The sequence below is a fragment of the Gossypium hirsutum genome, chromosome A02 (genome assembly GCF_007990345.1).
Source record: "Gossypium hirsutum isolate 1008001.06 chromosome A02, Gossypium_hirsutum_v2.1, whole genome shotgun sequence".
Classification (NCBI taxonomy): Eukaryota; Viridiplantae; Streptophyta; class Magnoliopsida; order Malvales; family Malvaceae; genus Gossypium; species Gossypium hirsutum.
This window is the reverse complement of record NC_053425.1, coordinates 107,001,938-107,074,026: the sequence shown is the minus strand read 5'-3', so window position 1 is coordinate 107,074,026 and position 72,089 is coordinate 107,001,938. Positions and strand designations below refer to the sequence as shown.

The following is a 72,089-nucleotide window of genomic DNA, read 5'->3' as shown; positions in this document are numbered from 1 at the left end:
AATTCAACTATTATTTATAGTTCATTCAAGGCTATCTACTTGAGTCATAGTCACTAAATTATTTATAACTTGAGCTACGGAACTCCAAATTAAGATCCATTAATTTTCCCTGAAACTAGACTCATATATATTTTTACCATAAAATTTTAAGAATTTTTGGTTTAGCCAATCAGTACAGTTTATTCTTCAAAGTCACCCCTGTTATGTTGTCTAACAGTTCTGACCCTTCTTTACTAAAAATAAATTATCTCTTTATACAGAATTCAAATGATGTTCTTGTTTGTTTCTATTAAAAATAGACTCATTCAGAATTCTAGACATATAAATTTAAGTCCCTAATTATTTTTATTCAATTTTTTATAATTTTTCAAAGTCAGAATAGGGGAACCCGAATTCATTCTGACCTTGTCTCACAAAATTCATTATATCTCAAAATTTACAATCCATTGCTTACAATATTTCTTCTATGAGAAACTAGACTCAATAAGCTTTAATTCCATATTTTGTTAATCTTCTAATTCGATTCCTACAATTTTTGGTGATTTTTCAAAGTTAGTCTACTGCTGCTGTCCAAACTGTTTTAGTGCAAGCTGTTTATTACCATTTTTCCCCTAAGCTTTTAATAAATGATAATTTCATCCCTACTCAATTAGCCTCTCAATTGAGCTGATTTTTCGCAATTAACATTTTATTCTATCACTTTAAACTAGTTTACAACCTTTAGGAATCAGAATTTCAGCAATAGACTTTAATTCCAAATATTTCACAATTAGGTCCCAAAAATCAATTTCCATTGAAATTGCCTAATAAAATCATCTCATAAACAAATTAAAGCTTTAATTTCATTCTATTTCATCATAAACTTACAGAACTCAACCATGGTGACTTTAAATTTCATCCATGAAATCAAAAACTAATGAATTTAATAGTAGGATCTAGTTGTAAAAGTCTTAGAAACACAAAAATTACAAGAAAACGGCAAGGATTAACTCACTTGGTGCAAAAATTATGAAATACCAGCTTATAGAACCCTCCTATGGCGTTTTTAGCTGCTGGAATTGAAGAGAAATGAAGAGAAATCTAGATATTTCCTATTTAGTCCTAGTTTTATTTAGTTAATTTTGCAATATTCCAATTTTACCCTTAATTTATCAATTTTTCTGCTGATTTCATACCCTTGCCGTCCAGCCCAAATAAATTTTGGGTGTAATTGCCTTTTATATCCTTTCTCATTAGACTAATAAGCTATTTAATCACAATAGCAACTTTTACACCTATTACAATTCAGTCCTTTTCATTTAATTGACTACCCAAACATTAAAATTTCCTAACGAAATTTTAATACCACATTAATAACATTTCATAAATATTTATAAAATTATTTTTGACTCATTTTTACGAGATAGAGGTCCCGATATCTTATTTTACCCAATTTCTTCAATAATTTCTTTTTCTAACTAATCACTAAATTGATAAAATTTTCCTATCAATATTTTCACACGATTTTCCTATCATATAAATTTTCAAGCAAAAATATTGAAATAATTTTCTCTTTAAATCGAATTTGTGGTTACGAAACCACTGTTCCGATAACATTGAATTTACGCCATTACAACTCTCCCCCCTTTTAAGGATTTTCGTCCTTGAAAATCTTACCAGTAAAGAGGTTTGGGTATTGTTTTCTCATTGCCTCCTCCGGTTCCCATGTTGCTTCCTCAATCCGTGCTTTTGCCACAATACTTTCACCAAATTTATTTTTTTATTTCTAAGCTCTTTTGTCTCCCGTGCCAATATCTTGACCGGTTCTTCACTGTAAGTCATATCCGGTTGAATCTCTACTTCTGTCGGAGAAATAACATGTGAAGGATCTGATCGATATCGACGTAACATAGATACATGAAAAAAATTATGGATTCTATCAAGTTCCGGTGGTAATGCCAATCGATAAGCGACCAGTCCAATTCTTTCTATGATTTCATAGGGCCCGATAAATCTTGGACTCAATTTACCCTTTCGACCGAATCGAAGAACTTTCTTCCAATGAGACACTTTCAGAAATACCTTGTCACCGACTTGAAATTTAATCTCTTTTCGCTTAAGGTCGGCATATGATTTTTGACGATCGGAAGCTGCTTTTAGACTATCTCGAATAACCTTTACTTTTTCTTCTGTTTCCCGGATCAAATCAACCCCTTGTATCTTCCTTTCACTGAGCTCTGTCCAATATAACGGTGTTCTACATTTTCTACCATACAAAGCTTCATACGGAGCCATTTTAATACTAGACTGATAATTGTTATTGTAAGCAATTTCAATCAAAGGTAGATAGCTCTCCCAATTACCTTCAAACTCTAGTATACAACATCGGAGCATATCTTCCAATACTTGAATTACACGCTCAGATTGACCATCTGTCTGAGGTTGAAATGCAGTGCTGAAATACAACTGAGTACCCAAGGCTTCTTGCAATTTGTCCCAGAAACGAGACGTAAATCGGGGATCTCTATCTGATATAATGGAGACAGGCACTCCATGTAACCTGACAATCTCAGATATGTACAGTTCAGCTAGTTTATCTAAAGAATAATCCATACGTACCGGAATAAAGTGAGCTGACTTTGTCAATCAGTCTACAATCATCCAAATAGCATCTTTTTTCCTCGGAGACAAAGGTAGCCCCGATACAAAATCCATAGTGATTCTTTCCCATTTCCATTCCGGTATAGTAATTGGCTGAAGTAACCCGAAGGTACCTGATGTTCAGCTTTAACTTGTTGACATATTAAACACCTTGATACAAACTCAGAGATATCACGTTTCATTCCCGACCACCAGTACATCTTTTTCAGATCATTATACATTTTATTACTCCCCGGATGTACAGACATAGTACTACTGTGGGCCTCGCGTAGAATCTTCTGTATGAGCTCTAAATTCTGAGGTACACATACCCTACCTCTGAATAATAAACAATCATCAGAACCAATCTGAAATTCAGAATCATTACCTGACTCACACTGTGCCCATTTAACCTGTAACTTCTCATCATTCTTCTGAGCTTCACATATTTGCTATAAAAATGTCGGTTTAGCTCTCAATTCAGCTAGGATTGAACCATCATCAGTCAATGATAACCGGATATTCATAGCTCGTAAAGCAAACAGAGATTTCCGGCTCAAAGCATCAGCTACAACATTAGCCTTACCCGGATGGTAATCAATAATCAAATCATAGTCCTTTATCAGTTCAAGCCACCTGCGCTGTCTCAAATTCAAATCTTTCTGTGTCATCAAATATTTCAAGCTTTTATGATCAGTATAAATATGACATTTCTCACCGTACAAGTAACGTCGCCATATCTTCAGCGCAAATACAATAGCAGCTAATTCAAGATCATGTACTGGGTAATTTCTTTTATGTGGTTTAAGTTGTCTTGAAGCATAGGCTATTACTTTACCTTCTTGCATCAAAACACAACCTAAACCATTTAATGAGGCATCACTGTAAATAACAAATTCCTTATCCGGTTCAGACTGCACTAATACAGGTGTTTTCGTTAATAGGTCTTTCAATCGGTTGAAACTTTGTTGACATTCATCAGTCCACTCGAACTTTACATCTTTCTGCAATAATCGAGTTATTGGAGAAGCTATCATAGAGAATCCCTGTACAAATCTCCGATATTAACCAGCTAAACCCAAGAAACTTCTAACTTCAGATACATTCTTTGGTGGACTCCAATTGACAATAGCTGAGATTTTACTTGGATCTACCCTGATGCCTTCGGCAGATACAATGTGTCCAAGAAAACTCACTTCTCGAAGCCAAAATTCACATTTACTGAATTTAGCATACAACTGCTTCTCTCGTAGAATTTGCAACACAATTCTCAAATGTTCTGCATGTTCTTCTTCATCCCGAGAATAAACCAAAATATCATCAATGAATACTACTACAAATCTGTCTAAGTACGGTCTAAATATCCGGTTCATCAAATCCATGAATACTGCAGGTGCATTAGTTAGCCCAAACGACATAACTAGAAACTCATAATGCCCGTACCTGGTTCTAAAGGTTGTTTTTGGCACATCTGACTCCTTTACCCGTAACTGATAATAACCTGATCGAAGATCAATCTTTGAAAACATAGTAGCACCTTTCAGCTGATCAAATAAATCATCAATCCGGGGTAACGGGTACTTATTCTTTATGGTTACTTTATTAAGCTGCTGGTAGTCGATACACAATCTCAAAGACCCATCTTTCTTTTTCACAAACAGAACCGGAGCACCCCAAGGTGAATGACTCGGTCGAACAAAACCCCTATCAACAAGCTCTTGCAATTGTGTCTTTAACTCTTTTAATTCTATAGGAGCCATCCGGTACGGAGCTATGGAGATCGGAGTAGTTCTCGGAATCAAATCTATAGAAAATTCCACTTCTCTTTCTGGTGGCAATCCTGGTAATTCTTCTGGAAACACATCAAAAATTCACATACCACTGGAACTGCCTGTATCTTTGACTCAGATACCTTGGTGTCGAGTACATAAGTCAAGTAAGCATCATACCCTTTTTGATATACCTCTGTGCTGCCATTACTGAAATCATATCAGATAACCCTCTGTCTGATCAGATTTAACCCGGAGCAACTCACCATTCTGACATTTTAACACAATATATTTTTGTTTACAATTTACTACCGCATCATGCTGGGTTAACCAATCCATACCCAATATCACGTCAAATTCATCAAATGGCAGTAACATCAAATCAGCCGGGAAACAATAACCTCTTACCATCAGTGGACAATTTTTACAAATTTTATCCACTAACACAGACTAGCCCAGAGGGTTCGAGACTTTAACCACAAATTCAGTAGGTTCAACAGATAAAGTTTTAACAATTGCAAGTTTAACACATATATATGAATGCGTAGAACCAGGATCAATCAATGCAGTAATATCAGTATCAAGTAAAGAAAATGTACCAGTAATAACATCGGGTGCTGAAGCATCTTCTCTGACACGAATGGCATATGTCCTAGCAGGTGCTCGTACCTCAGGCCTACCTATAGTATCTTTTGTAGCTCCTCGACTACCACTGACATTACCGGATGGTCGAGGTGGTCTGCCCCTCGAAACTAGATTACTCGGCTTCGATATATGTTCAACTTCTTTTTCAACCCTTTCTGGACAATCTCTGAGGAAATGGTAAAAAGAACCACATCGGTAACAAGCCCCACTCTTAAATCGGCATTCACCAAAATGAGCTTTATTACAGTACTGGCATCTCGGTTTAGGAGTGCCAACACTGCCAACACTGGTCACTGATGGAGTAGAAGGCCTTGAATTAGTGCGTTGAGAACCTTGTTCTTTGCTCGAATACCCAATGGCTGAAGTAGAACGATCCTGATATTTCTTCAATTTCTTTGAAGCAAAAAACTGGGATTTTCCCATCGGTCTTTTACTAAAAATTCGAGCTTCCCTCTCAGCCTGTTTCTTTTCTTTGCTCAATTATTCTGCTTTATAAGCTCTCTCTGCCAATGTAGCAAACTCTCGAATTTCAAGAATTCCAATCAGTAACTTAATGTCTTCATTCAACCCTTCTTCGAATCGTTTACACATTTCAACTTCTGACTGTACCCGTTCTCGAGCATATTTACTCAATCGAACAAATTCTCTTTCATATTCAGATACTGATCTATTGCCCTGTTTTAGCTCAAGAAATTCTTTTCTTTTCTGGTCAAGGAACCTCTGGCTGATATATTTTTTTCTGAACTCGGTCTGAAAGAATTCCCATGTAATTTCTTCTTTCGGAACAACTGAAGCTTTAGTATTCCACCAATGGTAAGCTGTATCTTTTAGCAGTGAGACGGCACATTTCAGACATTCTTCTGGTGCACAAGATAATTCTTCCAGAACCCGAGTAGTATTTTCTAACCAGAATTCAGCCCGTTCGGAATCATCATCAATTGCTGCTCGAAATTCTTCGGCCCCATATTTTCGAATTTTATCTACTGGAGCTTTCCCTTTTCTGACAGATTCAGTACCTGTACCTTGTAGGATCTCGGGAACCGGTGAAGGAGCAGGAGGGGAAGCTTGAACTTGCTGCACTACAGGGTTAGTTCTTAAGTATTGATTAAACCATTCATTCATCATTTGAAAGAAGGCTATTTTTGCCTCCTCCCCTCGACCCTCTGTCTCGGGCCTTCTACTGCTAGTTTATTCTTTTTGTACTGAAGTCGGAGCATGACTCCCAGCTTCCTCAGATTGAGCTCGGTCGGATGACATTACTATAAGAAAAACACATTTTAAATGGTCAGGAGATATCACACTATCAATAATAATTTAAATGGCATGTATAGCTAATCCCGTATTTGCTACATCGATCCTAGAACCGGCTAAACCGTAGCTCTGATACCAATAAATGTAATACCCCTACCCGTATTCATTGCCGGAATAGGGTACGAGGCATTACCGGAGTTTACGAATTAATTTTTTTTATATTCAATATAGCCCTTTTATAAATATCTAACCTTCCCTGTAATATTAAATCGAGACCAATCCACATCAACCAAATCAATTCAACATATTTTCATGATAGATTCATGCATTTATATAAGATGACGTCATCACATATCTATAACCAGGTTTGTTAACCATACTAATGGCTAACTTTACATTCATTTCACGTTAACATTTACTTTGTTAGCTTATACATGCCATTGATTTCCAAAATAAAGTTTCTTTATATACCGAAATCCTGAGGTTGACAGTGTGATGTGTCTCCGACCAAATCCGACCTCCGAGCTCTTAACACTACAAAACAGGGAAAAAGGAAACGGGGTAAGCACTTTGTGCTTAGTAAGCTCATGTAACAAGAATTATACTTACCTAATATTTTCAATACAATATAATAAACATTCATATATCCATTCAATGCATTATTACCCTAACATGCACAAACTCAACATTCAAGTTAGTACAATAATTTCCATGTATCAATAATATATATACCATGATTGATGTACTCATCAATACCATGATTTTCATTCCCTTATTATTTTTCATATTTATCCCGTTGAATTTATCGGAATTTCGATGGATTTTCAGAGGTACACTTTTAGTGTACAATTCCGGGTCCGTCAATTCATATTCATGTGCGCACATTTCCATTTCAGAGAGCACACTCCCGCGAGCCTCAACCTTGCAGCGGGATTACCAGTCCAGGCTAAATCCCTTGCAACGACAATTACTCTAATGAACTTGAATCTGAATTACCAGTCCAGGCTAAATTCAGACCCTAATTCGGATTACCCGTCCGGGCTAAATCCATTTTACACATATTCTTCGGGAGGGCTATATCAGGATAGGATCACCCGTCCGGGCTAGATCCTTTTTACCGTCAATTCCTTTTCAGAGATCCATCGAATTTTCCTTTCATTCAAACGGGATTTCTTCCCATTTTATCAAATATATCAATGTTTCATAAATTTCCATATAATGAACATTCAAATCATATTCATATCAAAAACATGCATTTCAAGCATTTAAGAATATAATTCAAGTTACACGAACTTACCTTGATACTTGTTTGTAAACAGTAAAAATCTATTAATCCCGAACTTTTTCCTTTCCTCGATCTAGCTTCGTATTTGAATCTTCTGGATCTAAATAAATAAATTTAATTATCAATTTAATACATTTCATGTTCATAAGCAACATTCTCTATAATTCAACTATTATTTATAGTTCATTCAAGGCTATCTACTTGAGTCATAGTCACTAAATTATTTATAACTTGAGCTACGGAACTCCAAATTAATATCCATTAATTTTCCCTGAAACTAGACTCATATATATTTTTACCATAAAATTTTCAGAATTTTTGGTTTAGCCAATCAGTACAGTTTATTCTTCAAAGTCACCCCTGTTATGTTGTCTAACAGTTCTGACCATTCTTCACTAAAAATAAATTATCTCTTTATACAGAATTCAAATGATGTTCTTGTTTGTTTCTATTAAAAATAGACTCATTCAGAATTCTAGACATATAAATTTAAGTCCCTAATTATTTTTATTCAATTTTTTATAATTTTTCAAAGTCAGAACAGGGGAACCCGAATTCATTCTGACCTTATCTCACAAAATTCATTATATCTCAAAATTTACAAATCCATTACTTACAATATTTCTTCTATGAGAAACTAAACTCAATAAGATTTAATTCCATATTTTGTTCATCTTCTAATTCGATTCCTACAATTTTTGGTGATTTTTCAAAGTTAGTCTACTACTGCTGTCCAAACTGTTTTAGTGCAAGCTGTTTATTACCATTTTTCCCCTAAGCTTTTAATAAATGATAATTTCGTCCCTACTCAATTAGCCTCTCAATTTAGCTGATTTTTCTCAATTAACATTTTATTCTATCACCTTAAACTAGTTTACAACCTTTAGGAATCAGAATTTCAGCAATAGACTTTAATTCCAAACATTTTCACAATTAGGTCCCAAAAATCAATTTCCATTGAAATTGCCTAATAAAATCGTCTCATAAACAAATTAAAGCTTTAATTTCATTCTATTTCATCATAAACTTACAACACTCAACCATGGTGACTTTAAATTTCATCCATGAAATCAAAAACTAATGAATTTAATAGTAGGATCTAGTTGTAAAAGTCTTAGAAACACAAAAATTACAAGAAAAAGGCAAGGATTAACTCACTTGGTGCAAAAATTATGAAATACCAGCTTAGAGAACCCTCCTATGGCGTTTTTAGCTGCTGGAATTGAAGAGAAATGAAGAGAAATCTAGATATTTCCTATTTAGTCCTAGTTTTATTTAGTTAATTTTGCAATATTCCAAATTTACCCTTAATTTATCAATTTTTCTGCTGATTTCATACCCTTGCCGTCCAGCCCAAATAACTTTTGGGTCTAATTGCCTTTTATATCCTTTCTCATTAGACTAATAAGCTATTTAATCACAATAGCAACTTTTACACCTATTACAATTCAGTCCTTTTCATTTAATTGACTACCCAAACATTAAAATTTCCTAACGAAATTTTAATACCACATTAATAACATTTCATAAATATTTATAAAATTATTTTGACTCGGTTTTACGAGATAGAGGTCCCGATACCTTATTTTACCCAATTTCTTCAATAATTTCTTTTTCTAACTAATCACTAAATTGATAAAATTTTCCTATTAATATTTTCACACGATTTTCCTATCATATAAATTTTCAAGCAAAAATATTGAAATAAATTTCTCTTTAAATCGGATTTGTGGTTACGAAACCACTGTTCCGATAACATTGAATTTACGCCATTACAATTTTCATGAGACGATGAGATAACTCAGAGATTTGAATTTGAATTGGGAATACCCAATCCCTTTAAAATTCTTTTTCTTTAGATAATATAATTTTTGGTTCATTTCATAACTTAACTTGGAAACTAAATCTATTTTGGTCCCTAAATTTAAATTTCGTCAAAAATTGATTACGTGACCATTTGGAACATGGTTGGATTGGGTGGGTTGGATTGATTAGACTAAAAACTGATTGGTATATTGGTCCAAACATGATGGTTGAACAAATTGAATCAAAAATTGCTCAAAACTAGAAAAACCGAAAACTAGGACGAAAACTAGTAGTTGAACTTGTTTAATAATTTTTTTATTTTATGAATTTTAGTTAATTAATTATTGTTAGTCTAGCAGTTAAACTAATCAAACCAATTGAAGCGGGAACCAATGGTCTGACCGGTTCAATCACTAATTTAGTTATTAGAATACTGTATGTGACACCCTAAGACTGTACCACGTCGTCACTTGAAAATTTATATGAATATTTTTCAAGTGATGGTGTGGTACAATTTCAAAATATTACATCATTAAATTTATATATTTTCCAAGTTTAGAGTCTAAAATAAATCTATTTACCCAAAAAAAATTTTTAAAAGAGTAAAATTTTATTCATTAAAAAAAAAAACAACCTTCCGCTTCGACTATTTACATTTAGTCCCCACCCCCTATATACTATGTAACAAAAATTATATTATCTCTTTCTTTATTTTTTTGGTTACCTATTAAAAGAGAAAATCAAGGCCCAGTGTATCGAATAGCACCGTTGGTTAGAGGAAGGCCGACTATGGGATACTTATTCTGGATTTTAACTTTGGCCCATTAGGATTACTAATGGTCCAATTAATTTAACAATTAAATTCTAACTTATAACACTATTAAAAAATATGCTCGCACAATCAAATTAAATCCCCGTAAAAATTATATAAAAAAAATTATTGACATTTATTTTTATTTCTATAAAATAGTGCTAACAAAAGATCCTATTTTGAAAATGCCACATAATTCAATTTGATAGAATTCGTTATTAATTGAACTCTATTTATGAAATAAAAAAGGATAACACAACTATATTCCTAAAATTAAAAGTAAATAAACTAAATTTTAAATGTACGAACAGATATAAAAAAATGAGATCTATAATTAAACCATCGAAAAACTAACAAATTGACTTAAATTTTAGAAAAAAATTTATATTAAAAGTAAAATGTTATTGCATAATTTTTAAAATTAAAAATAAAATAAACGATAAATTTTATAAAAACTTCAAAATTAAAATCTAACCTTCAATTTAACTATTAAATTAATAATTTTATAATGAGATTTTTTTATTAATAATTTCATTATAGGTTATTATCATATTAACTCTTTTTGGCACAGTGTCTAGAATTACCTATAACCTCTCTCTCAACTCATAAATAGGAGGATAATACGCTTTAATACATTCAAATCCACATCCTCCTCCATTAATAATAATATCTATATTAATCGAGTTAAGACTCAATCAACTAGAGTCAGAGTTTTAAAGAATGTTTGATGAAATTATATATATATATATATATATTTTAAGGGTTACGTTGAACAACTAACGGGCTCATAAAATATTTCACTTAATTAAATCTATATATCCTTAGGCTTACGGGGAAATCGGTAAAGGTAAGCAAACCTGCATAGATACAATGTGTGGAGGGAAAGAAAAAAACAAAGGTTATAGTGCCAATATCAGCAGAGAGGACACATGTCCTTAACTAAAACAATACACAGTCTCATCTGTCAAATCGTGAACTCATCAGTGGACCGATGCTGTTGCTGATTCCTAATCTCGTCATCCACCTTAATATTAGGGGTGTTGATGGCCTGGGCTGGGTTAATTTTGATCTGAGTTGGTTCGTTTTACTATTTAAAAATTCATTTTAGCATTTCTTTTAGTAGTAAAACGGGTCATTTAGGCAAGCTAAACTAGGGTAGTCGGTATAATATCAAAATTAATCCTCAACATTTATATCTTTTGTCATTTTGACCCTTTTTGTAAATGAATTTCTCCCTAGTAAAAGTATCATAGAATCCCTTATACTAAGAGTTAATTTGCATTTTGTCCCTTTTAATAAATAAAAAAGGTAAATTAGTCCCTATACATGAGACCAAAAAGTAAATTGACTATTCTGTTAAAAATTCTATCTATTTTTATTGTTAAAACCTTCTCCGTGTACATCAAAATGAGGTACACGTGACACACCACATTTCACTATTTGATTATTGTGTTAGTCATGCCGATTTTTAAGAGTAAAAATAGATAAAACTTTTAATAGACAAGACCAAATTGCTCATTGATTTAATCTACGGGAACAAATTTATCCATTTTTTATGTAGATGAAATAAAATATAAGCTGACATATAATACAAGGGCGTTTATAGTATTTTTACCATCCCTCTCTATATGAAAGGGAACATCGAAATATATTGACAACACCAATACATAACATTATCATAACAAAAACAGTACATCAATCAGTACGGTACCCACAACCATGGGCCAATGACCAAGGCTCTATTAGTGCAAACGTGCAAGATGAAGTTGAAACTTGTTGGCCATTGATTGAAGGACATTTGATCAAAGTTTAATAATATCATATAGCATGAGCATATATCAATGACTCCTCAGAGGGTCCATGGGGGCACACATTCAAATTGTTGGCCAAGTTCTTAGAATAACTGATGTAATATGCAGAAAAGAGTCCCCATTAGTCTGTTTCTCTATGCAAATGAATTGTGGAAAGCATCTATGATGTGCTGTGTGATAGATGAGAATTGGCAGAAAAAAGAGTTGAAAAGAGGGCCCTTAAAAGCCTCACAAAGGTAATGTAGTTGTCGCAACTTGACTCGACTCGTTAAGCTTTGTCATGATACATAATTTAGAATTTTATTTTAGATATTCACATGTTGATGTTTTCTCATCTTAAAGTGCAGGTGAAATTAGAAATTACTTTTAGAAAAGACGAAATTAAATTATATATTTTTACGATAGTAAATATGTAATTTTATTATTTTAATATTTTATATTTTTATAATTTTAAAAAAATTAGATTAAATTTTTATCATTTTTTGGGGTCAAAGTGAAATTTTACCATTATTAATTTAAAATTTTATAAATTATAAAAAAATTTAAATGGAAAATTTTCCATTGCATGGGCTAGGGCGCCTGCCAGCTCCTGGCTCCACCCCTATTAAGGTGCATTTCAATTAGAGGTAAGTTCCATTGTTTTAATTTTTTTTTAGTTTCTTAAACTATTAATATAATTTAGTTTAGATCAATTCTCAATTTTTTCATACTTATTTTGGGTTTTAAATTTTTTATATATTTTATTTTGATGAAATGAGTTTTATTTTATGACTTTTAGACGTTAGTAAAATTTTAAATTTTTTATAAATATTTCTTTGAAAAATATTTTTTCAAGTAAATAGAGAGTAATAAATAAATTTTATATGGTATTTTTTAAAAACATTTTTATATAAAAAATATAAACTATTTTACTAATTTAAATATAAAATTTGATTATAAATTACAAAAATAAAATTCTATTCTATCCAGATGACCACAGTTTTTTTAACTTATATCTCATAAATTTTGTAAACATCTCAGTGCTTTTGATATAAACTTTAAACTTTTTTCAAAAATGTTTTTTTTTTCTAAAATAATTCTTTAAACACATTAGTAAACTAACCCTAAGACATATGACCTGATAAACCGAGTCGGGACAGAAGTTAACTGGGGCTCCTATTTCAACAACCTTATAATGGCCTGAAGAAGTGACCCCATCATGCAAAATCGCCAAGACCTACTCGGTTAACCTTGGCCCATTGGTTTTCAGAGGGTTGGAAACAGGCTGCTTTCATTGCCCTTGTTTCACCTCAATCTTATGTAAAAAAGGATGAAATATCATGTTCAAGCAAGCTACTCTCTATTGTTTATACATCCTTTCAATGGAAAAAGTAGAACAATAATAAGGATAAATTGTACTATATTGAATTTAATGATTTAGTCAGTAATTTAATTTGGTATAATTTCATCTTATTATTAATATAATATTATGCTTTAGTCCAAAATCTTTCGTTAATTGAAAAAATGGAAAAAATCAAAGTTCGATACATATAATTTTACAAGGGTGATTTAATAATATATTTTAGATTTCAAGTTTTAATACAAGTGCGATCGCAGAAGGTCCGCAGGAGCTAGAGGTGATCATGGGCCCAACCAAAATGTTAGGCTCGGGCTTTGTTTGGCCTGAAAAATAGATCTAAATTTTTGTCCAAACCTCGATCCGGCTCATATTAAGTTTTATATATATATTTAAATAAAATACATTAAAAATACTAAAAAAATTAAAATAAATGTTTCCCAACAAATTGAAAATAAATTTTTAAAAAATTTGTATACTTAAATAACATTAAGATAAATAAAATGATAGCAAAATAGTAAAAAAAACAAGAAAATAGAATAAAAAAGTATAGTTTTTTTACCATATTCAGGCCAGATCGGGCCAAAAAAGCCTTACCCGAGCCCTGACTCGTTTTCTAAACGGGCCTTGTTTTTTTGTTCAAGCCTATTTTTCATGACTATATTTTTACCTAAACACTCTCTCTTTTCGGATGGGCCTTTGGGCCTAATGGCCCGACCCAGGAGTAAATATAGCAGGAGCCTCGGTCTCTTTATATTAATATATGCTAAATTTATATTTTAACCCCTAAAATAATAAAATTTTGATTTAATTCTTTAAAAATTATAAAAATATAAGTCATTAAAATAATAAAATTACATTTTAACCCTTATAAAGAAATACAATTTAATTTCAATCTTTTCATAAAATTTTCTTGCTTCACCTCTATTTTTAAAAAGATTTTCATATTAATAATGATTTTAAATAATGAAAAGAGAAATACACAATCAAATGATAAGATCTTATGCTTAATTCAATAAGAAAGAAAAGGGGAAATTACATTAGTAATCGCTCAATTAGAAATTTTTTGGGTCACTCAACTATTATTAAATTTCTTCTTTTATCACTCAACTATAAAAATTTACAAAATGGTCATCAACTTTTATCTTTTTTGATCACTCAACTATCTTGAATTTTTAGTATGTCTATTTTTATGTTTATCCAATGGTGACAAAAACAACAAAATTAAATAAGTAAATAATCATTTGTTACTTTTCATAATTTGAAAACCAAAAAACACACACTATAATTTGGAGAAATTATTTTATGTACCATTTCCACCCCATTATCCATGGTCATTTTCTAATTATTCAATGATATTTCAATAAATTTTTCATGCCATTGATATATAATCTTGGTAATTTTTTTTAACCTCGAACTTGAGCCCTAAATCTCGAACTCTAAACTCAAACCTTGAATCTTAAATCCTAATTCCTAATCTCTAAACCTCAAATTCCAAGCTTGAATTGTGAGTTTAAGATTTAAGGTTTAATGTTTAAATCAAGGTTTAAGATCAGAGTTCAGAATAAAAATATTACCAAAATTATATATCAATTATATGAAAAAAAATTACTGAAACCATTAAATAGTTAAAAAGATATCATAAAAAATGTGACGGGAAGAATCCATTAAATAATTTCTTTTAAATAAATTCTGATTTAAATTTTGGATTCAATCAGTCTGAAAATGACAGCCATTAAATCTTTATAATCAGCAAGTAGGAAAGGGCCATAGATTGAGAAAAAAAAAAGATTAAGCAGTAATAGCAACAAGGCACCACCACCCCACATGCAAATTCAATTTTAAAGTCCTTTTCTAAGCTTAATAACAAAACCAGCAGCCATAAAAGATTGAAAAGCTTCGATACAAAGAAAATGGCAAAAAGGAAGATAACCTGGCAGATCATTTACGCAATTTTTTTATTTATTTTGCTATATGTCTTATTCAATAAACCCTATTCCATGAAACTTATAAGTACTGTGTTGGTCTTAAACAAATACCAAATACAGAATATCACAGTCCAAAACAGGACAGTGTCTTAATCAATACACACTCAAAACATTTACAGTGTTTGAAAGACACTGACATTTTTAACTGGTCGTTTTTTTACTACACCTTGCAGGGTTGGTGATGAAATATGATGACAGTTGGTAAATTTCTTTTGACAGGTTTTCTTTTGCAGGTCTTCGATTTAGGGGCTACAATGGAACTAGAATTCGGGTCAACACTAACAAGTTAATATCTACATCAACAATAAATCAGAAATGAAATCTACTTTTCTTAAAAATTGATTTGATAGATGCGATAACCAAATAATTACATTTCGTATATTTTGTGTTTTTAACGAAATAATTTAACATACATGAATTAATTTATTAAATTTTTACAAGATATTTCATTATACTTTATATATGCAACCATGGAAATATAGCTTTCTATTATTTCACACTCGATAATCGGTTAACGTATTTTAGCTTATAAAATCATAAAATCGTAACAATCTAAGTTATTTTATGACATAAAACTTGGACCAATTTAGTGTTTTTTGACAGGTTTTTGCAGGTTTTGGGTTTTTGCACATCTTGGATTTAGGGGCTACAATGGAATTGAATTCAAGTCAACATTTAACAATTGAAGATAGTAAAGAAAAAGCGAAAAACCCCAACATGAAGAGAAAACCCAGAAAAAATGTCTTAAGATCAAAATCAAATTGAAGAAAACTTTTATATGCAACCATGGAAATAAAGCAGCTCAAAAAAGCTTTCTACCATTCCACACTAGAGAAAAATTACCAGGTGGAAACCATTTTTACAATGAAAGTTCATCAACGCCATGAAGAAACAGTGAGTAAAGGCACTTCGTTCCAAGCTAAAGAGAGAAATCCAGGTTGGGATTCGATCAATGAATACGAGGGGCTGTAATTATAGTTCCACAGTAGAATTTTTGCTTGACTTATGGCGTAATGGCTAAGTGTTACCGTTTCGAAACCGGAAATTTCCATTAAAATTTTCCATTGCTCTTTGTCTTCCATTCGTTCCCTTTGGGTGCCGGCTTCTTCCGGTCCGATGACTCCAGCAATTTTCCGGCCGAGTAAGTGTTTCTCCACTTGGATTCTCTCAGGTGAGTCGCGAGGTAAGTTTGGTTCTAATGACTCGAACACGGCGGAGTAATACCTTAATGCGTTCTTGAATCGGTTTAAGAACCCGACTCGGTTCAAACTCGCTTCGTACTCACCTAATGTCACGATTTTCGGGTTCAATGATTTAGCCAAAGCTAGAGCGGTTTCCACGGCGGCGGGAGTAGAATCCAATAAATTATACAATTGAAGCATGAAATTCACAGCTAATACCTCATCTTCATCGACCCGGAAACTCGACCCGGTGAGTTCAGTAACCGGAGTTAGAATCGGTTCGAACTCAAAATTCAAATCCAGAAGCTTCGCGAAGTCACGTAGACGGTTACCGGTGGCGTAAAGAGAAGGAGCCGGTGTCGATCCCAAAACCGGAGCGGGTATGCCCGATATACGGATTCGGGTCGGTTTTCCGGGTGATCGGGTTGCTAAAGCTTGTAACAGAGCAGCCCATTGAACTCCTTGAACGATCCCAAAGTCAACTATGTGAATCTTGCTAGCTCGGTCTGTTGCTTCGAGAATCGCTTGGTTAGCCGTTAAATGGGCGAATTTCGAGTAAGGGCAGGCGTCGTTTAATGCTTTATATGAGAGAGTGAAGTCCTCCGACGACGTTTCGAACATCGTCAACCTTTGGTCTGTTTGATGAGAGAGTCTGCTATGGAGAGCTTCAGTGAAGTAAAAAGCCACTCTTTCAGTTGGATCTCCGTGTTCTGATACCGATTCCTTGAGTTTAGCCAGTGATTTAATCGCGCGTTCAGGTTCCGAGTCAGCGAGTGTAGCACAGTCGAGTAGAGCTTTTAAAAGCGGCGGAGATAAATCGGTCTCCGGTGAACCGGATGAGATACCCGCGCCGTCGTTGATGGCTGGGTTCTGGTTCTGGTTCTGGGGACTGCTTGTTTTCGTTTCTTCAACGGTTACTTGCGGCGGAGGCGGTGGAGGGGATGGCGGCCATGCAGGTAGAGTAGTAGTAGGGATCACTCGGTTCAGATTAGACGGCGGAGAACACGTCACGGTGAGTCGACTTGGGCAAGCACTAAACGGATCAGCACCGTAGATACCAAAATCAGCATTGCTTTGCCACGCGTCGCAACCAGACGGCAGATTCGAAGTATCCGTTGAATGGCCACCACCGTTCATTAAACTATCCATCCACTCATCCGAGTCAAACTCACCACCGGCACCACCACCAAAATCAGGAAAACGAAACCCAATCGAATGGTGATGTTCCATGTTAGGGAACTGAAACCCTTCCCCAGCATCCCCTTGAAACGGGTCGGTAAAACCCGGACCCGTAAGCCCATACCCGACATTACCCGAACTGGAAACACCATGGTGGGTAGTACTAGACCAAGGATTTAAAGAGAAAGGATTCAAACCAAGAAGCTGTTGTTGCTGCTGCTGTTGTTGTTGCTGCTGCTGTTGTTGCTCTTGTTCTTGCTTTTGCTTTATAACTTGTTGAGCGATTGCCATTAGATTCCCATTATCAGCACACATATATGCCATTTTCCGGCAAAAAAAAAAAAACTTCCCGGAAAATTTTCAGTGAACTGCACTTAGTCTCATTTACCCACAAAAAAACAAGAAAAAAATCAGCAAAAAGTGAGTGTTTTTAAAGCTTAAAGAAAAGGAAATTAAAAAAAAAGAAAGATAAGTGACAGAGAGTACATACAAAGAGTCAGTAGGACCAAGAGTGACCGAAGAATAGCTCTATAAACTTGGGATTTTGCTTAGCTAATGAAAGAGAAGGAAAGAAACTTTGAGAATAGTATGTATAGCTTTTTTTAAAGAAGGAAAGCTAAAACGGCAGCGCAAAGCAGTAGATGAGTGCTGAGCTAAAAGGCCTAGAGTTGTCCCTCAAATGAAAAGTTGAGTCCTTTATTTAGCTATTAGAAAACAAATGGTTAAATTTTGGTTTTAGTCCTTGTAGTATAGTTAAATTGGAATTTTAATCCCTATAAATATTAAAGTGGTGTAATTTGGATCTATTATTATTATTAGCAGTAGTAATTACGTCTTAATTCCAATTACTAACTCGATTAAAAATTATGTTAACCAGTTGTTATGAAACTTTTTTTTAAATTGAAATTATTTATATCATTCAAAAGGTAATTTTATTATTTTCAAAATAATTATTTTTTACTAATTTATCATTTTAAAAATATATAATTTTTGAAAATAAAAATCTTAAGTCTATTAAAATTTGGCTTTACTTGATTTTTTTTTTACTGCTACAATTATTAAATTGATCTATTTAATAGTATAAGGATTAATTTGAATTATCCCCTATAATAGAGACATCTATCAAGTACTTTCACCAAAGCTAACATAGAAAAGGCAAAGTGACGTGGAATTATTGAAAAAGTTTGAAAAGATGGAGAAATCCAATGTAGCATCAGCAGTTAGCACAGTGAAGCGACGGCGACTAGCCTATTACTACAATCGGCAATAGCGCGCACTCTCAAATCGAGGCCCAAGTGTTTGTTCATATGCCACAATAAAATTAAAAATCGAAGTGAATTAGTGATGGTTGTTGCTTAGGTTATTGCATCTTGTAAATAATTTAATACATGTTGTATTTTTATGAATTTTTTATTAAAATAATTTTATTTAAATATTATTATAGATTGGATAAAATAAATTTTAAATGATAAAACGGACGAGAACATTTATGATTATTATATTTAGGATAGAATTAGTTTAAAGTTGTAATATTTTGTGGAACATAGTAATATTTTGTATATTTATGTAAATAGAAAAAAAATTATAATAATTTATAAAATAAGTTATTTGCATTAAATATTTCTAGATTATGACCTTGATTCTAAATTGAGTTTCAAATTTTTAAATATTCTAATTACAAAATTAAATTATTGGTGTCGTATAAATAATATTTTGTGCAATTAAAGCTTATAGAATCTAAAACTTCTCCGATCAATGCCTAGAGCTCCACCCCAATCCAATGAAATTTGTAGGATATATGGATCAACATTAAGAATTTCAATATCTCTTCAATAATATTTTAAATTCGAGTTATATGGATGAAAAAATATTTATGAGAAAGTTTTACCAATTACCACACATTCAAAGGTTTGATTCAGATCGACTTTCAATTTAATTGAAATTAATATATTCAATGAATATCAAACAATTAAAAAAAAGACATTCACATTAATTAAGATACATTTATCTATTATATTATTTTTAATATTTTTAATGGATATTGTTAATATAATACCTAACAAGAAAATAGTACAAAGGAGAGAAGAATGATTGTTGCGGAGGTTGATTCATCCAATCGAGGCAGAGAGTCAGAAGTTCTAGAAAATGATGGTAAAGAGAGTTTGGAGGTTAAGGGCTAAAAGAATGTTAAAAAAGTGTAGACTTAGTATTATTGAAAGGTTACCTCCTTTATTCGTCATTACTAGAGGTATTTATACGTAGGCGTCCCGCGCAAAATGGTATTAACATGTTGAACTTGTCATTATTATAGAGCTCGTGGGAAGAATGTCTTCAATGGGAAGAAGATATTTGTGATAGGACAAAGCAGTTGTACTCACATGATATTTATAACCAAATAACTTCATGTTCCCAATGAAGATTAAATCATTCGTTGTCTCTGGATAGTACTCTCGAGAGGGTAAGTTCACAGGTGACCACTCGACTTACTAGTGGTAGGCTTACTTGTTCAAATGTCTTCTAAGCTAGTCACGTGTCTTGTCACAATGAGGTATAACATATATTATTTTTAATGTTATACCATAGTTTATATTGAAAAAATAATTTTTATAAAGGTATTTATAGCATGTGATTTTATCGTATCTAATTATCAATAATTATTTTTGTTCTTTTTTGTAGAGGGTAAAATTTAAAAGGAAGGTTCGAGCCTTTGAGAAAAAATACAAAAAAGTGAGAAAATAGTGTTAATGACGTGTGGGATTGCCAATTAGGGTCCTCCGTTCTTTTTGGGCGATTAAGGGACCCACTCACATATAGGGGAGATTGGATAGGTTCGATGAGAGACGAGTTAATAATTCCTGTCATATATTATATTTAGGTCGTAATATTTTTATATTATATTTTATATTTAATTATATTAAATTATGACACACTTATGATATGTGTTTAAAGTATTCACTGGTCAGATTTTTGAACCGAATTTATATATAGTATTAATATTATATATAATTGTCTAAGTCAAGTCTCACCTATATTTATAGATAATTAATCCATATTCATTTATACCTGTTCATATTATTTTTAAATTTATAAATTTAAAATTTTATTTAATATGTAGTAATTATATATTTACTACTATTTTTTAAAATTTCTAAATATAAAGTTAACATATTTTTTAATATTTACGCTACAACTTGGTATATTTAACTATATTAGATAAATTATTTAATATATAAAATAAGAAAGTACCATATTTTAATGTTGAAGGGTTGGGCCAACTTGCGTTGGGATTAGATTTTGAATTTTAAATATCGAGTTCAGTTCATATTTTAATTCGATTTATTTTTTTATCCAAGTTAATTTATCAAATTTGATATTTTTATTTAAAATTTTTTAAATTTTAAGTATGTTTTTAGACTTATGTAGGCCGCTCGGCCTTTAGATAAACTATAGATAAAAGAAAATTGAGGTTTTGAAAATGTTGGTGTTGTAAATTTAATTAAATAAAAAAAACATAATAATTATACAAATAATATTTAAACTAAGAAGTTTATGGGATGAGAATGTGGATGTAATGGAGCGAATATAAACGGTAAAAAGCTCGAGTTCAATTTAATATTTGAGGTTCAACTCCATCAAATCGTTCAATTGGTATAACGATCATTCGGACCTAAACTATTTCTAAAGAAGGTGAACATGCAACTTATAGGTCATAACTTGGGATTCTTCAATCTTATTTTGATTATGCTTAATTACAATCAATTAGATTTTTCTTCAACTTCAAACTCGATTATTTATACTCAAGTTTGAGGTCTAAATTCTAATTGTTAATAAGATCTTAGCTTAATGGTAATGTTGAAGTCCTGAGAATTTTGGGAATCATAGGATCGAGTTCTACCATGTATAATATCATGTATGAAATCTCAATTTAAAATTATTCTAATTTAAGTCTCACAATATGTAAACCATATCCGGATTTATTCTGGTATAGGTTTAGATATATTTCAATTATCAATCCAATTGTGGTTGTGGCGTTGGTTCTAATTATAATTATTCGTATATATTACTTGTAAATATAATTGTATTTATAATTCTATTTAATAACATATTTGAAAAAACTTTTTGTGGTCTAATTGAAAAAAAATTACTAAATAGAAAATATTAATAAAAAACTTTATCGAACTCATGAATTACTTCAATCAAATATTAATCTATTTAAATTTAGTTATTATAATAATTTACTTGAGTTTAACTCGAAAATAATCTATTTTAAAATTTCCTAATCAAATTTGAATAAATCTACATGAATTTCATAATTACATTGTTGTATGGGGGACAAAAGGTACTAAAGGATGAAGAAAAAACTAAAGGGTGGGTGACAAAAAGGTGAAATCCATGACATTAGATGGACCAAAATGCAACAACTATGATATAAAATAAAAATTAAAGCAACGGTCCATTTATGGGATAAGGTTATGATATTTGACGGGGTCCTTTTTATCTTTGGTTGAAACTTGAAAGCAACTAGACACGTTGGCATGCAATCAATTCTCCAACTCCATCGTCTACATTTATTTTTACAGGCTATTATTGTTTAATAATAGATTAAACTAAATAATTACCTACATTTAGTATTAGCTCGATTCGGATCAATCTATCTTGATAGACTGTTTTGATTATGTTGTTGTTAGTAAAATATTACTATTTTTGTTTTGAATCTTTCAAATCATTCCTACAAGAGATTCAAATCTATTTTTTTCTAATCCTTCGATAAAAAAGATTCATTTTCTTCATAAAAAAATAGGAAGCAGAGCTGATAAAAATTCTTATCATTTCTGTTCTAGGCATTGTGTCGTTCGAGTTTGCTGAAGAGCATTATTCTCCAATTTATGGGTTGAGGAGGAGCTATGAGTAGTTTTAGACATTGTATCAAAAAGAGCAGATATGATCAGAACTTAAATACATCATTCAAGAAATGTTTTTGATCAAATCCGTAGGAATCAATAGAAAAGGCAAGTCCCTTATAATACATTAAATCTGACTCGGTTATTGATTGAGTGAATAGATCAGCCATTTCTTGGAACTATTCTGATTAAAATTTGTGGTGTAGCGTGTATCCCCACCTATTCTAGTCATGGAATAGATGAAATGAATCAAAATTTTATAATTTTTGTTCTAGGTATTATGTCAAAAATAGCAGATATGATCAGAACTTATAATGAGATTGAATTAAAGATATAAAATCTATTTGGTGTTTAAAAAAAATATAATTAGATTGTTTGATAAATTATAATATGATCTCAAATAAAAATAATTAAATTTATTCTTTATTAAGTGATAAGTAAGTTCTTATCTAATTATCATTTTTCACATTTTTTTTAAAAAAATTTCTATCTAGAAGTTTTTATTATATATTATTAAATGTTTTTCAAAAATTAAATTATTAAAAATATTAATTTTCAATTGATTTAATTTTTTTCAACATGTTATCAAGCAATAGTTAAGGTCAGTAAATCAACAAGAAAACAAGAAAATTTTATCTCATGTCACATTTAATCAACTCATGATAATTTTTCTTACATCATCTGTAATACGACTTGTGACTAGCAACATCGATAATATGACAATTTTGTCCTATGCAAGTGCAACTGTATATAAATATATTTTCAGACCAATTACAAAGCGCCATGTATTAAGATAAATTATTATGGTTAAAATGATAACATCACATATTGTGTCATAATTATTTTTCTTTAATTAATTTAAATTTTTTTGGAGACAACTAATAAAACTTTACGTTATCACTAATTAAATTAAATTAATTAAGTGATAATACTAAATGTTTATTTTTATCTCTAATTAATTAAATCAATATAAAATAAATAATAATTAAAAGAGTTTAAATATTTGTGGATCACTTAGATGAGAATTTATATTTCACAAAAAATCTCTTTTATTTTATTGACAGACACAAAAGGGGTCTTCTCCAAGCCATTGTACATAACTTCAAATGTTCAGAAATCAAAGCTTAAATAGAAGAAATTGAAACTACTCTTTGCTATTTGATCAACCAATTTGTTCAAGCCTAGAAAGCTCTTGAAGATGACTCATCAAATACCCTCGTATCAAAGCTCTCTCTAATCTATTTGCATCAACATGAAGGGAAACTAGTTTTTCAATATAAATTCTAAACAATTCTAGAAGCAAACTCAACTATTAACCATCTAAAATCAAGTCTCGAAAATTTTTTAAACCCAAATCAAGATCCGATGTCAATAACCATTAAAACGATTCGTACTCATCAAATTTCAAATCTAGACAATTCTTGAAACAAAGCATAAATAACTTCAAATGGTTTTATCTATAGATATCTTACTATACTCTTGGATAACTTATACATAAAAGCATAGATAATTTTTATTTGAATAATCTCATTATATGTTCTAATCATATCTGTTATTTTAACTATCCATAATCCCTTTCTGACCCATAAATAGGAGAATAATGCGCTTTAGCGCACTCAAACCCACGTCTTCTTGTATTGATAATAATACTCATACCAATCGAATTAAGACTTAATAGATAAAAAACAAATAATTTATTCCAGCTTTTTTTACACTAAAATTTTAACTTTAATATTGGTTCCAATAAAAGTCTTTCTATTAGTCTAATAGTTGCCTATCACATTAAATGCAGGTTGGGATCTACCATGGTTCATTTTTTAAATATGTACATATTTAGATTAGTATTTAATATTAAATTCGATGATTAGATAATTTGATTAAAATGATATTTTAATTTGTGTATTTGTTTTTGGTACACCTTATTAAATTCATACATAATAGTTTATAATTTTTTAATTATTTCATAATTTTATTATTATTAAAATTTAAAAGTTGTACTTCTAAGAAATTATTATCTTTTTTTATTATTTCATTATTATCAAGAACTATAAAAAAAAGTTGTCTCATTCTTTGCGGAGGATAAATTATTTTATGAATTATTCCCATCATATTATTTATAGTTTATTTTAAATTATTTAATCACATTTTAACAAAATTTTCATGTCATTGATACATAAATTTAGTAATTTTTTACTCCAAACCTCGAATCTCGAACTTTGAACATAGATCCGAAACCCAAACTCAAATCTTGAACCCTAAATTTGAGTTTGAGGTTTAATTTTGGGTTCGAGTTTAGAGTTTAAAGTTTAAGGTAAAAAAATTATCAAAATTATATATCAATGATGTTGGGGATCAACCCAATTAAGCAACGAATAAGTAAAATAACAGAAGAAATTGAGAAATTAAACACACAAATTTAATGTAAAAAATAACGAATAAAAATAATTTTACTATAATTAAAAAAAACGAAAAGTACAAAAGATAGAAATAAAAATTACACCAAAAAAACCTAAAAGCAAAGAAAAGCACAAGTAAATGCAAATAGTTTTAGAAATCTTCAACTTACAATGATTATTATTATTTTTTTGTTGATATGGTTTTGTCATTTACTACGGTTTTTCTCCAATAATTGTCACTATAAATATACAGAGAAATGATGGGTTTTTACTACATTCTTTCATCATCACGAGTCTAATGACATAATTATATATAATCATATATTGCATTTTAATAAACCCATGATTATTTATAATTATATTATCAATTATTGAATTAAATAATTAATTTAATTCAAATTAAATCATTTTCACATCATTTACATACATAATTTTGGGTTTAATATCAATTATATATCTGAATTTTAGTCTAATATACAATTTGATACATAAACTATGATTTGATGTAATTATATACATAAAACTTGAATTGTGGTTCATATGCATACATAAAATTTTAATTTTGATTCAATCGTACACATTTAAAGAAATGATCGGATTAATATAGTTCTTTATGTATGCAACATATCAAATATAAAATCATGGGCGAAGCCAGAACAATTTTGGGAGGGCCGAATGAAATTTTAAATTTTTATAGTTTTTATCTTTATAATTTTTAAAAGATTAAATCAAATTTTTATAATTTTAAGGGGGCTAAAGTGTAATTTTATCTTTACTAATTTAAAATTTTTAAAAAAATTTAAGAGCCTAAATAACAATTTTACATTTTAAGGAGACCGAGGCCCCAGCCAGCCCCTTACTTTCGCCAAAATGGTGCTAATTTCATAAATAAAATCACAAAAAATTAAAATTCATGTACGATATTACACATTGAATCAAAATCTATCTATAATTTTAATATTTATCTCGATAAATTTTAAATAAAAATTTATTAAAATTTAAAATCTTAATTTTATGAAAAATATTGTTAATTGTGATCACGATATCTTAAATCTTATATATTTAATTTGTCCCATTAAAGATGTTGACTGACTTCTAATTTGGGACCATATCGTCTACATAAAATTAATGCACAAAATTTCAGTATTATTAATTTTTAAGGAAAGCACATGACTTGATATTTTGTCTCTTGATGACGGTATGGACTAATTTGTTTTAATGTACAAATTTGTATGGTTTTCTGAATAATTTTAAAAGATTTAATTTGTACAAAAACGGCTATAATTTAGTGATAATTTGGGTCAATTTTTGATAACTATTTAGTACATGATTCAATAGTAAATTAATAATGAACTTTTCTATTTCTTTGAATATATTTTCAAAATAAATATCAAATTTATCAGTTTAATATGTAATTCGATACATGATTTTTGATTTGTTGCAGTTACAATATTGTATGCATGAAACTTAAATTACGGTTCATATGCATATATAAAACTTTGATTTCGATTCACCTTTTTCATATTTAGTTAATATAATTATTTGTGTATTCAATATATCAACGAAAATGATGTTAATCCGATATGAAAATTGAAACAAATAAAAACTTCATTAATCCGATATATTTCTTATTATTTTTCAAACCAAGAGAAAACATTTTTTTTTCAATTTACTAAATAGTATAAAACAGAAAAAAAATCATTAAACTTCACCATTTTCTTCAAATTAAAAAAATGTTTAAAAAAATTATATCTAAAATTAAATTACAAAAATATAAATATAACATAAAAACAGTTTTTTAATATTAAGACCTTGGATACCTTTATTTTAACCCTACACACGATTATTAAACTCATTAAAATCCAAGTAAAAGGGTGCAATTTGTATCATAAATAAATAATTTTTCTTATTATTCGAATTTTATTTAAACAGTTTGTCAGACAAAAAAATTGCAATTTGGATCTTAAAAAATGCATTATTTTAATATTTTTCTCTGTAATCTTTTCAGAACATGTCATAATATAAATACTAGTAAATTAATTTGGTTGAAGTTCTTATATTATTTTTGGGTAAATTACACAAAAGGTCACTAAATTAATAGTAAGATTATTTTTTGGTTATTCAATTTCAAAAAGTTATAAAATAATCACTGAACTATTCGAAAGTTTTTATTTAAATTATTGGGTTGTTAAGGTTTTTTTTTTTTGTTTTTTTTTATAAGTTTGGCTAGTTAGTTTTAAGTGACGATTCAACGATCGGCACGATGAATTAGTATCCATCGACAAATAGAAGAACATTCCGATAATTGAAGTTGATTTGATGGTCAATGTTGGAGATCGGGAAAAAAAATTGTTTGGATTTTAGTTCACAAATACTTGACGTTTAAAGTTGTTCCGTGAAGGTGAATGAGAGATTTTAATTGGTGCAAACCAACAACTATTTTAATAACCTAGTGACTTAAATGAAAACTTCTGAATAGTTTAATGATCATTTTATAACTTTTTAAAGTTAAATGATCAAAACGTAAACTTACTAATATTAATTTAATGTATTTAAAATACTATTTTAATTTATACTACTAAAATTTTAGTAGTGGGAGACACTGTCCTAATGAGAAATGGCAATTGAATAGGATTTTCCTCTATTTTGTCATTGAAAAAAAGTGGGAGTGAGAAACTACGCCTTCGTGAGGTTTTCACCTCCGCATGGGATAGTGAATCGCTTCCGGGATACATCCGTACCTATGTCTTCGTGAGATTTTCATCTCCGCATGGCCATAGGGAAATGTATTCCCCTGAACTGAACTCGGTCCATATGAGCCTATAATGGGTGAGGATCGAGGAATCTGCTGGTTCAGGTACCCTTACTTTAGAACCAAACCTCATGTAGTGAACCTTAGGAGCCCACCCTAGGTAGAACCACTTCGAACCCCTAGTATTCACCCAAATAGGTGTTCTATTTATTCTTGCTTGCTTTTGCTTTGTACTAACATGTTTTCTTTTTGTTATGATTGCATTGCATTTTCATCATAAAAAGAGGTGTTGATTCACGTTCAATTGCTAAATAGAGAGCTTGTCATAAGAAAATGGGTTTCTTGATAGAGTGGATGACGATACGGTTGTCCTAATACGGTCCGAGAAGATATAACAAAAGAAGGATGATAGTTCAGTAGAGGACTATACGACTTTGCCTCGTTGCCTGAAGACTCAAGATGACAAAGATTATTCGAGAACCGCTAAACTTTTTAAAGAGAAGCCAACGAGCATCACCAGGATGAGTGAGTAACGAGTCGCGGCCTGGATCAAGCAAAAAAAAAGAGATAGAAGAGATGTTCCTTTTAAAGAGTTCGTGAGATTTATCTTAACGCTCGAATGAAGAAGAGGATCGAATGTCTCCGCATATGAGGGCAAAGTCGTATATATATATCCGTTTTATGTAAAGAGATTTATTTTCTAGTAAAGTTGTTCTAATAGAATTGAACCAAGAATCAACATTTTTTTTTTGCATTCATGCATCAACATTACATTTCATCGCATGCAATAAATTTCCTAAAATCCAAAAATACGTCGAGTTTAGAACTCTAGTACAGAACTAGATGGATGATAAAGAATTGGAATTATTTGAATATATCAATGGTTCGAAAGGTGAAGATGTTTGTGCCTTTGAAGAAGAACTAAAAAAATGAAAAAGCCTACCATGAATTTGTTTCTGCATCCCTAGAGGCATTCAAAACAACTGGACTGTGGAGGAGATTCTTGTAATTTTTAGGGCCATTTCAGAGTAACATTCGGAACGCTCTTATTGCTCTAAGCCTAGGAGCAATAGAAAATCCTTTTGTGAAAAAGGCGTATGTCCACATTTTTTTATTTCAATGAAATGCATCTTTGTGTCTGGTTTTGGCAAATATTCTTTTGTTCCTTCCATTTCATTCAAACTCATACTACACAGATAATTACCCTTTGATTCATTTGTCCTTTGAGTCTTCTTTCGTCCCTAGAATAGGTCTCCAAATATCAATGATATGAGCGACACTACTATTGACTCAGAATCTCCTTTTGAGCAAGATATGTGTCTAGGGGAACTTCAAGACTTCGAAGATGATCGAGACTGTAATTTATCTCCTGATTTATTAAGGATGGTAGAGTAAGTCGAAAAGCAAATCCTACCTTACAAAAAAATCAGTTGGAAATTGTGAGCTTAGGAGAAGAGAAAAAGGGGAAGATCAGAGCCTGTATCACCGCAGAGACGAAGCGAGATGTCATTGAGTTACTCCAAGAATTCAAAGATGTTTTCACATTATCAAGATATGCTTGAGCTACAAAGACGTATGGACGCCCTTAAGGAAAAGAAGATCTTGGAAGAGGTCTATACGGGTGTCTGAGGAACACATGCATTGATTTTGCAATGGCCAAGTGAATCATGAGATATGGGTACTTCTGGTCCACCATGGAAGGGGATTGCATAAGTTATACCAAGAAACGCCACAAGGGCTAAATTTACGGGGACAAAATTCATGTACCTCCATCTATTCATGTTACGACTTTTCCATGACCTTTCTCTATGTGGGGGCATGGAGGTCATTGGGCTAATCTCGCCAAAAGCTAGCGGTCTTCGAGTCATCTTTGTAGTCATCGATTACTTTATTAGGTGGGTGGAAGCTGCTTCATATGCCAATATCACAAAGCTGACAATCAACAAATTTCTTGAAGAATCATATGTCAATATGAAACGCCAAAAAGGATCATATTAGACAATGCATTGAATTTGAACAACCGCACGACATCAGAAGTTTGCAGTCTGTTCAAGATTAACACCATGCCGCCCAAAATGAACAGTTCAGTGGAGGCAAAAAAAAAGGACAAAAAAAAGACAAAAAAAGGTAAAAAAAACGAGAAAATAAAAAGCAAAAAAAAACCAAATAAAAGAAAAACCTCTACTGGAGCAACTCAGTTCTCACTAGTATATGGAATAGAGGTAGTTTTACCCATCAAAGTTGATATTTCTACCCTTCAAGTCTTGTCAGAGCTGAATCTGGATGAAGCAAATCCAAACCCGATATGATCAGTTAAATTTGATTGAAGAGGAAAGATTCAAGGTTATCCGTCTTGGTCAAAAGTACCAAAAATAAAATACGCGAGCTCACCAAAAAGTTCGCCCCAGAGACCTGATATCGAAGAATATTCTTGCCATACAAAAGGACTTCAGAAGAAAATGGATGCCGAACTGGAAAGGACCTTATGTGGAAGGCCTTGTCTGAAAAAGCGTTGATATTGACAGGATGGATGGCAAGAACCTGCCTAATCTCGAGAATTCTGATTCAAGAAATAAATACTTCACTTGAAAAAAACGAAAAGAAAGATGAAAAAATGAAAAAAGAAAAGAAAAAAGAAAAAGAAAAAGAAAAAGGAGAGGCCAAGGTGAAAACCCGCAAAGGGCGCCTTGAGACCAAAGGGTTTTGAATTGAAAACCCATGAATGGGTAGTTCAAATTTTGTTCAAAGGTAGGGCATGCGGTAGTCTTACCCATTCTGAATTAATAAGAAGGAGAGATGCTACATCTTGGGGCATCAACAAAGCCTTCTAGGACTTCTAAACACATATCAAGTTCAAAAGGGTCCTTAAGAAGTTTGGGGCAGAGAAGCTCATGCTACGATATCTGGGGCACCTATTCCCATTTTATTCATTTTTTGTATTTTTGACAAAATACATCATCTTGATTAATTTATTCTCATTTTGTATTCTAGCAAAATTTGCTATCCTGATTAATGTGTTCATTTAGAGTTTTGCTTTCAACAAATTTTCATCTTATCCATTGTGATAATATTTTCCATCTTATTCATCTCGTATCTCAGCAAAATTTGCTATCTTGATTGATTTGTTTGTTTAGAGCTTTGCTCTCAACAAAATTTCATTTTGTCCATTTTGATAATCTTTTTCAAGCATTTTTCATTGAAATAACGATTAATGGACTGACAATACACACGCAGAAGGAGTTCTGCATATTACTCTGAAAGTTTCTAAATAATACGAGGACCTGAAACAGGACTATTGTTTAGAACTAACCAAACCTAAGGGTTGGAAACATTTGAGAAATGATAGTCTAAATAGCGTCTATTTCTTTGGGTTTTCTGTCAAACTGGCTGAACAAGAAGGCATCAGTGATAGAACCTTGATGAACAATGAGGAATGACAACCTAAGCATTAAAAATGGATCATTCTCATGACATTCTACAAATATAATACATACACATCTAGTTAGGAGCATTTGATTCATTCTGATCATGCCATCCTAAACACTAGGTAGCAGATCCTATCTTCCTATATTGGTAGGAAGTGGATCGAAGATGCAGATCTTGTCTTCCCATATTGGTGGCGAAGTAGATCACAGAAAGCAGATCTTGTCTTCATGTATTGGCATGAAGTAGATCGAAGATAGCAGGTTCTATCTTCCTATATTGATAGGAAGTAGATCCAAGATGCAGATCTTGTCTTCCCATATTGGTGGCGAAATAGATCGCAGAAAGCAGATCTTGTCTTCATGTATTGGCGTGAAGAAGATCGAAGGTAGCAGATCCTATCTTCCTATATTGGTAGGAAGTGGATCGAAGATGCAGATCTTGTCTTCCCATATTGGTGGCGAAGTAGATCGCAGAAAGCAGATCTTGTCTTCATGTATTGGCATGAAGTAGATCGAAGATAGCAGGTCCTGTCTTCCTATATTGGTAGGAAGTGGATCGACGATGCAGATCTTGTCTTCCCATACTGGTGGCGAAGTAGATCACAGAAAGCAGATCTTATCTTCATGTATTGGCGTGAAGTAGATCGAAGATTGCAGATCTTGCCTTCCTGTATTTACCGGCGAAGCAGATCGAAGATGGCAGATTTTACCTCCCTGACTACAGTGGAGTACATTGAAGCCGATAACTCTATCTCCCTGTATTTGGCAGTGGAATAGATTGAAGATCAAAGATGGCAGATTTTACCTCCATGTGACCACATTGGAGTACATTGAAGCCGATAATTCTATCTCCCTGTATTTGGCAGTGGAATAGATTGAAGATTGCAGATCTTGCCTTCCTGTATTTGGCAGCGAAGCAGATCAAAGATGACAGATTTTACCTCCCTGACTACAGTGGAGTACATTGAAGCCGAAAATTCTATCTCCCTGTATTTGGCAGTGGAATAGATTGAAGATTGCAGATCTTGCCTTCCTGTATTTGGCAGCGAAGCAGATCAAAGATGGCAGATTTTACCTCCCTGACTACAGTGGAGTACATTGAAGCCGATAATTCTATCTCCCTGTATTTGGCTGTGGAATAGATTGAAGATTACAGATCTTGCCTTCCTGTATTTGGCAGCGAAGCAGATCAAAGATGGTAGATTTTACCTCCCTGACTACAGTGGAGTACATTGAAGCCGAAAATTCTATCTCCCTGTATTTGGCAGTGGAATAGATTGAAGATTGCAGATCTTGCCTTCCTGTATTTGGCAGCGAAGCAGATCAAAGATGGCAGATTTTACCTCCCTGACTACAGTGGAGTACATTGAAGCCAATAATTCTATCTCCCTGTATTTGGCTGTGGAATAGATTGAAGATTGCAGATCTTGCCTTCCTGTATTTGGCAGCGAAGCAGATCAAAGATGGCAGATTTTACCTCCCTGACTACAGTGGAGTACATTGAAGCCGATAATTCTATCTCCCTGTATTTGGCAGTGGAATAGATTGAAGATTGCAGATCTTGCCTTCCTGTATTTGGCAGCGAAGCAGATCAAAAATGGCAGATTTTACCTTCCTGACTACAGTGAAGTACTTTGAAGCCGATAATTCTATCTCCCGGTATTTGGCAGTGGAATAGATTGAAGATTGCAGATCTTGCCTTCCTGTATTTGGCAGCGAAGCAGATCAAAGATGGCAGATTTTACCTTCCTGACTACAGTGAAGTACATTGAAGCCGATAATTCTATCTCCCGGTATTTGGCAGTGGAATAGATTGAAGATTACAGATCTTGCCTTCCTGTATTTGGCAGCGAAGCAGATCGAAGATGGCAGATTTTACCTCCCTGACTACAGTGGAGTACATTGAAGCCGATAACTCTATCTCCCTGTATTTGGCAGTGGAATAGATTGAACATTGCAGATCTTACCTTCCTGTATTTGGCAGCGAAGCAGGTCGAAGATGGCGGATTTTACCTCCCTGATTACGGTGGAGTACATTAAAGCCAGTAGTTCTATCTCCCTGGGCAACAGTAGAATAGAGTGAAGATTACAAATCTTATCTCCCTAAGCAATAGTGGAGCAGATCACATCCAGTCTTATCTCCCTAAGTAGTAGTGGAGCAGACTAAAAACACAAATCTCATCCCCATGGAGTCGTAGCAGAGTAGATTGAAGCTACAAGGCGTATCTGAAGTTGCAGTAGAGTGAATCGAAGCAACAAGACGTAGCAGACTGGAATAAGGCTACTGGAAGAAGATGAGCACCAAAAAGTCAAGACTCGGCAAGACCGGGCAAAATTGGCCCTTTTGATGTCTTTGCTATATTCTCGTTACACGAAAATGAGCAAAGAGGGGCAGCTGTAAAGGCCCAATTTTGGCCCAACTTAAACCAACCCTAACCAAACCCAATTTAGCCTAACAGACTAAAACCCTAAGCCCAACCCAAACCTAAACAATTTTCAGCAAAAAAAGAGAGGAGAAGAACCCTAGCCGCCGCCCCACCTTGGCCCGCCACTACCAGTTGTCTGCCACCAACACACCCACTTGCCTCCACCACTCTATGCCTGCAAAAGAAGACAAAAAAGGACAGCAAAGAAAAACACCAAAAAATGAAATTCTTTGTATTTTTTTTTCTTTCTTTGGATTTTGGGCTATATAAAAGCCCTATGGTCATTGTAAATCAGGGGGTTTTTTTCTTTTTTCTTTTTGGCATTTTAATACAAAAAGCAGAGAAAAATACACAAAAAAAAGGAAACAAGGAACGAAAACATAAATCGGAAGGTGATTTTGTTTTTCTCTATTATCTTCTTAAATCCATTTTTTCCTTTTTCTTCCTCATTTCTAGCATATATATACACATAAAATCGAAAAAAAAACAAAAAAATAAATTTTTTACCTTTTCCGGCCACCGCGTGCGGTGGCCGGCGCCGGCGAGCCTCCGGTGGCCGTCCGGTGACCGGCCCCCCTGGTCGGATTCCCCTTCCCCCCTTCCTTCTCTCTCCCTTCTCTCTTCCCTCTCTCTTTTTTTTTTCTCTTTCCCTCTCCCCAAATGATTTTTTTTTGGTTAGTTTAGGCCTTATATAGCCCTCCAAAACGACGTCGTTTTGGGGGCTACACTTAAGCCCCAAAACGACGTCGTTTTGGCCATGCCCGACCCATCCGACCCGACCCGCTAGAGGATCCGCGTGTTTTCATTTGAATGGGATATTTATGCGCGCAGTCCTTCCGCTTTTCTGATGCTTCACAATTAAGTTTTTTATGGTTTTTAATTTGGCCCTATAATTTCTCGCGCTTTTCGATTTAGTCCCCCAACGTTTCACGCGCGTACAATTAAGTCCCTTTTCTTTGTTTTTATTTCAAATTGGCCCCACAACTTTGTTTTTAATTCAATTTTAGTCCTTTTTTGTTGATTTTTATATCTTTATTAAATATCCTTGTTATTTTTATATTACCATTATTATTATTATGTATTAGTATATAGTTTTATTATGTACGTGTATACCTATATATATTCTCATATTTAATATTTTTATTTCACTTTATTTTAATATTTTATTAATGTTATGTTTGTTTCTTTTATATTCCAATGTTATCATTATTATTATTCTTATTATTTTTATTAGTTTATGCTTTGTTATATATTTATATATTTATAATACGTATATATACTTGATATATTTGTATATACCTCGGTAATATTATTACTAGTTTTCAATATACGCATATATTACCTAAATATTTTAGTATTATGTAAATATTTTAACATTATATTATATATGTATTTATATATTACGTATGTACATATACCTTTTAATATTATATTTTGTATTACGTAAATATTATTTTAAATACTGTATTGTATATATATATCCTTAGTACCACGTTACATATATATTGTGTATATACTTGTTTTCTTACCCTTATTATATTCATTGTTAATACATTTATTTTTTATACATGTATACGTACCCTTTTTATAATATTATTTTTCACATATATGTATATATTTATCTATGTTTTCATATTCTATAATTTATATGCATTTCTTATTTTATGGCTTAAAATTATACATGCATATACTTTTTTACATAATTGTATTTATTGTCATCATTGTTATTTGGCGTTTGTTTATTTATTCATGTACACTTGTGCTTTTTCTAAAAGGTTAGTTCTATTTATTTATTTGTATGCTTTGTTTATGTAATCGCCTCGTCATTTCATTTTGCCTATTGTATTGTTGTTACTCACTTTACTTTGCTCACCTCGTCGTATTCGTTGTTGTTTTGTCAAGCATTGACACTAAACATCAAAAGGAAAATTTTTCTAAATGAGGCAATATTTCGCGTTTGGAAAATCGAGAAACGTGCCCTAACGTGCTGGGTTTCGATTCCTCGTTCGACTAAATAGCCAAATATCCTCTTAAAGCTTCAAAGTATGGTTTCATTAAACTATAAGGTGATCTTGGTTTCGATGGTTTAGAGTATCGTGTCCTAACGTGCTGGATGTGATATTTCTTCGGAACAAGAGAATCTTATATTTCAATTCACGTTATCAGAGTTTCTTTTAAGGATCGTATTTTTAAAACTCTTCAAATTTTCAATTTTCGACACTAAGACACTGATTAATCAACTAGGTACCAATTTTGGGCGTATCGAGGGTGCTAATCCTTCCTCGTGCGTAACCGACTCCTGAACCCATTTTTCTGAATTTCGTAGACAAAAATCGTTGTTTTAATAAAATCTAAATCGTTTATTAAAAACAACCGTTTTACGAGGTGACCCGATCACACCTCATCAAAAAAGATTGGTGGCGACTCCCATTTTTCGCTTTATTTTCAAAATCCAAGTCGACCCCGTTTCCATCAAAAAAAATGGTGTCAACAACACCCATAAAAACCGGACCTGTGAAGTCCACCAATCTATAGTCACAGTGCAACTACACACTGAATAATCACAAAAACCAAAAACAGCTTTATACCTGAGCTGCAACAGTATGCGAACGAGTTGGGAAAAGCTTAGAAATGCAAGCAGTCTTGAATCCATGCTCAGAGAGACCAATAGCTGCTCTCAACCCAGCACCACCAGCACCAACCACAACAGCATCATATGTATGATCGACTATCGTGTATTCTCTTCCCTAATAATCACAATGTACATCACAATCCAAAAACTGTATCGATTACGTACAACATTACCAATCAGAAAACTAAAAAAAAAATACGCATTTTGCATGATTTCCTCTAAGTAATCGGGTTGCATAAAAAACACAAAAATTAAATAAAAAAAATTACGATTAAGTTTTTCAAAGGAAATCAGCTACTACTTTTCAAAGCCAAAAAATCAGAAAAAAGAACTTCAAAAATCATGAAATTAAGGAGAGATAAGAAAGAACCGTACAGAACCGGTGGAGAAGAATCTGGAAAAGTGGGATCTAACGGTGTCATTTGAGACCGATCGCTTCGAATATGGAATCCGAAGGCTACGAGAAACGCAGCGCCACATCGCCGCCGGATTAATTCAAAATTTGTATTAAATTTTATCGTAATTCTTTTGGGAATTGTTGGTGTTGTTTACTGAGCAATGGGAGTGTTTTTTAATGAAAGGCGTGTGGTTGAATTTTGTATGAATTTTCTGGGAATTTGGTGCTTTGAGGAAGAGCTACTTGTCGATGCATGTGACACCATGGTGTTCGTTGCACTTTCCCTTGTTTAAAGGAAAGGTGAAACTATTACAAAATTTAGGTTTTATCACTTAATTTTAGAAAATTACAGAATGGTAATTAAATTATTTCATAGTGTTGGTTTAAATTATTGAACTATTTCATACTTTTTATTTGACTTAATTTATGATTTGGCCTCTAAAGTATATCAATTTTCTCACTTTAGTCCCTAAATATTATTTTCTCAATTTAGTATCTAAAATACCCCTTATTATCCCAAAAAGTTAACTTATGTTAAAAAAAGTTCAACAAATTAGATAATGCCATATGGCTTTTATATTTTTACAAAAAAATTACTTAATTTTTTTTACTTAAAAATATATTTATTAAAAATTAAATTTAGCTAATAAAAAAATTTAATTCATTTTTTTCTCAGGTTCTTTCTCCTCTTCCTCTCTCTTCTTCTTCATCATCTTTTTACCTCTTCCATCTTTCTTTCCGATACAAATAATTATGGCTAAAATCCTCCCCTCCATTACCACATATGCATATTCATATCATAATTATCGTATTGTACAAAAAAAAAATAAAAATCATCAACCCAAATTTTGTCCAAAACAAGAATAAATTTTTTGGTATTGTTTAGTTGATCTAAATAGTGAAAGAGAAGCTTATAAAGAGGGAAGGAATATACTGAAACTTGAAGAGAACTCGACGGCAAAAAGCACCTAGATTTGATGTTGAAGTTTTGACATTTATTTGTAGATCTACAAAAATCTAGTGCTCTTTTGAAAAAATAAATGCTAAAAATGAAAAGAGGGGTTGAAAACAAGAGAATGATGAAATTTAGACTCAAATGGCTATCTGTGAGTGACAGCCGGTGGTGGAGTACGGTGGCTGACGAAGGCCATTAACATCGAAATCTAATAATTTTTTGGAGTTAGTTTGAGTTTTGGTTTGAAACTTTAAAAGAAAAATTATTTGAATTTTAAATTAATTAAAGTAAATGTAATTAAAAATTTTAATTAAAAGGAGATTGTAAATAATTTTGAGTTTGTTTTTTATTTAGATTACTTTGAGTAAAAATATAAGAGAGCCTAAATCTCTCTTTTCTTACATGATGAACATGACCCAAAAATTTTGTTAGATTTTTGAGTTAAAAACTTTTAATTATTTTATGGGATTAATATATTTTTTTATAATTTATAATTTTATATTTTATGAAAATTTTATATATTTATTTTTATTTTTATAAATTTTTAAAATTGATGTATAAATATATGATAAAAATATATTTTTTAATTAAAAATATCACACGGCACGTTTTTGTTGGCCACCTATTTTTTTAATAACTTTAAAAAATTGGACCAAAATATATAATAGAATGATACTTTAGGTACCAAATTGGGATAAAAAAAGTTTAGGTACCAAAGTGGGAAAGCGAGCATATTTTGAGGGCCAAATCGTAAATTAAGCCTTTTTAATTTAAATTTTGCTAATAAACTTCAAGCGATGTTTCGACGATCAGTATGGTAGATCAATACCCATTGATGAGTAGAATAGACCTTAGAACCAAGTCAATTTGACAGTCAGTGTTAAAGATTAGAGAAGAAATATGTTTGGAATTTGGTTAGTAGATTCATGACATTCAAGATTATTTCATGAAAAAAATTGAATTGTAGAAGAGAAGGGGAAGGAGAGCTTTCGATTGATGCAAGAAATGTGAACGAAGAAGACCATAGAATAACGATTTTAACAGCTTAATGACTTAAATGAAAACTTTTGAATAGTTTAGTGACCATTTTGTAACTTTTTGAAGATGAGTGGCCAAAACATAAACTTACTAATAGTTTAGTGACCTTTGTGTAGATTACCCATAAATAAATTATTATCGTCCATTTTTATGGTAATGAAATGGAATTGGTCAAATTCTGATTTCAGTCTCTTGATTATGCTAAAATTTAAAATTTAGTCTCTATGCACCAATTTCATATAATGTGATCATTTTCTTTGATGATATTATTTTGGTGGCAAATATCAAAATTATATATAAACTTTGACCAAATATGCAATGTCATACATGAATTTTGATTTTGTACAATTTTATACATAAAATTTTGATTTGATTCTATTTTCCAAAACCACTAACAACGTTATCAAACTAGTATAATTTTACGTTGATATATTGCATACACAAATAATTATATTAATCAGATATGAAAACAAATGTACGTATTCATTTATTTAATTGTGTACAATTGAACCAAAACCAAAGTTTCGTGTATACATATGAACCACAATTAAAGTCACATATAAATTTGATATCAATCCCTATTGTTTTGTTAGTTCAAATAGTTAACACCATTAATTATTTTGGTTAAAATGTTGCAAATTTTTTAAAGAAAAAAACTCTTATTTCATGTGATAAACAAAAATCAAATTTTTTTTGAGAAATGGAAATATAATTATAGAATTTTAGGGACTTAAAAGCTAAAACCTTTCTGGTATTCAATTAAGTTATTATGTTTTGAGAGACTAAAAATATAAAAATTTCCATTAATCAAAAAGCTAAAAAGACTTAAATTAAATAATTTGTTATTATAGGCTAAAATTACAATTAGTCCATTTAATTAAAGGGCCAAGACCACACTAACCCTGGCTTCGTTTCTTTGTATGAGATATTTAAAAAAACAAAAGAATCTGTGTCAATATTTTAACTAAAATAGTTTATGGTACTAATGAGATTATGAAAACATAGAATCAAATTTGAGTCAAATTATGCCATTTACAATACAGGGACTAATTTCCACGTTTGAGCATAATAGAGGTACCAAAACCAGGATTTTACCAATAAAATCTCTTAGCTAACAAGGCAAAGGTCAACGTCTGAGTGATAGATGTTCTTAACCAAATTAGTAGGGTGATGAGCAGCCCACAGAGTGCCACGTAGGAGTTTCATGGAGAGATACGTCGCTGTTGTCACTTTACAGCCACGACGGATTGTTTTGGCTGGAAAGAAGAGCAGCCACGTTGCCTCCTGTTTAGAATTTTTTTTAACTCAGGGTAAAAAACACCCAAAATTATTAAATCACTAGTAAGTTAAGGTAACTAAACTTTAACAAATTATAAAATAGTCATTAAATTATTTAAAAATTTTCATTTAAGTCATTGAGTTGTTAAAATCGTTGTAAATACCTTCTTTGTTCGCATCACTTACACCAATCGAAAGTTATCGTTTCCTTTCTCTTCTACCATTCAATTTTTTTTAATAAATCAACTTTGAACATCACGAATCTAATAACCGAAATCTAAATAATTTTCTTCTTCGATCTTTGACACTGACCATCGGATCAACTTGAATCTAAGGTATGTTCTTCTACTCATCGATGGGTACTGATCCACTGTCCCAATTGTCGCTTAGAGCTTGCTAGCTGGGCTTTTTTTTTAAACAAAAACTTAACAGTCTAGTAACTTAAATAAAAACTTTTAAATAGTTCAGTGACAATTTATAACTTTTTGAAGTTTAATTATCAAAATGTAAATTTATTAATAGATTAGTAATCTTGAGTGTAGTTTACCCTAAAAAAATAAGTAAATAAAGGTTAGTTAGGCATACAATATAAGTTTTACTGAGTTTGCGTCACTCATTAATTAGATGTAAACTAAATTAGAAGTCACTCACCCAATTATTGATATCAATAAGTGTTTTTTTGTTACACAATTATTCAAATTTATCTTTTTTGTCACTAGTCATTAAATGGCTAACGGAAAGATGATATGATGATTTTTAAAATTGGCATAATATTAATTTTAACTCTCAACATTTATATATTATGTCAATTTAATATTGATTCTTAAAAATTTAACTTTCAACATTTACACATTGTGTATTTTTTTTGCAGATTTGTTTTATTTTGTGGCATTGATGGTTAATTTTAATGGAACCTAAAGTTTTTTGTTTCTAGGGGCAAAACTAGAAAGTTTTTTTGAGGGCTTAAAATTAAGTTATTTATTTTTATAAGAACTAAATTGTAATTTCATCATTGCATTAGCTTACATATTTATAATTTTAAAGGATTACATTAAAATTTTATCATTTTGGGAGCCAAAGTGCAAAATTAACCATTTACTAATATATAATTCTATAAAATCTAAAGGGAAAAAATTGTTATTTTCCCATTTTAGGGGAGTGTTGCCCTTGGTTGTTCTAGTTTAATACCCAAACGAAGCGTTCCAGCCAAAATAGAATTGATCATCATGGTCGTCTCATAAGCAAGATCATTCACCATACATGGTCCATTCCAGGGTGCTGTCAATGACCTTGGCCTCCCAAAAATAATAAATTTTCTATATAGAGGCCCTTTAAATTTAGTCAATCACAAGTTAATATAATGATAAAATTATATTTTGATCTCTTAAAAATTTATTATTCAGTATTGCCCTCCCTAAAGTAATTTTGTGGTTTCACCTCTTACCCACTCTATGCATAAATAAAAGAAAGCATGATAGAATAGGTAAAAAAAAAAAACCACCTTAAGTTAACAATGATCCAAAGCAACAAAATGTCTTGGAAATAATTTTGATAAAAAAACCAAAATACATTGATGTAAAAAAATCGTTTTGTTGTCCAATGTTTTGTTTTATTTTTCTTCTTTAGGGTTTTGTTTTTGCTCCAACATGCTTAAGAACGACGTTGATTCTGCATGTCACCAGATGAGTTGTATTCACTGTTTGAAAATTCCTGGCTTGGTAAACCTAAGGAACTGATGTTGCTATCGGTTGGCTTTACCCACATATTCAAGTCATCTAAGGCTGCATCTCCTTGCAATGCACGTACAATCTGGTTCAAATGATTGACATGTTTTCATTAAATAGTGATAAAAATTTAATACAGTATGTTAAGGTGTTTGCCATATACCGACCCACAATTCAGGTACCTAACTGGGATCGACCTAATCCAGTTGTGATAGTCTGCATAGTTCGCTAGCACATGGGGTGTTCGCATCCCGTGTGATGGGTTCGCATCATCATGCAAACGAACTCATATTTAGGGAACACGTGTTAATCCTAGAGTACATTACGTGTTGGCTTGCATGAGCCTACTTAGGACGTCACATCTAGGGGACCATATCATATAAATAGGAAAATTAGCCTTTTTGAAGGACAGGCACATAAAAACACTTAACAAAGTATATATATTGGGGTAAATACCGATATGGTCAGTTTCACATCGATTCTGATCAGTATGCACCATTTCAGTAATAAAGTTTATGTAACCAGTCAAAATATTATGTATCGATTGGTGCATGAAAAATACTAAAAAAATTATAAAATCTCTAACTTTCTATCATTATGATAATGAATAGTAAATTTTTTTACCAACATTGTGTATTGACGGGTGCATAAATATTTTATATTTGAAATTTATTTAATATAATTCACTAGACATTTGTAAATATTTTTATATGCATATATTAATTTTTTATTCAAAAATATGATGAATCTAAAACAGTACATCAAAGCAGATTGGTAGCGATACACACCAGTTCCAGTAGAGAACAGTGCATCAATTGGTGCGGTATTGACTACCTTGGTAAATATACATTTTGTTACCTGAACTTGGTTGCAAGGTTCAAATTGGTACTTAAGGTTTTTTTAATCCAATTAGGAACCTAAACTTGGCCACAATGTTCAAATTGGCACCTAAACTTTTTTTTATCTAAGTTGTTAGTTGAATTTGGCTTCGTAGTTTTAATTGGTTCAAACAAGTCATTTAACGTAAGTACTAATTTGGACCAAGAAGTCAAGTTTAACTACCATTTTAAATCAAGATGCCAAGTTCATGTACTTAATTGGACCAAAATAAACTTTAGGTACCAAACTGAACCTTAAAGTCAAGTTTAAGTACCTAATTGGACCATAAAAGCCTTAGGTATCAAAAGGTATATTTACCCTATATATTTAGCTATCCATTTAAGCTTGAAGAACTATTCCATATTTAGAAGTCGAACAAAAATATTAAGTTCAAGAAATGTGTTTGAGCAAAAATTTAGACATATTTAGTCTAGACTCAACCTAATCCATTTTCAAGTTTATAATATATATATATTTTATATATTATGTATTTTATATAATATGAAAGTTAAATATATATTATACTATAATGTAAATGTTAGGAAATATGTTAATTTCTTTATATTTAAAAAATTGATAAAAATGAGAAAAAAAATTATAATGGTAGTAAAAGAAATGTATATATATAAAAACTAAGTATTAAATAAAAGTAATATATATTTAAAAAATAAAAAAATGGTAGATTTAAATGAGTTTGAGTTACTTATTTGTAAATATTGGTGAGCTTGGGCAAAATCAGGGTTTTCAGAACTGAACTAGTGGTCAAATCAGTCGAACCAATGGCCGACTGGTTCGTACAATTTGAATAAATAAATCATAAAAAATAATAATTTAAAAATTTTAAATAGATAAAAAAATCGGTTCAATCGATTTTCTAGCCTGGTTCAACCACAGGTCAACTTGTTTTTTTATCCTGGTTTAACTGGTATAATTGGTTCGCAAGTTAACCAGTTTGACGCTTTTCTCTAAATCGTTACCTTGGTCAATTCTTGGTCTAGTCGGTTGATCCGGTCTATTTTAGACAACTATGGACAATTTTTAAGACCCATATTTAAAGTAGGCTATGCAACTATATGTAATATTAATACCATACATGAATATGGTTTAAACCTGACCCATCTTTACCTATAAACATCTATGGAAGGTAGAGATGATTACAAACCTGACTCATTTTAGGGCGCCTTTTGGCTGAGTGTCTGATACTAGCTGAAGCACATGCCACCATGCGTTGCATCTCACTATGGTCATAGTTACCCTCCAAACATGGATCAATGAGCTCATCATGGTTACCAGTCGCAAGTGCTCGATCCAAAAGTGGTCGAGCCTATTCACAAATTTGAAATTTAGTTCGATTCAGTTTGATTATATTTAACATGTGGGTTGTTTTTTAAAATACCTAAATATTATTCAGTAATCATGAGTTTATTCTAAAATCGATCTGAACTAAATCGTTAATGAAAGGTTAAGTTAGAGAATATACCCAATCCACCAAGGTGTCTTCCATTTTATTAGTAAGATCAACAGGTGGTTTTCCAGTTATGAGTTCTAAGAGCATAATCCCGAATGAGAAAACATCTGATTTCTCTGTTAACTTGCCAGTTGAAGCATACTCAGGAGCCAAGTACCTATATTAGAAACCAAAAAAAAAAAGTCAAAATTAATAGTGGATACAACATATTTGATTGTGGCACACTTACGATGTGAGTGAAAAAAAAAATATGTAACAAATATATCTATAAAAGTTTATGTGAATAATAAATTAGATTTCGATTGAATGGTAAAGTATAATTGTGAAAAATTAAAGAGCCTTGGATGTCTGCGTGTATTTTGCTATAAGATTAATATACTATTTGGTACCTATATTTAGCTTCAATGTTCAAGGTACCTAAGGTTTTTTTGTCCTAATTTGGTACCCAAGTTTTTTCAAATTGATACTTAGCTTTTTTGTCCAATAAAAGTACCTAAGTTTGAATTCAATGTTCAATTTAGTACCTAAGTTTTTCTTTTGTCCCAATTAAGTACATATGGTTTTTTTACTAGAGCACACATGTCAAATATTTATTGGACATATGATGTTTGTTTAGTTTGGGTACCAAATTGAGCATTGAAGCCAAATTGGTATAAAAAAAACTCAGGTTTCAAATTGAATATTGAAGCCAAATATACTACTAAATGGTATATTGGCCCTTTTCTATGTAAAAGATATAAAAAATGTCAAAAACACCTTCAAAATAATCAAATTTATTTTGAAAAGTGAGGGTATTTTCAATTTTTCCCAATTGAATTGATACCTAATAACCTATGACATCAACTCAATCGAAGGGTTATTATAATAGAAGTAAAAAAAAAAAAGTCTTACCCAAATGTTCCCATTACACGAGTTGAAACATGTGTGTGGTTTTCAGCAGTGAGTCTAACCAACCCAAAATCAGCCACCTACAAGTTTATTAAAAAATATTGGTACTTTTGAAAATTGAATTTAAAAGGTCCATTAGAAAAATAATTTCAATCTCTAAAAGAAAAGATACCATAGCTTCAAAGTTGTTGTCGATAAGAATATTGGCACCTTTGATATCACGATGAATAATGCGAGGATGGCCTGCATCGTTCAACCAACAAATAAGAAAGTTAAAATAAGCTATAAGTTATGTTTATGAGGAATTAACTCTCTTATTGGGAGAAGTCTTTGAAGTATTGTCCTCTAAGTAGCTGACCTGGACCTTGAACAGTAAATGTATTATTTTCAAGGTGTTTATACTTGATTTTAGCCTCGAATTTTTGTCTCTTTACTCTAAGGAGAGCCTGAACAGGTTCACAAAGTTTATCAAAGTGCCTAGGCCTAGCAAGTGGTAGTGTTCTTACCCTTTAAGGGCTTGGGTTTGAATCCCACCATGGCCAAAATGATAAATCATTTCCTTGGTGGACCTAGGTATTCTTGCTTAAACTCTGTGAACTTGTTCAAGCTTTTCTTGAAGTAGGGAGGAAAAACTCGAGGCTGAAACTGAGCATATACACCTCGAGAACAATACCTCTACTATTGAGTGTCCAAGATCAACCTCCCCCTCAACAAAAAGGTGCCTTGTTAAGGGGGAATCGACTCTCTTATCAGGAGAAGTCTTTGAAGTATCGTTTTCTAAGTTGCCAACTCGGACCTCGAACAATAAAGGTATAGTTCTCGGGGTGTCTATGCTCAGTTTTATCCTCAAGTTTTTGTCTCCATACTTCAATGAGAGCCTAAAAGGGTCCATAGAGTTTAGACGAGAATGTCTGGGTTGGCTAGCCAAGTGGTGGTGTTCTTACCATTTAAGGGCTTGGGTTCAAACCCCATCAAGGCCAAAATGATAAAATGTTTCTTTGGTGGACCTAGGCACTCTCGTCTAAACTTCGTAAACCTCTTTGGGCTCTCTTCGGAGTAGGGAGAAAAAACCCTAGGCTAAAATCGAGCATAGACACCCAGAGAACAACACGTCTACTATTCAATGTCCAGGTTAGTTGCTTAGAGAATGATGCTTCAAAGACTTCTCCTAATAAGAGAGTTGGTTCCTCCTCATCAAGTCATTGTATTTTTCGTAAATGTAAAATTTAGTCTTTGTATTTTTATTTTAAGGAATTTTTATTTTTACTTTTTATATTTAAAAATGTAAGTCCAATTATTAACACTGTTAAAATTCTTATCCATTACAATGTCATTTTTTTCACTTAGCTACTAAGTGAGATTTTTTTTTAAAAATGTCACACCAAAAAATTTAACTAAAACTTTTTAACGAAATTAATAATTAAATCTAAATTTTGAGATTTAAAAACTAAATAAATTAAATTCTGATTAAAAAAATTAAAAATTAAATTTTAAATTTATGAAAAATATATACAAAATAACATGACAGAAATAACAGGTTTTTCGCCTGCTTCATCATTGACCCAAATTTTATTTTATTTCTTTTTGAATTTGGTTTTATTTAAAATTTGAATACTCCAACAAAATTTTCCATGACTAATATTCGAAATTTCATGAAATATTAAGTGATTTTTATATTACAATATTTTTACATGATTAAATAAAATATATTAAATAATCTTATAAAAATTAAAAAAATACTAAAAATAGTTAAAATCTTATAGACCTTGAAAAAACTAATTAAAATAAGTAGGGTTATTGTAATTTTGGGCCTTGATAGTTGTTTTTTCATTAAGATATGAACTAAAAAGTGGGGGATTAGGGAAAAAAATAAGATTTGTTTTTTAAAATGAGTTGGGCCTCGAGTAAGATAATTTTTGGCCCAAGTCCAACCCGGCGCCCGATTTCACTAAATGGCAAAAAATGGTTATTTTTTTATTTTAATGATATTTTCTTGTTGTTTTCTCCCTATTTTGATACAATTTCATTATTATGTTGCTACTATTTTATTGTTATTGTTTTAATATTGTATAACACTTGTTTTATTGTTAATTATTATTATTATTTTAGAGATATTTTCTTATCAAATTGCATTTATATTAGTATTATTTAAGTATACATATTTTTTAAAATTTATTTTTAATTCGTTCGGAAATATTATTTTAATGTTTTTAGTATTTTTGATGTATTATATATATTTAAAAATTATGTAAAAATAATATAATATAAAAAAATTAATATGGGCGGGTCGAGTCGAGCTTGGGTTTTAACATTTTTATCCAAGCTGAGCTTGGACAAATTTTTAAGCCTATTTTTCAGGTTGGGCTGAGCCTGAGCCTAGCAAATGGACCTAAATATTTACTTGGGTCCGGCCCATGATCACCTCTAGTATGAACTCTTTTTTTTTTTATAAGTTAGCCCTTAAACTTGAAAATTGTCTCTATATTGGGATCTGAACTAGACAATTGTGCTCACATTGGACCTTGAAGTTTTTTCGACCAAGTTAATCCCTAAACTTGGTAATTGTTTCCATATTAGGGCCCGAACTTCTTTTTGGTCCAACTTTTTTTCAAGAAAATATTAATGACTAATTTTGACAAAAAAAGAATAGAAACCCTACTTTTTCTATAATCTCACAAAAGTTTTAAAAATTTTAAATCGACCCATCAAATTTTAAAAGAAAATTCTTATTAAATTTCTAAAATTTTTGAATCCTAAAATTTAATTCCAAAATCCGAAACCTATAAGATGAACTAGAGTTGCAGATTGAAAATATAAAGAAAAAGAAAAGAGGTTAGGAAATCCTTACAGTCTTCATGGAGATAAGCAAGTCCTTTAGCAGCACCTAATGCAATACGAAGTCTACAAGTAAAATCCATGACTGGAACACCTTTTCCTGTAATTGTAATGGTTTTTAGGACAACATTAATTCATGTCAAATCCCTAAAATGTATGATGAATGAAGCAAGGGATTAGGTTTTTTTTTACCATGGAGATGATGTTCCAATGTTTTGTTCGGAACAAAATCATAGACCAACATTCGTTGATCGCCGGCAACACAAAACCCGACCAGTGACACGAGGTGACGATGATGGACTCGACTAACTATTTCAACTTCAGCTTGGAATTCTCTATCTCCTTGACCACTACCAGCTTTCATGCACTTTATTGCAACTTCTTTTCCATTTGGTAATACACCTTTGAAAACGTATCCAAAACCACCTTGACCGATCATATTCGCTTGAGAAAATTCGTTTGTAGCAACCGAAAGCTCTTCGTAAGTGAAACTGTTTTTGTTGAACCCAATAGAAAAGTTTGGGGGTGGTGGTGGCATTTGTTGATGGTATGGACTTGAGAAATTGTTGCTTGTTGCTTCACCACTATAAATTGATCCTGAACCACTATAAATTTGTCTTCCTGAACCGCTAAAAATTGGTCCTGGTGGCATTGGGGATGATGAACTCCATCCATTGCCACCACTTGGTGGTGGCATTGGGGATGACGAACTCCATTCATTGCCGCCACCATAGCCATTTGGTGGTGGTACTCCCCCATTTGTGTTATAATAACGTGGATCACCGCTACCTGTAACATAAGTCACATTATTGAAGTTATTTATTGGTATATTTATTCATGAGTTAGGTTACTTGTACAAGTTTAAAGGTTTGTCTTAAAATTTAAGAGGGTTTTGAACAAAAATATTAGACTCAAAATATAGGCTTAAAAAAACACTAGGCATGTTTAAAATATTGGCCGGTCTCGAGGGCCCAGCTCAACCAAGCTTATTTTAATCCCTTTACAAAGGTAAAAATAGCTCTTTGGTCCCTCTCAATTTCAAAATTGAGCAATTTGGTCCCTCTAGAAAAATCAAAGCAATTTAATCCATGTCAATTTCAAAAATAAAAAAATTAATTGTACATAAAATTGATTGGTATAATAACAAATTTGGTTCTTGATGTTTACATATTTGTGTCAATTTCAACAAATTTAACCAACAATATTGAGGGCTAAATTTATTATTATCTAATCAAATTAATGCACAACGGATGAAAATCATTAAGTTCATTGTTCTTTTCGAAATTACAAGAAATTAAAATACTCTATTTTATAATATCTAATTTGCTTAATTTTGAAATTGAAAAAGATTGGAGGGTATTTTTACCTTTATTCCTTTTTTTTTTCCTTGATAAGAGAAATTTACGAAGGAATTAACCCTTCTTCATGGCAATGCAAGCTTTATGGTGAGCACTTGGAAAAATCCCAAGCTTTCTTCCTTTTTTTTTTTTCATAGTGTCATCCATGGAGAAATAAAGGATTCTCGGGAAACAAACAAAAGAATGATATTGACTGTATATTGTACGTTTAAATTACCTTGTGGTTGGAATTGTGGATTTTGTTTCTTCTTCTTTGGACGTCCACATTTAACTACAAAGAAAATAACGACAACAAAAAGCAACAATCCAGCACCTGCAGCTGCTCCTATTATAACAAATTTCCCATTCACATCGTCCTTGTTTGATGAACTTTTGGGATGTGCTGATCCTTTATGATGATTACTACCATTTTTACGAGGTGGAGGAGAATGGTGGTTGTGGCCGTCGCCGCTGCTACTTTTACCAGACGGAGGAGATTGATAATTACCATCGTTCTTTTGAGAAGCCACCGACCGAGGAGGTGACGCCGGCGAACGCGATGTCGAAGGCGAAGGCGGAGAAGGCGATTTTGACGGCGACGACGACGGCGAAGAGCTTTTTGGTGATGAACCTGATGTTGGTGCTGGAGGACCTTGAGATGAAGAGTACTCAGAGGATGCTTCCATTTTTCTTTTCCCTTTTTTTTGGTATTAGGAGGAATCCTCTGAAGAACCCTTTTTTTATTCCATTGGATCAAACAAAACAATTGAAGAAGAACCCTGAAAAATTAAATAAAAATATATATAAAAATGGGTTCTATTGACTGTTGAAGAACCTTCAACAATCTGTAATATACAAATGACATTATGTGTTATGCAATGATGAAAAAATCTGCAGAGAAAAATAGGAAAGAGTACCTGAAAGAAGAAGAAAATGAAAGGGGATTCTCAGAGGAAAGTGAGAGGGATTGGATATAAAAACTGCCATTGGAGAAAGAAAGGAGTCACTGTCGTTTCGCCGGTGGTTTCCGACAAAGCAGGAGTTTTTAACCTCTTCTTGTGTTTCAGCCACCCTTGTTTAGTTTGGCAGTTAGTTATTGCTTTTCAGTTTTCTTTAGGTTGAAATATCTTGTTAGTCCTTATACTTTGATGAAATTTGAGATTTAGTCTCCATGCTTTAAAAAAATAAAAACCAATCCCTCTTGCTTTTCGATTTACAAGGTAAAATATGAGATAGGTCCTTGTACTCTTTACAAATTTAGAATTTTTACTTTTATTTCAAAGAATTTAGTTGCTCTGCTTTTTAGATTTTAAATTTCAGGTCTAATTGTGTTGGTGTTACATTTTGAAATAATAATAATAATTGGTAGCTATGTAACTAAAAAAATAGCGTTATAATGAACCTAAATTTAATGAAATAATTCTAACAATGTTAATAGTTGGACCTGAATTTATAAATTTACAAAGAGTATAGGGACTTATGTCATATTTTAACCGATTAAAAAATCTTAGCTCAATCACTAAAATCGTAAATATTTTTCTATCAAAATTTGTCAACTTGGAAGTCTGATTAGGTCGTCCTCATATGATGTGGCATATGATTGACAATAAATAAATATGGTAAGTTGACAAATTCTGATAGAAACTACCAACAATGATAATAATTTGAGTTAAGATTTTTTTAAATTGAAAAAGTAAGAGGATTGAATTTTTAAATTTTAAAGTATAAAGATTAAATCTTAAATTCTATATAAGTACAGGGACTAACAACATATTTTAACTTTCTTTTTACTATTTCCTACTTTACTGCCTATTTTTTAGTTTATATAGAAAATTTTGGCTAGGGTCAGGATAAGAATACAAAATGTTGGGGTTCAATTTAAAATCTTTATGCAAAAAAAAACTGTAATATTAAATAGTAGAAGGGCTTAAACATAAATATGCCCATTTCATCCCACCCCTGATTATGTAGAATATATTTTTATAGTTCATATAATTCTTCCTTAAATCCATCATAAAGGTTGGTATAGCAACTCACTAATAAACGTGTAAACTTAAGAATCGGTAAATGTACCTCATAGGTCCTTTTATTATAGGGATTTAATCAAATTAGTCCTTTACTATTAGATTAATCAATTTAGGTTCTATACTATAAAAAAGAATCATATAAGGCCTAATTGGAATAAGAGTCAACATTTATTGTTTAAATAATATCATTTATTGATTAATAGAGTTAATATTTTTAAAATTCTTATGGTTTTGTAAATGAAAACTTTTGTTTGAAATTGAACTACAATTGAAAAAAATTTCAAAACATTTTCTATACAGTAAATGTTAACTTTGTTACAATTTGAACTTATTTGATTCTTTTTAATAATATAAGGACCAAATTGATCCATTTTAAAAGTTTACTTTCCTATTGTAGAACAACTCACATCCGTTTTCTGAAAGATGTAAGCAAATGCAACTATCAATATTTTGGGAAGTACATAAAATAAATTTGTGTGTGGTTGTCATGAAGTTGCAATATTTTTGTTGAGACCCAATTGAAGTACTCAAAGTTTGTAGTTTTTATGTTAAATTGCTTTCAATTTCATCATACCTTAGGCCTTTAAGTGTAGATTTGAGGAGCCAAGAATGCAATAAACCCTTCATTTAACTTAATCATTAGTTGGAACTTTAGACCGTAGAGCATATTTAAAACATGCTGATCAATTTTTGAGCATGTATATACCTATTTCATGGACAAATTGAATTCGATGTTGATCAATTTTATTTGTGTTTATTGAATTTTATTATATTTAACTTTATTTCGATTTGATCCCTCAATAGGTTCACTAGAATTTATCTTTAAAAAACAATAAAATAACCAACATATGTTGCATATAATGGGAAAGTACATTATACTTTTAATGGGAGAATTCAAACTCTAATCTTAAAAATATTATTGTTGAAAAAGACGGCTATAAACCTCGAAAAGATTTGTTTAAAATAAGCAAAACATTTTATGCAATTTTCTAGTGAAACAAAATGTAAAACCAAAAAGTTCTTTATTGATTTAACCTCTTTAGAATCCTTAAGCAGCACATTCTAATCAACTATATATAGTAAATTAACCATGGCCACACAGCAAAAGATAAGACTAGCAATGGCCCTATACCACATTATCTTCTTTACCCAAAGCACTGATCACTAGGAAGAGGACCTGGAATGGAACCACTCTGCAAGAACTGCAACCCAAAAGCAACCAAAATGGCTAGCAATGATAAGAACGATAACCCTTCAACTGCTCCCAACAACCCAAAAGGTCCATTAGGCAAACCCGAACCAGTTTTGGCTTTGGTGTATAAAGACCAACCCACAATCCCAACCACAACTAGGTAGCTAACACCTTCAAGTGCTCCTATGGAACCACCTGGTCCAGGGGGTAAACCACACCCTGTAGTCTTGAGTGTGTATAAGGACCAAGCAATCACTGGGTTGGCAACCAAGCCACCGGCTATTGCGGCTTTGTCTATGGTTCCATTGCCGCTTTCACTGGTGTCCTTCGCCATGGCTAGGACTTTGAGTGGGGTGTGTAACTTGGGTTTTTTATATGTAAGGATGAAAGTATGGGGTTTTAGTAAAGGTAAGGAGATTGATGGCGGCGATAGTAGCAGCATTTTTGAGGCATCCATGGCTAGAAGAGAGGAAAGAGAGGAGTTTTTTTAGTAGGTGGTTGGTGCTGGTGGTGATTTTGCTAGTATTTTAGGACCTTATCCATATCAGTAAAACGGACCAGGTGGAGACTAGAGAGGCTCTTTGGCTCTTGCCCCTTGGTCACAAATGAACTAAAGCCATTCACCATTTATCTTTGGAATTTTTAATTTTTTTTTTATTTTTCAATTAATATGAGATACCATCTCTATTTATTTAGCTTAATGGGAAATAGAAGCTTAATTTTTGTGCGAGCTACAACCCATTTTGATTGCTTTTTGGGAAGTTTCAATTTCAGATAATTTTGATATTGGATTGTTTTGAATTTAAGGTTAGTATCAAGTTATATATTTGTGTTTGAATTATTTTTAGTTTAAGATAATCCTTATATAATTTCAAGTTCTGATATTTTGGAATCGGATCAAGTTGGGATCATGTTGTTTTGTTTTCAAGTCATTCAAATTTGAGACTTTGGTCATTATTAGGGTTGAGTAAAAAACCGACCAGAACTAAGATATTTGAACAGTTTCTAGAATATAAGTTCAAAAACTACATTTACTCTAAATCAAACCGAATTTTATCTTTATTTAATATATAATTAATTTTAATTTTTATAATATAAAAATAAATATATTATAATTAAAATAGTAAAATAATTTAAAAATTCTTGAAATTTTTTTTACATTTATTAAAAAACCCTTGAAAATTTATCAAATAATATTTAAAAGTCATGAAACAAAACTCATTTCATCAAAATAAGTCTAAAAACAAAAATTTAATATAGAAAAATTCAAAAACTGAACTGTGACAAATCAACTTATGATGAATTATTCAAAAAATTTTAATAAGTACGACTGAACCAAACCAAACCGTTATCACCCTTAATCATTATAAATTCAAATAATTTTAATCAAGTTCGAGTCAAATCATTTTAAATTTAGTTCATCTAAAGTTGGAATGAATTCAAATTCAAATTCAATGAGTTTTTATCTAGTTTTATGAATCTACCCTTAAGAGAGGTTGGAAACAGCTGAAATACATAATTAAAATAAGCAATGGGCCAAAAAGAGAAATTGTGCCATCAAAACGCAATACTTTAGCTACGATTAGACCGTGAAGGTATTGGGCTTTACTGACTAATGATTCACAGACTGGCCCAAATCATTAAAACATTGGATAGATAACCATAGTTAAAACATGCTCAAAAGTCCCTATATTTTATAGGGATTCAAATTTTAGTCCCTCTATTTATTTTTTTTAAATTCAAATTTTAAGTTTAATTGTTAACCCCTTCGGTTAAATTTGCTAGTAATTGTACTTAGATATTTAAATCTGAAAAGTAGAGCACAGAGACTTTGAACAGAATTTAACCTAAGAAGCTGCAATTTCATTTTCAAGCAATCTCTTCAATATCTACTAATCATATTGGACCATACAAAAATGACAAAACTTCATTGTGATAATGGCAGATACCAAATGGATGAAATCTCAAACCGTTGGATCATATTCAAAAAAAAAAATTGAAATCTGACAATCATCATGCGAAGGTCCCATTGCCACATGAGACGTAAAAAGAGAATACACCTAAACCTGATCCCTCTTTTACTATATATTAACCAATATAAAGCTTGCCACATTGCCCACTTGCTGCACTTCTTAAATTAAAAACACATCCCACCAATCACAGCTTGACACCTGTGATAAACAAAAGGAGTGAGTTGGTCCAGGAATCTCATTTCACTCGCTATGAATCAAAGATGTGACTCACTTCAACAATCCTTGAACCTTACAAAGGGTTTTATGTAAAATATAAACACAGACTCATTTCCCTCCAATTTCCACTTTAGAAATTGACTCACTGAGTCATGAGAAGTGACAAACATAGGCGGTAAAATTCCTTCATAACTGCCATTTGAATTTAACAAAGTAATAACGTCTATATATAAGAGAGGAAAAAAAAGAAAAGCCCTAACGACTTTTTGAACTAAAACATGTACCAACATACACCATTTTTTCACTCTATCAACCAATCTAAAATCTATCATCGAGTCGATTGATGTTTTTCCGATTTTTTTCTTTTTTTAAAAGCATTAATATGGGAAAAAAGAATCTAACCCTGGATTGGAACAAACTAACGATGCTTCTTTGATGCCTTTGCAAACTCGATAACATCATCATCTTCGTCATCGTTATCTTCTTCACCATCATTGCTATAGTCCTCCTGATTGTTGTTTCTCTTTCTCTTATGTTGCGAAGATGATGGCAGCACTTGAAGTTCATGGTCGTCTTCAACTTCTTCTTCCTCTTCCTCTTCCTCTTCTGCATTGTTTTCTTCATTGTTCCTCGGGTCAACAGGTTGAACTAGGTAACCTTCACCGTAGTCTTCATCCTACCATTACCGGTTGATAAAACAAGTTTAAAGATAATTCTCAATCATGTATAAAACAAGGATGAACAGAGTAAAAACACAACCACAATACTCGCATGCAATCGTTTTTTCCGATGGATAAAGAATGGGTTTATATAATATGCAGCAAAACTATTTTAACTGCAATCATTGGAACATAATGTCCAACAATCAAGTTGCAATTGATTTTGTAAATGAACTCCTTAGTGGAATAACTAATATTGTCAGAGAACCAGAAGAACATAAAAGAGAACATTGAGTCCCCTCAAAGAAAAATATTTTGGACAATAAGGCTTAAACCAGGCCACAGAGAAGCAACATAGAACTAGTTAACAAGTGTATTTTCACGACAAAGAACTTGCTCAAAATCAGATTAAAGCAAAAATCAAAGACAAAAACCCAATTCACCTTCATTGGCAAGGAGAACATACAACAACAAATATCAACAGTTCGATACACTTTGACTTTGACAGATTTCAAGAAAAGCATTTCATACATCTTGGGGTTAAATTAAAAATCCAAAACAAGTATGTTTCGAAGTAATGTATGTACTAAAATCACCAAAGGCATGTACAGAACTATAAAAACAGCATGTTTGTAAGAACAGTTTACTCTTTGATATTAGAGGGCAACTAATTTGCCCATTTTTCAAGTAAAAGGAGCAATATACAATCTGTACTAGGTACAGGGGCCTCAATGGTACTTTCAACAGATTTCTAACAACAAAGCTAGTCTCATTTATGAAATGCTTAACTGTGACGTAAGGCCTATATGAATGCATCCATGTTTACTGACCTATCTATACCATTCCAATCAAACAAATCATAGTTGGCAGAAAGTAGAAACTAAAACAAATCAATTAGGTTAAAAAATCATAGCAAGCAATAAGGAATTCACCTCCTCTTCACCGTCTTCATCATCATCAAATTCCACATCATCTTCAACACCATGAACTTCCTCTCCAGTCTCACCATTATCATCCTCATCATCCCCATCATCTTCTCCATGTTCATGGCCATCAATCTCCCCTTCTGTACTCGTCAACCGCCCCGTACTCTCTGGCTCAGCCAAATCCCCTTCATCATTATCTACCTCTTCTTCCTCATCATCCTCCTCATCGTCGTCGTCATCCTCTACCCCATCTTCCTCATCATCACTATCCCCAATTTCATTAACTTCTACAACATCTTCTTCATCCTCATCATCATCATCAATTTCAGCACCAGAATAATTATCCTCCCCCTCATCATCCTCGTCTTCTTCTTCATCGTCATCATCATCTCTCCCTACTTCCTCAATCCTAAAACCATTAGCCTCGTAGCTTTGTCCATTTACTCTTCTACCTGTTTCTGCCTCTTCTTCATCAGCATCACTCTCTTCGTACTCATCCTCATCAACAATCCCTTCCCCGCCTTCACTATGTCCGTTTTCCATTCTATATGGCCGATCCTCACCGTCAATTTCACCACTACCTGGATCATATTCATCATCATCCTCTTCATCTTCCTCCTCTTCATCAGACTCCGGCCTTTCATTCTCCTCAGCATCCATTTTATCCAAATATTTCAGCGATTTAATCAACGCAAAAACCCTAGACCGATAATCCTTAACTCTTGTAACCGGAGACTCATAAAGATCAAGAGAAACAAGCTTAAGCTGCGCAAGCGGAGCAAGATCCTCAATATATTGAATCCGATTGTTCGACAAATCCAGGTCTCGAAGCGATTCCAGGCCAGCTTCCACCAAAAACTCAAGACCACCTGCGATCCTATTGTCGGAAAGGATAAGTTTCTGAAGATTCCGAAGACGAGGAAACTGCTCTAGAGACGAAACACCTATGTTAGCAATTGAAAGGTGTTGAAGATTCTCAAATCGTTCCAAGATGCTCGGCGGCGGTAAGCGACCTTGAACGCACTTCACCGCACCGTCAAGTGTCAAGGTTCGAGCCGCCGCGTGGTCAGTTTGGCCGTCTAACGCTGTCTCCACGGCTCTCTCCCAGATCTCGTCCATCAAATACGACACCGTTTTTTATCTCATATACCTATTTCTATAAACAAATATTAAATTCAAAGCTCCTTTTACCTATATTTTTCTAAAGAATACACAGATTCAAAGGGACGGTTCTAAAAGGAAGAGATTAAAAAGCGTCATTTGTACTAAAAAAACACAGTAAGCAGAAAAATCAAAAGTTCATTCGTAGCTATGAAATTTTGGGGCAAAAAACAATAAAACATAAACGAATCCAAACCCTAAATTTCTAAAGATCAAAATATTTTTTTTCGATTTTTAATCTATTTCAACAGCTAAAAGCACTGCTAAAGATTCTTCTGATTCAAGTTCTAAACACTTGAAAAATTAAAATTTAAAAAAGAAAATCAATTTCCTTTTGTTCCTTTGTTCCAAAAGTTCGTGGTTCGTGGCTAGGGTTAAGGGGTGCGGTTTTTTGTTAAGAGAGAAAAGGAGGTGGTTTTGTGGGGATTAATGGGAAAATGTGAACCGTTGGATTAAGGAAAACACGGATCGGTGACGTGGATGAAATGAACGGTAGAGATTGAAGGTAGATGTGTTTGTTTAAGGGAAAGGAATGTAGGTAGATCAGAAAGAAAGAGCAAGGGCGGAGATTAGAAGATTGCCTATAAAGTTTTTTTAAATTTACGGAAATGCCATTCGGGTTTATCCATAGACAGCTGGATAATTAGCTAAGCATTACGATGCATGAAACGGAAACGAATTTTTATTAGCAATGGGAATAATTTTGTTTTGAGCGAAATTAAACCAAATTTTAAGGCTAAATTGTATTAAATTATTATTTAAAATTTTAAAATATGGATTTTGTATTAAATGCTGATGGTTAAAAAAATTAAAATATGCTTATGAAATTCTAATTTTGATAAATGTATTAGAAGAATAGATAATTTAAAAGAATTAAAAGAGTAAGGGTAAATTAATTGTTATATATATTATATTAAAGAGTAAATTAGTATTTTTTCTATTAAAAATATCATCCAATTTTATTGTTAAAATTAGTGTGGTTAATAAAATAATTAGACAGTAACATATAACGTATCACATGTACTTTATACTGATGTATAAAATCTAAATTTTAATAATAAAAATGAATGAAATGTTCAATAAAAAACTTATCTTTTTTATCCATTTTTTAAGTAAAAGAATAAAATAAAATCTGAATCTTAATATAAAGAATTTTATAAACAACTAAATCAATTATCATTTACCAAAAGAATAACTTAAAAACTGCAATTTTCATATACTGATCTATATGAACTAATTCAAGCATTTCATTTTTTAAGCCATTGAGGCTCGAGTTTCAAGTCCAATTGTTATAAGATTTTATCATTTCGAGTTCAAATCACTTTACGTGCAAATCAATTCAAGTTTAGATTAATTTAATTTCGATTTGTTAACCTTTTAAATGAAATCGAGTTCAAATCACTTTACGTCCAAATCAATTCAAGTTTAGATTAATTTAATTTCGATTTGTTAACCTTTTAAATGAAATTGAATTAGATCAAATTTGAACTTGAATCGATTGGATCAAATTTTGGACTTCCCATTCTTCAAGGACTCGACCGCACGAGGTGCACTCTATCATGGACTGACCCCAAATCATAGTGACTAACATCTTCAAAACTAAACTAGTGGTTGAACCAATCAACCAATTTTTTTTTCCAGTTAACTAGTCCATACCGATTCCCGGCTTAATCAGTCTCCGAAACTGAGATCTTAGAAACATTAAAACTTCAATTCAATCCAAGAATTACAGTTAAATGTTCCAACTCAAGTGAAACCAACTCAAGAACTATGATTACTCATAAAGTAAAAAACATAGACCAAGTAAATAAACAAATTACTAATAAAAGCATAAATTCAATAATTTTATGATAAGGCATTTTTTCTCAAAAATATATAAAAAAAAAGAGTATCCACTACTACATACTCAAAACTGTGCTGATATATGAATTTAAGTACCCTTTCAAATCTCGTTGTCCCATTCCCCATATTTAGCAAGAATGGGTTAAAAACTTTTTTGTTCACTTGAACATAAGTAAATCAAAATCTTCTGGCTAAGGTAAGGTTGGTTTTTTAACTTTACCACCCTATCCATAGGACAAGACATTGACAGCAAAAAAAACTTTAAAATGGAATCGTGAACCTAACTTACATAAATACAAAGCTTGTCACTGTGAGAATAAATGTGAAAGTAAAACTATACGGTTTTGCCGATCATTACCTCTGATAAACTTGGGCAGCTCACCAGCAAAATGACAGTATAAAAAGTTGGGAAGACATTTAAAATTCTCAGGTCCGGCAACTTTCTGCACATCATTGACCTCTTGAAGTTATCTTGGATCTGCCTTTCAGACCCTTGCTCAGTTCTCTTACACTCTGCCAACGTAAATGGTAAGAACCCCGAGGCTGATATGAACTAAATTCCACACACAGTTTCATACAACAGCAAACAGCATGAAATAAAGAATTTACACTTTCAGTTGTTACTAAATAGAATTTTACTAGCTTTATAATCAAATCCACCTTAAAAGTTGGAATGGATATGATATTTTTACCCTTTGGATTCTCATCCATGATAAAGATTTCTACTATGCGATTATTCACATCCAAAAAGGAATGGTAAAAGTACCATGAAGGCCCTCATACTAGGAGTTGGATTGCATTTTTGCCTCTTCTATTCAAAAAATAGTAAACTAATCCCTGTTAGATCAACAAGCAAACTGGTCCTTCTGTTAAAATTTAATTCATTTCTGCCATGTGTAATTATCTGGTTATTCCGACAAATATGTCAGCTTTAACAGTAGAAATGGATGAAAATTAACATACAGGGATTAATTTGCTCATTTTTTGAGTGAAAGGGGTAAAATGCAATCTAACTCCTAATACAAGGGCCACCATGATACTTTTGCCAATAAGGAATAGACCCTGGCTCTTCAATAGATAAACAGGTTCTGAGATCTAGAATGTGTTGCTCATTAACTAAAATGCAAACAATTGGAATAGTAAATGAAAGAATGAAATGATTTGATTTAACTTAATTGGTTCGTTATGTGAGCAGTAAAGCCATTACATATATAGAATAGAGGGCACTTCAACTGATTAAGTTTCATGTTATCTTAAGAGTAAAATTAACTACATAATGAAAGGATTCCAATGGAGACAATCATTAAAAAGAGAGTGCAAATTAAGACTTAAGTGAACATGCTGACACCCATTGTCATAATAGCTAATATGATAATATATAGCAATCTAGATAGTAGCAAACAAAGAAAGTCTAGAAGCTCTAGTATTGGAATTCTGAAAGTGCTGACACCAAAGGTGGCCAGGGGATCAAATGCATGGTAAGAAAAGGAAGTATGCTCCCAGCTCATAGTTTCTTTCCTTACAAACATGCTGCAAATTCATGTCAAAGTCAGATATGCTCCGATTGTCAAACAGGTTGATTGTCATGAGCCGACATATTGGTTAATTCAATTGATAGGATCTGCCTTTCTGCATAAAATTTTAACATGCACCGGTCTCATTCAATTGACCTAAGCTTATTCCTTTCGGCCTTATGCGCCATAGCATTCAATAACAGAAAAATGAATCACCAAACCTTACACCTTCACCTCCTACCAGAATTTTGTGAAATGAACATTCCAACCTAATTGCAACACCCTGGCAAATGTCACCTAATTGGAGCTTCAAATTCTAGAGGGGAAAAAGCCTAGAAAAAGATTAACTACAGCTATGACAGAACTGATTTCACCCATCTCTACAGACCAAGAGGCACTTTGCATTCATCATGGTCTAGTGTGGATTATAGAAAAAAACCTTACAGATTCACCCCCATCCAAAATTTTGCAAAATAAATATTCCAACCTAATTGCAACACCTTGGCAAATGTCACTTCATTGGAGCTTCAAACTCTAGAGGGGAAAAAGCCCGGAAAAAGATTTAACTACAGCTTTGACAAAACTGATTTCACACACCTCTACAGATCAAGTGGCACTTTGCATTCATCACGGTCTAGCATGAATTATTTTAAAAAAAGACTTGAACTTCCTTAATCCTCTAACAGAATGTTTAGAGCTAATGAGAAGAGCAACTCAACTAGAAATGGAAACAAATTTCCTTGACTAGGACGAAATGAAGATGAACACAACTAAAGTATTCCAAAAATTAGTTGGTGTCTACTAGACTGCTAAGTATCCAAATTCAGGATCTCATTGGATAATGGCATAATTAATAAACTGATATATAAATATACATCATACATTTGGGAGGATCAAAGGAAAAACAAATAATAAGAACAAGAAGAAGCATGAACCGAAATGGAATTTGCATATAAAATAGAACATTGCAAGAAGTAGCAAATGAAATAGCAATGAAGGAAAGTTCCATTAAGCTACTACCAGCCAATTGTAATAGCAAGGGAAATCACCTCTTTTAGTCAAATTCAATAGAAATCAAATTTCAAACGAAACCACATAGAAAAATAGCAAAATAGTAATCGGTTTAAAACGAACTCTAATGAAGGGAAATAAACTCTAGTCAAGCTAAGGGGACCAATAGTAATTAGCCAAAAACTCAGCTTATTTGGTCAATTATTAATGTGTTCAATTAACTGTTTTAAGTGCATGAACAGCGACAATTGTTCAAAATCACCAAAAAACAAAAGAACTAAACTAAAACGACAAATATTAATTACATCATGAATCAAATCAGAGCAATGGTTCAAAAAAGAGAAAAAAAAAACAACGAAACCCTAAATCCTCACCGTTGATCGGATAGGAGGAGGATCAAGATCCACATATTGTACGGACATCTTAGCGATCTCAGTAACTGCAGCCTCCCTAACTCCAGGCACATCACTGGTTAACTCCTCGTATGCAGCTTCAAACGCCTCTTGCCAAAACCTCGGTAATCTAATTCGACGGCTGTTAGTGTACACGTCCCACATGTGCTTCACCACCTTTTCCCTCTCCTCCATTTCCTAACAAACAGAAAATTAAAACACGCACACACATACACAATACATATATTTTTAATTTTCTTTATCGTAATGCAAAAAAAATAAAAAATAAAAAAAGAGAGAACGTACGAGGACATCTAGATCATCGTGAACGGGGCTACCAATATCATCGGAAAGACGATTGAGATTACCGGCGGACCAACGGAGAGTTACGGTTCCGGTGAACATAGACCAAAATGCCAGCAACAAAATCGCCGCGAATGCCCAAAACTTATACCGGCCACGACCAAATAAACATGAATCTGAGCTTTCCTTTTTCAAATTCGCCGTCGCCGTCGTCGTCGGCAGAGTGTCATCATCCTTCATTTCGATTTCTTTTTTAAACGAATAATAATAATAATTCAGGAATTTTTGTTTATAAATTTTATTTCGTATTTTTTTTATAATTAAGAAATTAAAAGTATGAGATTTTGCTTTTTTAATGGAGGGAAGAAATTATTAATTAATTGTATGTTTATTATTAGCGGGACACTTCGCTTTAGATTAATTTCGCTTCTTTTTTTATTTTAATTATTTTTTTAGGAAAAATATTAGCCGCTCGATGTGAATTTTGATGGGTGATTTAACGGTTTTGTGATGGTACTTGACTACTTTGTCGATTCATCGTATGAACAGGGCTACCGACATTATACGTTGTCGTTTCCATAGGTTCATGATATTAATTAGATTGCATTATTCATTGTCGGTAACGAGATGTGTCTGCGGGCCAGCTTTGGCCTGAATACGTAAAAAAAAAAAAATTGGGAGAGTTTAAATAAAAATATAAGATTGAAAAATAAATTTAAATAAAAAATAAAAAATGTTTAAAAAATAGGCCGAGCGATGAACACTTCTATTCATAACCAGTGACTCATGATACTAGTTCAATTACTATACAATTTAAATTTTATATTTTTATAAAATTTATTAAATATTTAATTGAATTAAAGTTACGAATCAATAATCTTTATTGACATTTTAGCTGGAAACTTAAACTTAATTAATTTGAAGTAATTCGATTTGATAGTAAAAGGTTAATAATCCAAGCTCGTTATGTTTGAACTCGAAATAACTTGGACCCAAAATCAGGGAGTAAACAAGGGGTCTGGTAGCAGCCTTCCCCCACCCCCTCAAAAGGGCAATTTTACCTTGTAACCCCTTCAAACTTTAAGAAAATATAAGTTAGTATAATAATAAATTTGCACTTCGACCTCTAAAAATTTTAGAATTCATCTTTGGATCTTCTTAAGACAATTTAAATGACCGTAACAACTAACACAAATTAACCTGAACTCGAGCATAAACCCAAAATGTCTCAACTAGCAAATATGAACAACTATAAGCCAAAATGATCCAAACTCAAAATTATTCAAATTCAATAATGATTAAAACTCGAAATTACCAAATATTTTAAAACTTGAATTAACTCAACCCAAAACCAACCCAACTTATTCAATTAACAAAATTGATTAAAATAATTTTTAATATATAAGATACTTCGAAATTTTTAAATGCACGAACTATAAATAGAAATATTGTTGATTAAGGTATAATTAAATTTGTCCAAGAGTCAAATTACTCGTCAAGTTCGATAAATACAATTCAATCTAACTCAACTTTGGACAATTTTTATTGTTAATATAATCATATCATATTTATAAATACATTATCATAATTTAAATAATTATCAATTTTTTTTATTTACATTTTATTTTAAATATTATCATATAATTATATTAATTATTATTTTCTACTTAATTATATTTTTAAGTTTTTTAAATTTTGTCTCATATCAATTTCAATTCATGGCTCAGGCTTTGATTTTCTCAATCGAGATTATTTTAGGCTCAAGTTTTCTAAGGTTTCAATAAGCACGGACAAAGCTTTTGAGCTAGGACATGTTTTATCTGCTCCAACTATTTAGACTAACTAATAATATTATAAAAATAGACTTATATCATTTAAAATGTAAGGACTAAATTCTAAATTTGTGCATAACACAAGAACCCAAACCATAATATTACCAAAATTAAATGAAAACTCAAAACCAACATTTTTTTTTTCTATCGTTACTATTAAGGATAAAGGGAAGAAATGAATCATGTTTTTAGTTCTTGAAAACTTATAAAATTTTAAGTAAACAAATGTAAAATTTATAGTTTAATCCTGATAAAATTTTGATACAGTCCTTTTAAAAATAATAAAAATATATGCTAATATAATAATGAAATTACATATTATCTCTAATAAAAATATAGAGCGTAATCTCTACCCCTAAAAAAAATTTATAGTTTAGCCCCCGATTTTTGAACTTGCGAGATAGAAACTTTAGCTACTGCTGCAAACAAGTCTTGACCAAAACCCAAGTTATGTCCCTCTGAAAAGGATCTAAATGTAAAAAAAGAGAGGAGGGGGGACATTTGGAATATGGATGATTATGTTGGTTTCCTTGGATCCCCACCATGTGAGCTTAAATGGAGCTTCTTTGGATTGACTTTTTTTCTTTCTTTAGTGTCTACAATCTTCTCTCTGCCCTAGAGATTTTCTTTTTTTTGTGTGTTTCATCTTTTTACAATTTACCCCTTTCCCTATTGCACGCGTTTGAGCTCTCAATGCTATCATTACTGCTCTGCCATATCACATTTCCTATAAAGTAAAACAATAATAGTAACTTGTAAATTAAAAACGTTCAAACACATTTGGATTTTAATTTCAAGGGTTAATTTAGCCAGAAGTCCTTAGATCCCGGCTAGATTTTCTAATTGAGTTCTAAAAATATTAATATTGTATCAATTAGGTCATCTGGTCACTGTAGTCATATAACTTAGGTGTTAAACTCCACTCGAATTTGATGTAGATCAATTTGTAAGCATATGTGGACCTATTGTATGGACTACTTAGATCAGACCCATAATTTAATTTTATTAACAGTGCCTGTTTTATTAAGCATGCCATTCTACAGTTCATGCATTAAGTATACACGTGTTTACAATTCAATCCATATTAGGTCTAAACTGACATTTAACACCTAAATTGATAGTTAAGATGACGAGAAGATTTGATTAATAGAATATTGATACTTTGAGAAATTAAATAAAGTTTTGAAATTCAAAGATTAATATAAAATATGGGAATAATTTGGGGACATTTGGCAATTAACCCAAAATTTCAATATTTTCAACCTTTACACCAAGAGGTGTAACATAGCTTTAGGGTTTAGGCAGCTCCCATTAGGCTCCTCAGCCTAAGATTAATGCAAGTAAATGGATAATAAGCCTATTCATGCAAACTTTTGCTTTAAAGAATCTTTTTGAAAATTATAGCATTAATTAATTAATAATATTCTTCTAGCATGAAACTTATAATTATTTGATTATTCTGTAAGTTACGTTAATTTTTACCGGTAGAAAAGGATGTAATTTTTAATAAAAATGACCACTTTACTCTTTGATTTAATGTACAGTTTCCTCTTTTTAAGTAAAAAAGACAAAATGTAATCTCTTAAAACAATAATTTTTATGATATTTTTTATCGAAAAAAAATAATATATTTAATGAATATAAATACTATAAGGAAGTTTTAGGGAATTTATATTTTAAAATTTTGGATTAGAATTTCAAAAAGAGTAAATTGAGTGAAAATATGCGTAAAAATGTATTATTCATGATTATTTGAAAATCTATTAATTTGTTGGATGCCTATTTAATAATAAATTTGAAGTAACACTATGTTTAGAAAGCCGTATGTTAATTGGATCTGGGTGTAGTTGCATTTATACACGGTAACATATTCGATAACAAATGTAAATGGCGGATTTCATTGAATTTAGAGTAATTCTAACACTCTAATTACACTATTTAATCCTTATAATTAAAAGGATAATTACTATCAAAGTAAAAGTTAATTGCACTAAACATCTTCAAACTATAACTTTTATTTTATATTAATCCTCAAACATCAAAATATTTTAATTATATCCCTAAACTATCGTTATTATATCAATCAAATCCTTACGTATCAGATTGTTTTCCACCATATCTTACAATCTCTTTTGGGAATGTTACATTATTCTTCTTGCTTGCTTCTCAAAGAAATGAACGAAATTGGAGATGAAAGGACCATGAAAATTCCAACTTTAAGATACGAATTTTGTCGTGACTTCATTTGAAATTACTCCAATACTGTCATGCATTCATCATATTTTAAATCAGTCCAGTAGTCTATAGTAAGAAAATAGATTCCATCACTGTACTATTGTGTGCACCTATAAATCTCTCTTTCTCTCTCTCTATATATTATATGGGTTAATTACTACAAATGTCTCCAAACTCTTTAAAATTATTTATTTTAACCCTTAAAGTATTAATATTTTCTGAATGAAGTCCTTTTGATAGCCTAGTCGTTAGTTTAGGTGTATTGGCTCAATTAAAAACCCTTGCTTGATCCTATTGGATTCGCCCCTCTATGTTATATCATGCCTAAGTTAGAATCTAATATCCAAGTTAGTAACTAGAGAAGCAAAAGAATTTAATTGATACGATACTGATATTTTGAGGACTCAATTAAAATATTAGAGACATTTGAAATCTAAGTAATTGTTTGAGATTTACTGTACAAGGAATTAAATAAATATATATTGTTGTGAATGTATAGACAAATCATTATCATTACAAGGGATAAAATAACATTTAGTTCCTAAACTTGATGAATTTTTCTACTTGATCCCTGAACATTTTTTGGTCCATGTTAGTCTTGAAACTCGACAATTTTTTTCCAATTTGGTTCCTGAACTTGAATTTCGTTAAAATATGATGACGTAGAATAATCTTAAATACCACATTATCACACTTTAACGCAATCCAACTTTAGGGACCAAATTAGGAAACGTTGTCAAGTTTCAAGACTAACACTAAAGTAGGAAAATTTGTTTTAGCCCCTCAAAATTTATAAAATTTTAAGTTAATATAGGATAAAATTATAGTCCCCAAATGATAAAATTTTGATTTAATCATTCTAAAAAACTAAAAAGATATATGCTAATACAATGATGAAATTACATTAGCTCTCATAAAATTATTCACTCTAGAAAAGTGGTGGAATCAAGGGGGGCTAGCAGCGGCCTGGCCCTCCTAAAGTAGAAATTTTTTTATCTAAACCCTTTATAATATATAAAATTTTAAATTAGTAATGATAAAATTACACTTTGCCCCTCAAAATAATAAAATGTTGATTTAATCTTTTAAAAATTATAAAATATAGACTACTAAAATGGTGAAATCATATTTTTACAATAGCCGTAAAAATATACAATTTAATTCCCGCCCCCCAAATTTAAGTTTCTAGCTCCACCATTGCTCTAGAACATGGACCAAAATGGAAAATTTATCAAGTTAGGTGATTAAATATTACTTTATCCCTTATTTCAACATTCCCCCAAATGTTTAGATTGTATCGTCGTGAATGACAGTCGGGTCTGTTATCTTGGAAGGCGGCTCTTTCGGCCCCCCAAAGACTTTAATTTTTAAGCAGGATGAGCCAGAAAAACTGACAGCTGGTGCACTAAGATCACCTGAGGCATTTGTCCCAGCATGCTTTCAGGTCTGTAAATTAACTTGTAATAATAGGTATATAACTAAAGACGACGATGGCTATAAAGTATGAACTATGTATGTATATTTCCTTTTTGCAGAAGGGTAGGCCATGGATGAGCACTGCTTTTGATGAAGGGAAAGGAAAAAGAAGGGCTAATCGACGAATCCTACCATTTTTTGCAGTGATCCCCAGGATTGCTATTGATTAGGGTTATACCTCTATATTTGCATGGTAATTTCAATGAATAATGGTGGTGACCCTCTATCCATTGGCTTTCTTGCCTTGGTATTTTTACCAACTTCATCATCATTATTAACAAATGGGAAAATTGCGATAGTAGTCACCAAATTATTAGTAGCTTTTTATTTTTATTTTAAGTATGAAAATTTACAAAATAATCACTCAATTGTTTAATTTTATTTTTTTTGGTAATCAACTAGTTAATAGTGGTATTTTTCTAAAATTGACATAATAGCAACTTTAACTCTTAATATTTATAAATTATATCAATTTAGTTGGTAAAAGTAGCATGGAGGCCCCTATACTAGGAGTTGGATTACATTTTACCCAATCTACTCAAAAAGTTGTCAAATTAGTACTTGTACATTAGATCAAAGAATAAATTGGTCCATTTACGTCAACATGAGGTACACATGATAAACTACATATCATTATTTAGTTATTTCGTCAACCATATCAATTTTTAATAATAAAAATGACGTACATTGAATTCCAATGATAGAAATCATTGCCCTTCTCTCAAGTCTTAATGGATCAATAATTCAAGAATTATCAATATTTTTAGGGATACTTTTTTTCCCTCTTTTCAAACATATAATAATATGTTTGAATTTTTTTAGGCTCTCACATAGAAAGCAATGGAAAAGTGGTCAAAACATGTGATTGTTTTCATACACGATATTAACAAACTCACTGAGTCACTGTTTTTTTTCCCTTGTTTTCCTTCAGCAGCTGGGAATTTAAAAAGGGATAATTTCATCATACAACCTCAAACTATGACCTGAATTCTAAATTGGTCATAAATTTTAAAACATTTTAATTAAGTTTGCAAAGTATTAGCATCATATCAATCAAGCCCTTTCATCATCTTAATCATTACTTTGGTGTTAAATGTTAACTCAATCTAACATGAAACATATTTAAAACACGTGTTTAACTACAATATGAACTTTGACAAAATAATTGTCCAGAATTTTATTTACTTTTTTAACATATTAAATTTAAGCTATTTATGCAATAAATATTACAAGTATTTATAATTTGATGCACATATTTTAAATATACTCTATGCAATATTCAAATCGGCTACCTAATTAATATAAAATTGGTTGAATGTACCTATCAGATCCATTAAATATAGAGATCGAATCATATCAGTCGCTCTACTATTAAATAGATTAGTTTAGTCTCTGTATTATTAAAAAGAATCAGATAAGATCGAATTTTAATAGAGGTAATATTTACTGTTTAAAAATGTCAATTATTGTTCAACAAAGTTAATGTTTTGAAAGTTGTTTATGGTTTTGTAAAAGAAAATGTTTAAAGTTAAACTGCAAATGGAAACATGATTTTTATATTTTTTTTAGCAGTAAATCTTAACTCTATTACAATTTAACTTTATTTTATTCTTTTTAATAGTACAAGAATTAAATTAAATTATTTAATAATAATATGACTAATTTTATATAATCCCTATAATAGAGGGACTTGACAAGAAATTTCACCTATAATATTAACATTTCTCCCACTATATATAAGCCTAACTTTTCTCTAACAAAACGCATAATTTAAAGAGCAAAGAAAATGGCGAAACGATTCAAGTTTAAGATACCGCGAGTCTTCGCTTCGTTCAAATCTTGCCGTTCAAAAGACCCTTCTAATCTCCCATCAAATCCTGTCCCTTCATTTTGTAGACTTTCTTCAGTCAACAACCACCCTATCACTCGCCATTTACCCCCACCACCACCACCACCTTCGTCAAAGTTGCCTCATCACTCCTCATTCAAACGACACGTTACCTCCGCGTTTTCGTCAATCGGATGCGGCCTCCGGTCAAGATCGTCGGCAAAGTACTTGTCTGAAACCGACCGCAATGAATCGCCGCCGCCGCCGCCGCCGACGTTGGAGTTTCACTGGGAGAAAGAAGATGGATGGCATGTTATAGCCAAAGCTTATAATAATAACGAAACCCCACGACGCAACAAAGTCTACGATACCGAAATCGATAACGATACATTCCCACCACCACTACCTCCGCTTCCGCCGCCGCCGCCTCCGAACACAGTGAAGAAAAAAAGACGTTACAAAAAGAAGAAAACGACGCCGAAATTCCGTGTAAGCACTTCGTCGGCCGAAAGCATATTGTTCAGCAGCGAAAGCTTCGAAGAAGAAGACGAAACGGAAACCCTAGTCTCCACCGATTCATCATCGGAGATGATGTTCGCCGCCAACTTGGAAGCCATACACGAAACTAAGCAAACAAGGCAAAAAAAGAAGAAACCCAAGAAAGTTAAACCCAAACGTTACGCATTAAGGTTTTCTTCGTCGGAGGAGAGTGAATCTCCAGCGAGATTGTCGAGCTTCTTGCAACGTATGGTGCCGTGTACGGTGGAAGGCAAAGTGAGAGACAGCTTTGCGGTGGTTAAGAAATCGGAGGATCCGTACGAGGATTTCAAAAAGTCGATGATGGACATGATATTAGAGAAACAAATGTTTGATGAAAAAGATTTGGAACAGCTGCTGCATTGTTTCTTGTCTTTGAATTCAAGAGATCACCATGGCACCATTGTTGAAGCTTTTTCTGAGATTTGGGAAGCTTTGTTTTCACGAAGATCAACTAGTTTTCGAGTTTCTTGTGGGTTAAATTGAATATTAAGCGTAAGTAATTGGTAAATTTCAGGTTTATAACCCTATCTTCTTACTCATGTCATTGTAAAATGTATTAATTTAGTCTAATGTGAATTTCAATATTTATAATTTTTTATTATTATTTATAAATTTATAGTGAAGTAAATAATGAAATATTATTTAATTTTTTAAAAAAGTTTAATTATCTATAATATGTAATTATCTGCATCATAATAATTAAGTTTTTTTGTTGGCACCCAAAATATCAACGTAGGGACGAAGTTAAAAATTCTTTTCAGAGATAATCGAGATTAAGTTTCAAATTTTTATGAGTTAAAATGTAATTTCTCCCTTAACTTAACTTACATATTCAAGATTTTGAAAAATATTAAATCAAAATTCTAACATTTTTTAGACCAAATTATAATTTTACCATATATTATTTAAGGATATTCTAAAATTTTAGAGTTTTAAAGCAGTATTTTGTCATTTTATCTGGTTAAGACTCCTGCCTACCTCTCCTTTTGCCTCTAAACCACCATTCAAATCATTCAAAATCTTAATTAAGTTTTTCAATGTTATATACTTTTATATAAAAAAAAAGTTTAAAGCTAAATTAATCCAAGTTTAAATACAGACGAGTTTAATTGAGTTTGAACGAGAAAATAGATAAATAATTTTAAATTAAAAAATTTATGTTCGATTGAGTTTGAGTAGAGTATCGAATCTTAAACCTAAAATTAAATTTGAACTCGTGCTTCCTCTATTTGGGATCCACTTGGCTCCATCAAAGAGGTTGAGTTTGAAAATTATAATTTTTTGAGATTATTATTTGATGATTATATACTTGTCAATCTTTAACGCGAAATCTAAAAAAATTAAGTGGTAATGTATTAAAAAAAATTTCCATTAAATTTGTTGATTTTTTTTTCTAAAAAATTGTTGGATTTGATGCTTCCAATCTCAATCTTCTCCGCTTTGCACGGTGATTATTCCATTGATCACGCTCCCTTTTTTTTTTAATTACTTTTATCTTTGGTCTAATTCTAATTTTAGTCCTTTTTATTATATTAAAATTTAAATTTTAATCTTTTTATTTTTGTGTGATAATTTAATCCTTTTATTTTTATAATATTATTAGTAACTAGCACATTTAATGTAACATGGTTTGATTCTTTTACTTTTATAATGTTATTACTAAGTCTAAATTGATAACACTGCTAATTTGACATAATTTAATTCGTCTTCTTTTGTAATGTTGTTAGTGAATCTAAACCGATAACATTGTTAGAATTTTTTTGTGGGGTTCAAAGTTAAGATATATATTTTTAAGAGAGTTAAAATGCACTTTCATTATTTTAATAGTCTATATTTTTATAATTCTTCAAATGACTAAATTGAGATTTTATCATTTGAGGGATAAAGTGTAATTTTACCATACATTAACTTAAAATTTTATAAATTGTAAAGAACTAAAAATTAAATTAA

At 31.6% G+C, this 72,089-nt stretch overlaps 7 protein-coding genes across 9 annotated transcripts; 1 reads left to right on the top strand and 6 right to left on the bottom strand.

Moving 5' to 3' along the window:
* Positions 1 to 16,065: 16,065 nt before the first annotated feature.
* LOC121209706 (SCARECROW-LIKE protein 7) lies at positions 16,066 to 18,346 on the bottom strand. Of its 2 annotated transcripts, none has more exons than XM_041080877.1 (2): positions 18,172 to 18,346; positions 16,066 to 18,060 (listed from the first exon to the last, which is right to left on the bottom strand). In XM_041080877.1, the coding sequence occupies exon 2, from the start codon at positions 18,003 to 18,005 to the stop codon at positions 16,197 to 16,199; it is 1,809 nt and encodes a 602-aa protein (XP_040936811.1). In that variant the 5' UTR covers positions 18,006 to 18,060; positions 18,172 to 18,346; the 3' UTR covers positions 16,066 to 16,196. The 2 variants fall into 2 exon arrangements, with proteins under 2 accessions (XP_040936811.1, XP_040936815.1); XM_041080881.1 differs by having other exon boundaries at positions 16,066 to 18,049.
* Positions 18,347 to 35,976: 17,630 nt separating this feature from the next.
* On the bottom strand, positions 35,977 to 36,888 carry LOC121209704 (succinate dehydrogenase [ubiquinone] flavoprotein subunit 1, mitochondrial). Its single transcript, XM_041080874.1, has 2 exons — positions 36,589 to 36,888; positions 35,977 to 36,328 (listed from the first exon to the last, which is right to left on the bottom strand). Exons 1-2 carry the CDS (start codon positions 36,691 to 36,693, stop codon positions 36,164 to 36,166), a joined length of 270 nt encoding a protein of 89 aa, XP_040936808.1. The 5' UTR covers positions 36,694 to 36,888; the 3' UTR covers positions 35,977 to 36,163.
* A 4,477-nt stretch (positions 36,889 to 41,365) lies between these two features.
* On the bottom strand, positions 41,366 to 50,058 carry LOC107909389 (proline-rich receptor-like protein kinase PERK4). The gene is made up of 9 exons (XM_016836877.2): positions 49,930 to 50,058; positions 49,251 to 49,791; positions 47,868 to 48,464; positions 47,689 to 47,775; positions 45,013 to 45,083; positions 44,844 to 44,920; positions 43,965 to 44,109; positions 43,647 to 43,808; positions 41,366 to 41,690 (listed from the first exon to the last, which is right to left on the bottom strand). The coding sequence occupies exons 2-9, from the start codon at positions 49,696 to 49,698 to the stop codon at positions 41,532 to 41,534; spliced, it is 1,746 nt and encodes a 581-aa protein (XP_016692366.2). The 5' UTR covers positions 49,699 to 49,791; positions 49,930 to 50,058; the 3' UTR covers positions 41,366 to 41,531.
* A 1,986-nt stretch (positions 50,059 to 52,044) lies between these two features.
* Positions 52,045 to 52,960, bottom strand: LOC121209703 (uncharacterized). The gene has a single exon (XM_041080872.1). It carries the CDS (start codon positions 52,686 to 52,688, stop codon positions 52,185 to 52,187), a length of 504 nt encoding a protein of 167 aa, XP_040936806.1. The 5' UTR covers positions 52,689 to 52,960; the 3' UTR covers positions 52,045 to 52,184.
* A 1,137-nt stretch (positions 52,961 to 54,097) lies between these two features.
* LOC121209702 (acidic leucine-rich nuclear phosphoprotein 32-related protein) lies at positions 54,098 to 57,563 on the bottom strand. 2 transcript variants are annotated; one of them, XM_041080867.1, is made up of 3 exons: positions 56,012 to 57,563; positions 54,823 to 55,096; positions 54,098 to 54,402 (listed from the first exon to the last, which is right to left on the bottom strand). In XM_041080867.1, the coding sequence occupies exons 1-2, from the start codon at positions 57,122 to 57,124 to the stop codon at positions 54,839 to 54,841; spliced, it is 1,371 nt and encodes a 456-aa protein (XP_040936801.1). In that variant the 5' UTR covers positions 57,125 to 57,563; the 3' UTR covers positions 54,098 to 54,402; positions 54,823 to 54,838. The 2 variants fall into 2 exon arrangements, with proteins under 2 accessions (XP_040936801.1, XP_040936797.1); XM_041080863.1 differs by lacking the exon at positions 54,098 to 54,402 and having other exon boundaries at positions 54,602 to 55,096.
* A 1,451-nt stretch (positions 57,564 to 59,014) lies between these two features.
* Positions 59,015 to 62,609, bottom strand: LOC121209701 (uncharacterized). The gene is made up of 3 exons (XM_041080859.1): positions 62,232 to 62,609; positions 61,908 to 62,123; positions 59,015 to 59,521 (listed from the first exon to the last, which is right to left on the bottom strand). The coding sequence occupies exons 1-3, from the start codon at positions 62,466 to 62,468 to the stop codon at positions 59,459 to 59,461; spliced, it is 516 nt and encodes a 171-aa protein (XP_040936793.1). The 5' UTR covers positions 62,469 to 62,609; the 3' UTR covers positions 59,015 to 59,458.
* A 6,916-nt stretch (positions 62,610 to 69,525) lies between these two features.
* On the top strand, positions 69,526 to 70,743 carry LOC121209700 (transcription repressor OFP7). Its single transcript, XM_041080855.1, has one exon. It carries the CDS (start codon positions 69,558 to 69,560, stop codon positions 70,620 to 70,622), a length of 1,065 nt encoding a protein of 354 aa, XP_040936789.1. The 5' UTR covers positions 69,526 to 69,557; the 3' UTR covers positions 70,623 to 70,743.
* Positions 70,744 to 72,089: the final 1,346 nt, after the last annotated feature.

What these genes read in the sequence shown, in the direction of transcription:
- LOC121209703 (XM_041080872.1), bottom strand. Translation starts at nt 52,688, where the DNA reads ATGGATGCCTCAAAAATGCTGCTACTATCGCCGCCATCAATCTCCTTA.
- LOC107909389 (XM_016836877.2), bottom strand. Translation starts at nt 49,698, where the DNA reads ATGGAAGCATCCTCTGAGTACTCTTCATCTCAAGGTCCTCCAGCACCA. An exon ending in ATTGGAACATCATCTCCATG is followed by an intron (nt 47,776 to 47,867) that starts GTAAAAAAAAAC and finishes TTACAATTACAG; the next exon opens with GAAAAGGTGTTCCAGTCATG. An exon ending in GGCGCCCTAAAATGAGTCAG is followed by an intron (nt 41,691 to 43,646) that starts GTTTGTAATCAT and finishes CATTTGAACCAG; the next exon opens with ATTGTACGTGCATTGCAAGG.
- LOC121209702 (XM_041080867.1), bottom strand. Translation starts at nt 57,124, where the DNA reads ATGGACGAGATCTGGGAGAGAGCCGTGGAGACAGCGTTAGACGGCCAA. An exon ending in ATGAAGACGGTGAAGAGGAG is followed by an intron (nt 55,097 to 56,011) that starts GTGAATTCCTTA and finishes CGGTAATGGTAG; the next exon opens with GATGAAGACTACGGTGAAGG.
- LOC121209700 (XM_041080855.1), top strand. Translation starts at nt 69,558, where the DNA reads ATGGCGAAACGATTCAAGTTTAAGATACCGCGAGTCTTCGCTTCGTTC.
- LOC121209701 (XM_041080859.1), bottom strand. Translation starts at nt 62,468, where the DNA reads ATGAAGGATGATGACACTCTGCCGACGACGACGGCGACGGCGAATTTG. An exon ending in ACGATGATCTAGATGTCCTC is followed by an intron (nt 62,124 to 62,231) that starts GTACGTTCTCTC and finishes TCTGTTTGTTAG; the next exon opens with GAAATGGAGGAGAGGGAAAA. An exon ending in CTCCTCCTATCCGATCAACG is followed by an intron (nt 59,522 to 61,907) that starts GTGAGGATTTAG and finishes TTACGTTGGCAG; the next exon opens with AGTGTAAGAGAACTGAGCAA.
- LOC121209706 (XM_041080877.1), bottom strand. Translation starts at nt 18,005, where the DNA reads ATGGCATATATGTGTGCTGATAATGGGAATCTAATGGCAATCGCTCAA.
- LOC121209704 (XM_041080874.1), bottom strand. Translation starts at nt 36,693, where the DNA reads ATGTGGCGCTGCGTTTCTCGTAGCCTTCGGATTCCATATTCGAAGCGA. An exon ending in GATTCTTCTCCACCGGTTCT is followed by an intron (nt 36,329 to 36,588) that starts GTACGGTTCTTT and finishes TGTGATTATTAG; the next exon opens with GGAAGAGAATACACGATAGT.